The sequence below is a fragment of the Misgurnus anguillicaudatus genome, chromosome 14 (assembly GCF_027580225.2).
Source record: "Misgurnus anguillicaudatus chromosome 14, ASM2758022v2, whole genome shotgun sequence".
Lineage (NCBI taxonomy): Eukaryota > Metazoa > Chordata > Actinopteri > Cypriniformes > Cobitidae > Misgurnus > Misgurnus anguillicaudatus.
Genome location: NC_073350.2, coordinates 10427808 through 10485805, shown reverse-complemented (window position 1 = coordinate 10485805; position 57998 = coordinate 10427808). Strand labels below are relative to the sequence as shown.

At 38.2% G+C, this 57998-nt stretch overlaps 4 protein-coding genes across 20 annotated transcripts; 2 read left to right on the top strand and 2 right to left on the bottom strand.

Annotated features, from left to right (window-relative positions):
- The first annotated feature begins 10638 nt into the window (after window positions 1-10638).
- Window positions 10639-15694, top strand: dda1 (DET1 and DDB1 associated 1). Its single transcript, XM_055183393.2, has 5 exons — window positions 10639-10894; window positions 11795-11875; window positions 12039-12090; window positions 12227-12288; window positions 14331-15694. Exons 1-5 carry the CDS (start codon window positions 10886-10888, stop codon window positions 14439-14441), a joined length of 315 nt encoding a protein of 104 aa, XP_055039368.1. The 5' UTR covers window positions 10639-10885; the 3' UTR covers window positions 14442-15694.
- Window positions 15695-15838: 144 nt separating this feature from the next.
- On the top strand, window positions 15839-23426 carry abhd8b (abhydrolase domain containing 8b). The gene is made up of 5 exons (XM_055183382.2): window positions 15839-16398; window positions 20115-20869; window positions 22105-22275; window positions 22363-22579; window positions 22672-23426. The coding sequence occupies exons 2-5, from the start codon at window positions 20124-20126 to the stop codon at window positions 22984-22986; spliced, it is 1449 nt and encodes a 482-aa protein (XP_055039357.2). The 5' UTR covers window positions 15839-16398; window positions 20115-20123; the 3' UTR covers window positions 22987-23426.
- A 3157-nt stretch (window positions 23427-26583) lies between these two features.
- On the bottom strand, window positions 26584-31320 carry rps15 (ribosomal protein S15). Of its 2 annotated transcripts, none has more exons than XM_073875848.1 (4): window positions 31251-31320; window positions 30793-30878; window positions 26821-27053; window positions 26584-26735 (listed from the first exon to the last, which is right to left on the bottom strand). In XM_073875848.1, exons 1-4 carry the CDS (start codon window positions 31251-31253, stop codon window positions 26620-26622), a joined length of 438 nt encoding a protein of 145 aa, XP_073731949.1. In that variant the 5' UTR covers window positions 31254-31320; the 3' UTR covers window positions 26584-26619. The 2 variants fall into 2 exon arrangements, with proteins under 2 accessions (XP_073731949.1, XP_073731950.1); XM_073875849.1 differs by lacking the exon at window positions 31251-31320 and adding an exon at window positions 31185-31209.
- Window positions 31321-32195: 875 nt separating this feature from the next.
- On the bottom strand, window positions 32196-57008 carry dazap1 (DAZ associated protein 1). Of its 16 annotated transcripts, none has more exons than XM_055183365.2 (14): window positions 56827-57007; window positions 56004-56044; window positions 55271-55437; window positions 55087-55152; window positions 52893-53000; window positions 52478-52526; window positions 48634-48767; window positions 44317-44470; window positions 43855-43884; window positions 42293-42445; window positions 41138-41305; window positions 36843-36932; window positions 33492-33557; window positions 32196-32968 (listed from the first exon to the last, which is right to left on the bottom strand). In XM_055183365.2, exons 1-14 carry the CDS (start codon window positions 56892-56894, stop codon window positions 32796-32798), a joined length of 1467 nt encoding a protein of 488 aa, XP_055039340.1. In that variant the 5' UTR covers window positions 56895-57007; the 3' UTR covers window positions 32196-32795. The 16 variants fall into 16 exon arrangements, with proteins under 16 accessions (XP_055039340.1, XP_055039341.1, XP_055039342.1 ...); XM_055183366.2 differs by having other exon boundaries at window positions 32196-32972; window positions 33496-33557; XM_055183367.2 differs by having other exon boundaries at window positions 48634-48716; window positions 56827-57003.
- Between the last annotated feature and the right edge of the window lie 990 nt (window positions 57009-57998).

Sequence of the window (57998 nt, the reverse complement as noted above, 5' to 3'; positions counted from 1 at the left end):
GACATCATTTTCCTTTTTGGGTGAACTATCCCTTTAAGGGGGAATTCACTAAGAACAAACTGTGGCCAATGATAATACAGTTTATTTGCACACATTGACAGCATAGATTTAGCATCTAAGGCTTTGTTCACACTGCAACAAAGTTTGCTCTATTTTTCAAAATCAAACTTTAGGACTGATTTTCCAGCTGGCACGTGATGAAATAAGAAACAATTACAGTATCCAGTATATTGACATTGATACTTGGGCGACACAAAACATGAGAGAATAGCTACACTGTGGAAAGACGAAGACAGAAAGGTTTCAATTTTGCCTATGTTTATGCCCATCATGAAATCTCGCTGCAAACTAAATTAGGTTCATCAAACAACATACCCATCTAATGCATTATTGTATTTAGACATTTATACATCTTACAAATGTGCTGAACTTGTTTACTCATTAACAACTCAACACACAGTGAATAACACATGCAACACATTTCCAAAACTGGATTTAGTTTTTCGTTTTTATGCTGTTCAACCTTAAAGGAATATTTTTTTAAAAGAAAAATCCAGATAATTTACTCGCCACCATGTCATCCGGGGTGTTGGTGTCTTTCTTTGTTCAGTCGAGAAGAAATTGTGTTTTTTGAGGAAGGCATTGCAGGATTTTTCTCGTTTTGATGGACTTTAATAGACACCAACAATTAACACTTAACACGTAACAGTTTTTTTCAACCGAGTTTCGGGGGACTGTGAACGATCCCAGGCGGGGCATGGGGGTCTTGTCTGGCGAAGCGATTGTCATTTTTGGCGGGAAGAATTGCAAATGTGCACTTTTGGAGCGCAGCTCCTCCTCTAGATCCGATCCAGCGCGACCTAACGTAAATGCGTAGTGACGTAGGGAGGTCACGTGTTACATAAAACGCAAATTTGCGGACCATTGTAAACAACAAACTGACACAAAGACATTGATTAGTATCATTCGACATACAACAATGTAGGAACGGTCCTCTTTCTCAACACACTTGTAAACACTGGGGCGGAGTTTCGCGTTCGTCCTCTGTGACCCCTTGACGTCATGACGTATTGCGTGGGGTCGGATCTAGACGAGAAGTTGTGCTTTGGAGGTGTATATTTGTTGTTTTTCTTGTCAAAAATGACGGTCGTTTTGCTGGATGGGGCCCTTGTGCCTCGTTTGGGATCGTTTGGAGTCCTTTGAGGCTCGGTTGAAAAAAACTGTTAAGTGTTGAGTTAAGTGTTGAATGTTGGGCTCTGTTAAGGTCCATTAAAATGAGAAAAATCCTGCAATGTTTTCCTCGGGGAACATAGTTTCTTCTCGACTGAACAGGGAAAGACATCGGCGTTTTGGATGGCATGGTGGTGAGAAAATTATTTGGATTTTCCTTTTAAGAAAATTGAATATTCCTTTAAACAACCAAACATATATTCAAGTCAGATATATCAGAAAATCTGCTTTAGGCTGCCTGTCTGAACAAAGCCTGAAGAAATTATAGAACACGCCCACAAAATTGCTGTTGATCATAATTTACATGGGAGTTGCGGTGTATGTGACTGGCAACATTTTCAAAAAATAACATCTTTTACTTTAAAACAAACCTCCGTCCTCCACGAACAGCACTAACATCTGTGAATATATAATGAGCCTCATTTGCATATAAAGAAGGCATGTCTCTGAATAGAGTGATGACGTTAAATACGTCAAATTATGACTGGCATGTGAATAAGGCGCATGATCACGGTGAAATATCAGTTAAGCTGTTAGTGAATTTGCCGTTTAACAGTTAATGCTTTACTATTTTCAGAAGAACAAATTGAGAAGACCCCTCTTCCACTCGATTTCCATACACATTGCCTTTTCTGTAACTCAAACAGGAATGCATGAGCTGTGTTTCTGACGGTTTTAAAGTGCAGTGTTAAAATACTAGTTTCATAATAGGCTGACAGTAGTAAAAAACTTGGTTCCCGCAAATTTTATACCAGTCTTCAAAATGCAACAAAGTAACAAACCGGTCGTGTAATTTCACATTTGGGTGATTTTAGGCCTGACAACATTTGTACGTGTACAAAACAACTGGTTTAGTAGAGCAATAGCAAGTTTACAAGCAAAAAAAAGGAAAGGTGGTCAAGTCCATACAATATAACGGTTCTTAAATGGCAATATTCTCATGTGTAATAATAAGAGAAAAAAACAATAATGAAAACTGCAACAAGATAAACATGAGAGGGGTGTGTATGTCTGTGTGCGGGAGATGTTGGGTATTTATTTGTCTCATTCTCTATTTCACACTATAATTCACACATATTATAGTTATCGCTTGGTTTTGAATTTAAGTCAATTTTCTACCTACATTACATAGTTTACCCCCACTAAACTATTTCATATCACAGAGACAACTACAAATAAATCAACTGCAGGCTGATTTTCCTAAAAATTTTACTTTTTTTATTAGAATCCTGACCAGCCAAACCCAGCAACCAACCAAAACCAAAGGTCAAGGGTACACTGTAAAACATTTGTTGTAATTATGCAGCTGGTTGCCAGTAACTTACTGTAGAAGATAAAAACTGAAAATGTTTAATGTTCATTTAACTTTAAACAAACTGTTGACAGTAAATAACATAAATGTAAAATCTACAGTAAGTTACTGGCAACCTGCCGCCAGTTATACTGTCATTTCTACAGATTTTTTTTACATGCTTCAGCTGTAAAAGAGTTGTGAAGCTGTACTGTGACAGTAAAACAAAAGGATAGACATTACACTAAAAGGTGACCTACAGTGAGGAAAATAAGTATTCGAACACCCTGATATTTTGCAATTTCTCCCACTTAGAAATCATGGAGGGGTCTGAAACCGTCACCGTAGGTGCATGTCCACTGCGAGAGACACAATCCAAAAAAAATCCAGAAATCACAATGTATGTTTTTTTAGCCATTTATTTGTGTGATAAATCTGCAAATAAGTATTTGAACACCTGAGAAAATCAATGTTAATATTTGGTACATTATCCTCTGTTACAGAGGTCAAACGTTTCCTTTAGTTTTTTACCAGGTTTGCACACACTGCAGGAGGGATTTTGGCCCACTCCTCCACACAGATCCTCTCTAGATTAGTTAAGTTTCTGGCCTGTCGCTGATAAACCAAGAGTTTGAGCTCCAAAAAGTTCTATTTTGGTCTCATCTGACCACATGACTTTCTTCCATGACTCCTCTGGATCATCCAAATGATCACTGGCAAACTTAAGACGGGCCTGGACATGTGCTGGTTTAAGCAGGGGAACCTTCCGTGCCATGAATGATTTCAAACCATGACGTCTTAGTGTATCACCAACAGTAACCTTGGAAACGGTGATCCCAGCTCTTTTCAGGTCATTGACCAGCTCCTCACGTGTAGTTCTGGGCTGATTTCTCACCTTTCTTAGGATCATTGAGACCCCACGAGGTGAGATCTTGCATGGAGCCCCAGTCCGAGGGAGATTGACCGTCATGTTTAGCTTCTTCCATTTTCTAATGATTGCTCCAACATTGAACCTTTAATCACCAAGCTGCTTGTTGTTCAAATACTTATTTGCAGCTGTACCATACAAATAAATGGTTGGAGGAGTCATACATTGTGATTTCTGGATTTTTCGGACCCCTCCGTGGTTTTTGGGTGGGAGAGCTTGCAAAGTGGCGGGGTGTTCGAATACTTATTATCCTCAATGTATCTCAATAGTGAGATACTATTGTCTCAGACTGTATTTATAGGAATCAGATCTATTTTAACTGAAAGCACTCATTTTGTCTTTTAGTCATGTCATTTTTGCTTCCATCCAGATAGGGGTGTTTGGACATGCTGAAACCTCACAGACACATTCTGGATAAACCGGGAGACTCATATTACATCTTGTATAAATTGGCACAATATGTTCCCTTTAAATATTTCACATTTAAAGTAGTTGCTTTCCTGCAAATAAATAAATCTGAGTACAACCCTGACTTATTACATATGAGAAAAACAGATTTACTCTTTGTCTGTTAGTTGGATTTTAATAATTGGCAACTTTAATACATTTTTTTTCTTAAACCGCACTAATATTTACAGCCTTTCTAAAGTGATAAGTGAAAACCCTCTAGGCTGCCAAACATGTGCTTCAGTTGGGAAAAAATATAAATGTTCATTAAACAAACATCCCTCTGTCTTTAGATGCAGTTTTAATCGTTTTTTGACTTAAAGTCTCACATGATTTTACTAAAACCCCTCCATGCTGCTAAGCATGTGATTCAGATTGGAAGTATGGAGATAATATAAATGTTTCTCAAACTAGTTTCTGTCTTTGGAGGCAGTATAAAGATGTTTTTAAAGATGTCAAATGAAATATTTGATATATATCTAGATAAATATTACAGAAATACATATTTGAGAGCCTTAAGTGCTCAGTTGTTGCTGTCAGACCCCATTACACAGTGTCACACCCTTTATAGGGTTTTTTTGATGCAGTTGAACTTGTGTAAAGTTATGGATATGTTTGTTTTTGGTGCAAGTTTATAAAGAAACGAGAGGTGCCTCAACAAGAAATTGAAAATTAGCATTTTTAGTTTTTAGTTTCATAGAAAACAACTATGCATATGTTCTTTCTTTGGTTGCCAGGATTTGTCTAGAAGTCATTGCAATAATATTTTGGCAGGAATGGCGATTTTGAATTGGTAGTTTTATGTCTTAAGTTGGCTTAGTACATGTTTATTACGCCATTGAATATAGTAATACATCATATCATTCAGACAAATTCATTCATTACTACAAAAACCTGGTGTCAAGCAAATGTGTTTACAACATTTACGACTTACAGAATTTAGGTTTGGTCTTAAATTGAGAATGTGATTTTCTAACAGTTGTACTTTCCACCAAATATGTGACCTTGGACCACAAAACCAGTCATAAGCAGTGGCGACTCGTGACTGCTCTTCCGACGGGCGCAAATTCAAAATATGTGTTCGTAGTGTCATGTGTGTTGCTCGTTTTTCAAAAGGTGTGTTTGTTATGTTATGTGAACCATGTGCATCACGTGTTTTGTCAAAATAAGAGCCTGCTGCACACGCGTCAAAACCGTTTATGACAAATGAGACGCTCACTAAACTCTGGCTACGTTCACACTGCAGGGCTTAATGCTTAATTCCGATTTTTTTTTTTTGCAAGGCCATTCACATTTCCAATTAAATGCGACGTTTTGTGATCTCCTGTGTGAATGTGAAATGACCCAGAAGTGACCCGCATGTGCAGATGAGTACTCAACGGTCAACGACGTCACTCGTTGTTTGCTGAAGTAGCTAACGTTAAACATGGATGTCAACAACAGTGTAGTCAACACCGGAGCTCTTTTTTGTAACATTAAAGTTATTTTCCCAACGGAGCCAGCACAATTACAATCTTCTCGTTTTAAGAAGAAAATTAAAAAGGAGGAGAGCAAGGTTTTTGGCCATGGCGTTTTGTGGAGCAGTGTTAGCAACGTCCGCCATGGTTTTGTTTATCTTCTCGTTCCCGCCTACTTCAACGCAGAATTATGACGTTTGTAGCACATCAATGACGTACGGGTCAGATACATGCGGCCTGGCCGTTCAGACGGAGGTCGCATTTCAAAAGATCGGATACGTATCGGATTCAGGACCACATACCCAAGTGGCCTGGGTCATATTTGAAAAGATTGGATCTGTGTCGTTCAGACTGTCATGAAAAGATCAGATACAGGTCGCATAGGGGCAAAAAAATAAGAATTGGGTCGTTTCAGCCTGCAGTGTGAACGTAGCCTCTGATTACGCATGTGATTACGCGAGTATCTGGCAAACGCGAGCGTCTCTTTTGTCATGGACCCTTTGGGCGCGTCTGCAGCAGGCACAAGACACGTGATGCACATAGGTTCACTACTAGACACGCAAAACACATATTTTGAAATTACACACATGACGGACTACATACATGTAGTGACGAACTTCGCATTGTGCGCCCTCAAAAAAAAAGTCATAAGTAAAATATAGGTATATTTGTAGCAATAACCAACAATACATTGTACACTGAAAAAAACACTGGTTCCACATGATTGAATTAAAATGAAATAAAAAACCTCGTTGGATCTACGTAATTCAATTATGGACACAGGTTCCACATGATTAAATCGAGTTTTCTTAACATGAAATAATTTTTAATTAATGTTAATTTCATTTTAAGAAAACTTAAATCAGTCATGTGGAACCTGTGCCCACAATTTAAGGCAGTTCTTTTTTGCACCCTTTAGATTCCAGATTTTCAAATAGTTTGAAATTTGAAGTTTTTAAATATTGCCCAACCCTAACACCATTACATGAATGTAAAGCATATTTATTCAACCTCCAAATGATGTATTGTACTGTATAAATCGTTGACCCTTATGACTGGTTATGTGGTCTTATAACAAATACAACCATTTTAGTCAAAATTCCATGAAAATTGAGTATAAAGCAAATAACCTATATACACTAGTCAACATTTGAAGTGGATCAAAACCAGCATAAAAGTTGTCTTAAAACCAATAACCAGTACCCGTTCTTGCCTTAGGACAACTTTGATGAATGTTTTTGATCCACTTCAAATGTTGACTAGTATATTTTTGTGTAATGTATATGTTACATTATAATTTGCTCTGTGTCATTTTCTGAACAAAATCATTTGGCACCAAACAGCCCTCCAGTATCGTCAGCATTCATATCCCTTGCTAGAAATGAAGTGTCTGCTATCTAAATTAGATTTTCATTTTTAATGTACTGTGACATTCCCTTTATATCCAAAATCCCTGAGCTCATATTGTACTGGAGTCTTTAGTTCGATGTAATAAGTCATTCACTGTAAGAGTAACTCAGGTCTCCTGACTGATACTGTGAGAAATCACACAAAGAAAAGTCCATTACTGCTGAAGTGTTTTCTGGTGAAAGGCCTTCTTGTTTGTTTTGTTCTTGTGTTTTGTATTGAGCTGAATTCTGCAATATGATAGATCAAGTCTCATCATCCCTGTATGATTCATCTACATTATGTATTTCATGTAGACAGCTCTGGCCTAATAACATTCATATTTTTGTTGGCTGTTTATTTCAAGATGTGACTGATAGAGTGTTGGAAGTGTTACAGGATTGCATAGGTTTGTTGTGTAAGAACTGTTGTACATTGGGTCTAACTGTGAAATATGAACTGATTGTGATGAGAGGAACCGCAGATTTTCCTCTCCGAAGGCAACCTCACAAACCTATCATGAGCTCTTCCAATGTTTCACTGTAAAACTTTCTTTATTAAAGAAAACAATATTAGGGATTGGGATTATTTATTTCTTTTATTTTGTCATATTTTTGTAAGAATTGAAATGGGATAATAAAACCGATTTGAATTAATTGTTTTGTGAGTTGTCTAAATGATTGTTGACATTTCAGTCTGACAGATGTATGGTATTGCAGATTTTAATATTAAGAGTAAACATAAAGATGTAGATCAGCAGGCCTACTATATTATAGGATGTTGTAAAATGCTTAAATAAGTTACCATATATTTATATAAATGAAATCATTATTCATAAGTATAGTAGACAACATTTTGCTGCAATAAATTGTACTTAATAGCACTACTGTAAAAAGTGAAAGTTGGATTAATTAAAAAATTACGTTAATTGGTAACACCTGATTTGTTTTCTCAACCTAAATTTTAGGTTGAAAAATTTAAAGGAACAGTATGTAAGAAATTTATATCAATTAATCATAAAATGGCCCTGATATGTCACTAGACAATAAGAAATCATTTTCATTTCAAATACTTATATTACTGACAACAGTGATCTGATCAGGATATTGTCATTTAAAAAGTGTTGTTGCAGCCCTCAACTGATGTTTATGTTGTCATGTTGTGTTATGGCCACCAGTTGTGTGATTGCAGTACCAGTTTTAGCCACAAGTTTTGTGATTGCAGTACCAGTTTTGGCCACAATCATACATACTGTTCCTTTAAAGAGCACGCATTTCCTGATTCACGATTTTACACATCCATTGGTGTGTATTATTACATGTTAACAATATGCAAAAGGTACAAATCCCAAACTAAACAATGATGCCAGTTATCGTAGTTCTGCACACATGTGCAGTTTTCAAATGCAGCGCTTTCATTCTGTTTACAAATTTAAAGACATAAAATAAAATTGTAATATATTTAGAATGATGAATATAGACTGTACTACATGTTTTTTGCTAATTTTGAACAAAAGCACGATCAAAGTAAGTCTACATATGATAATAACAAGGAACAATGCTTCTAGCGACAGGTGAAGAGCTGTCGTTCCAACAACACAAGTTAGCCATGCAGTTTGCGAATGTTCGTTTGAACAATGGTTTTGGGCAGGGCTGGACTGGGACAAAAAATTGGCCCTGGCATTTTGGCCCAGACCGGCCCACTACATAGGATCACAAATCTTTGTGCAACCTTGACTATAACTCCATGATTAAGTAGAAAAGTATAAGAGCTGACATGTGACATTACAAAAATGTAAGCGCTGTAAAAGGCTTTGCAGGTTTTAAAAATAATAGTATAAGCCAGTGAGTGCACAATGTTGTGCACCTTATGATAACACTGAGACAAGATAAATGTTACAATGACAAGCCACAAGCCCCATTACAGTGTCAGTGTGTGCAGAAAATTTTGATCACTTTTTTTCTGAACACCTTTTACCAATTCCAAACCAAAGTAATTTTAATAACCAACATCCATTTTGTATATATATTTTCCTTTCATCCTATTTTATGCCCTTTCTGCCCGAATCAGGATTTCTTGTATAATGGTCATACCTTAATTTTGCAATTTCCATGCATGGCATCTATCTTATGGACATAAATAATGAATGTCCAGTGTGTGTTAAACATTTTTGGCCCATTTTAAATGGAAAAGAAAATGTGCCTATTAATTTTGCACACTTGAATATAAGGTGCTTTTTTCTCCAGTCAGCCATCATTAACAATAATGTATTACTTATAAATGCTTTATTTACTAAATTAATGGTAGTTATTAAAATTTATTTGGTTTGGAATTAGTAAAATATGTTTGATAAAAACTGTGATCAAAAGTTTGATGTAATAATTCTGCCCACACTGTATTTTATTGCAGTGTAATCACTGTCATGTTGCAAACAGCCATTGATCTATCACTTGTGTTTTTGACTGTGTTTTATTAAGAAGATATCTAACAACAGTGTTTTAAAAGCAGTTCTGCTTACCGCATGTCAACTCGCTTCTCAGTCGTCTCTTATTTGGACAGACGCACACTGACGCTGCATGCTTCATAAAATGTCCTAAAAGTTGTTATTGGGCTAGCCAAATGTCAAATCAAAAAGAACCAATGGCTGCTGATTAGGTGTCTCCTGGGCCGGTCTGTTCAAAAAAAAAAAACATCTTACGCTAACTTTTTTGGAAAATGCAGTACATTGCCACCGCACCTTTTAGCGCCATTAATGAATTACATTAAAACAAAGAAAGAAAGCAACGGGCTGCGTTGCGCGATGAACGAGTGTTGTGGGCTGGTCAGACAAAAATAGTGCGAGATGTATGATACGTCTGTACGATACTCGCTCTCTGTTTCTTGTGTGTGTCAGATCATCGCTCTTTGTTTCCATCTGACACAAGAAACAGAAGGGGAGGGGTGGAGCTTGTTAAAAGATGATTGGGCCAGCCCAGTGTCAGTATGGAAAATGAACCAATGGGCCGCAGTCCATGCTTTATGAGGCCGGTCGTTGGCCAATTAAAAATGTATATATATCATATTATTTTCACCGGCCCCCAAGGACGTCGGCCCACCGGGCATTTGCCCGGTATGCCAGATTACCAGTCCAGCCCTGGTTTTGGGAAACACCAAATCGTTGAACAATGTTAGTAACAATGGAACTTACGATGTTCGTTGGCTAACGATGCTGTTGGGAAACGCACCCCAGGCTGACATCAGAGATATTCAGGCCAATCACAACGTACTGTTAATTGGCCAATCGGAGGACACAGCGCTATTTAGAACGATGAGCTTTGTACAAAATTAATGTGTTTCAGAGAGGCAGGACATAGAGGAGCAACAATGATGTATACGGTATGTGGAAAATAATGTGTTACACTAATGTGATACACTAAATATACAAAATAACATTGTTTTTAGCAAAGTAATAGGGGCTTTTTAAGTGAAAAAAAAAACAATACATTGTAGGTGTTACACACTTAAGTAATTTTAAAATGTTTGTTAGGTGATTTACAAAAAAATTAATTGAAGATGATAAAAACTGTTGTTAAGTTGTTAAAATTTGTACCAACTTTCAGATTTTAATCTCTTCCAGAAACGCATGGATTTGAAAAGCGCTGTGTCTCTGATTGGCAAGCTAATCTGTGCATTCGTGATACTTTTTTGGAATACATGTAAACATAATTTATTCACTCAAACAAGTAGGATACATACTTGATTTTAAATACAATATTAAATGCAGCTTTTTAGCCAATGGGGTAAAAAAATGTAATATTATTATTTTTACCCCATTTTTCTTACCTCACTGGTTTGACAAAAACTTGGATTTCATTAAATGACAAAAATGCTTTTATTTTCGAGAGAGAGAGAGAGAGAGAGAGAGAGAGAGAGAGAGAGAGAGAGTCAGTTAACTGTAGGCAGAGCCAGTGTTTGTGCTCGTGTTTTCTTTGTGCTGTATATATTTTTCAGCGTGGTTCTGCTGTTGTATGTTTGGTTCTGTATTGGTATCATTGGTTCCTCTTCGAAGTGAGTGAGCGGTACCGGACTCACACCTCTCGGTTTCTGTCAGTATTGTTCAGGCCTGTCTGTGTCTGAGAATATCTACACGACTGAACTCTTATCACCATGGACAAAGTAAGTTTACAACCTCATCATTTCCTCGAATTGTCACATCACATATATATTACAGTTGTTTTAAAAGTCTGAGCATTTGAATATTGTGCTAAATCGTACTAAAATATGACGTTTCGTTGATTTTATCAGCTGTCAGACTGTGAGTTAGCATGCTAGGCTAACAGTCACGGCGAGCCTACATTCACTTTATTCTTACGAAAGCTCTGAAATAAAGATGTTTGTAATCATAAGAATTGGAAATAACAGTTAGTTATTGTATGTATTTCATCTGACCTGTTATGCTCGTTACGTTATTCGTTAAATCGTCACGCATGATGTTTCATTGCTAACTTGTTAGCTTGTGTTAGCATGCTGAGGGGCGCGAGCTCGACACGCTTCGGCTTTTAATCATCAAATACAACCTGTACATGTTTATATAACTATTAATATGATTAAATATGACTATATTGTCCTGAATTAGATAAAGCTTATCACAAACCGTACACGTATATTACACTGGCAACGCCCAAAGGTTGACATGTATCACGCCTTTAGTCTCTATTATGTTGTAAATATACAAAATGTTTTTGCTTTGCTTGTAAGATAAATTCATAGGTTTATATTACAGCATGTGTCTTAAATGCCAGCTGTCATTTGTTGGAGAAATGCGTCATGCTCACCCTATCTTGCCTTTTAAATGTTATTATAAGATTTTTATTATGATCAATGTATATTTATGAGTTGTGTATTTTTACGAGATCATGTAATCAATGTACCTTTTTCTTCAGGATATGATACACAGCCATAGTGTCATAAAAATCATCAGCGTCTAGCTGTCTAGAAACTAAAAGGTATATTTATGGTATATTTCTAGCAAGCATTTTATTCTAATCTCTTTTTTTGCCTTTGAACCTTATGTAGGCAGATTTCCTGAAAGGACTACCTGTGTATAACAAGACTAACTTCAGCCGATTTCATGCAGACTCTGTATGTAAGGCATCGGTAAGATGACAGATTAAGTTTTGCTGTGTTCCTAATGCTAGAGATGTTAACCGAAATTTTCTTATTTTTGGTATTGAATATTCAGTGAGGGTTTTGACACTGCATTATAATCGTAGGTTTTATTGATTTCACATTCACCGTCTGTAATTTGTGTTTTTCACAGAACAGAAGGCCGTCGGTTTATCTGCCTACACGAGAGTATCCATCAGAACAGAGTAAGTGCTTGTATTGCCATTACACGGGTGTCTGTTTGATGGCCTTTTAAAATTTTGACTTAGATTGCATAAAGAAAACTAAACGTGATGTGTTTTGGTTTGAAGCTTAACAATTTTTTTGTCCCTCCCTTTGCAGTTATAGTCACAGAGAAGACAAACATTCTCCTGCGTTACCTTCATCAACAATGGGACAAAAAGGCAAGTGTTCCTACTAGGGCTGCAAGTTATTGCAAAATCACAGCAATAACGCCAATGTTCATATCGCAATAGGTGTGTAAAGGGTAAATTATAGTCGCACGCAAGTTCTATGCCATAGCTACGGTGTAGGTATAGCTCTGTGTAGCCTGACACGTACATCGGCAGAAATTTCACCACGCTTCCGTTCTACGTTGACTGCAAGCGCTGTGATTGGTCCGCTAGAACCCCTCTCATCAGGTCAAAAAAAATGTGCGTCACTTTCTCCATAGGCATTTCTGCTTGTGACGGTAAGAACAAAGATGGGCAAAAACGCAACAAAAGTCGCTGTTTAGTTACATCCATCATTGCTGGTCTTCTCAAATCATACACAACAAGCTGCTTCCACTTCATTTGTGGGTTTACTGGCCAAGCTTATGCTTCGTCAGCCGTTTTATTGGTACTGTGGGTTAAACGTGTAGATACTGCCTACCAGTGTAATTACACGTCAGACGACGACGCAGAAGTAAAAACCAACATGTAGAACCTACGCAGAACTATAATGAGCACTTAACGATACTCAAAATCCACGGTTCGATGCGTACCTCTGTTTTTAAGCCGCGGTTCGGTTTGATTTTGGTAACGTTACGGAGAATAAAAACTGTCTACTGTTAACTTTTGTTAAAGACTGCAATCGTTCAGTACACATTGTGTCTTGTACCAAAGCGAATATGTGTGACCCGTTTACACCCCTACATTGGCACTTGAAAAATTAGGGATGTTCCGATCCGATATGCTGTATCGGTATCGGGGCCCGATCTGGGCTTTTTGGCTGGATTGGACATCGGATTGAGGACAGACAACATGACCGATCCAATTCCGATATGTGCTTTAGCCGTGGTTGTTACTGACAAGCTATTAAAAGGACAACGTATTATAAAAGCACCATAAATGTTGCACTATATTCAAAGTCTTTAAATGAACTCAATAGCTTCATTAATTCTGCACCTGGAATGTGCATAAAACTCCGGTCAACCGCATAATTCCCAAAATAACCATCTGCACACTAAAGCTTTTTTACTATGACAGTTTTATGCAATAAGAAAAAAATATTAAGCATAGTTAATTGATCAAACGTACCTATTATATGTTCTCCTAAACACTGCCATGATTAATAATTACTAATGTTTTCTGTAACGTTAACTTGTAAATCATTTTAAAGGTGCAGTGTGTAAATTTTAGCGGCATCTAGTGGTGAGGTTGCGAATTGCAACCAATGGCTCAGTCCAGTGCTCTTCCCTTGCTTTTGAAACGCGTAGAAAAGCTACGGTAGCAACCACCAAAAAAAATGTCATCAACGGAGACAACTTGGTAAAAAGAGTTTGTCCTTTAAGGGGTTTTTGTAGAAACATGGCAACACAAAATAGAGACTTCCAGGTAAGGGGACCCTCGGGGTATGTAGATAAAAACGTCTCGTACTAAGGTCATAAAAACATTATGGTTCATTATAAAAAGGTCTGTATACACCCCTGATGATATAGTGTTGGATATTAGTTTGCATTTCTGTCAAGAGATCCTTTTAAAAATTACACACTGCACCTTTAAATTATTGATTTTAACATTTAAAATGATACTAGATGTAGCAGAAAGCACTATACACATTTAATTACAATAGTATCGGACAGATATCAGTATCAGCTGATATTCGGAAATGAAAAAGTGGGATCAGGACATCCCTAAATTTTGTTTATATACTTTTAAGTTTTGAAAAATATTTTCATCTAATTTAAAGATTTTACAAACTTAAAGCATTTTCGCATATTGTATATTGCAATATACAGCAATGTACAGTTTACTTGACTTGCCTTCTAGAAATGACAAATGTTGGATGTCAACAACACATGAAAAACAGCATTAGCAATCACAAATCAACATCTTATTAAGAAAGTAAAAGACCGTCCAAATTATGAATGACAAATTTTGTATTGGTCACTGATGAGAATTTATTTCAGTTACCAGTAACCAAATAAGCTGAATTGAAATCTATTTTCTGTGTTATCTTGCAGAATGCAGCTAAAAAGCGAGAGCAGGAGCAAGCGGAAGGCGAGAGCGGCAGCCCGGCACCTCCTCGCAAAATCGCCCGAACAGACAGCCAGGAGATGAACGAGGACTCTTAGAGGAACCCTCGATCCAACAGCACAAGGACCGACTCGATAAGCCCAGAACATACAAACACCTGCACACCACACAGGAATTTCATCTCAGACTGAACGAAATGAAAACGGCTTTACTCATGGTGTGCTTTATTTTACTGAGTGCTTCCTGATGCAGTCAGTGCCCCTCACCCAGACCGACTGCCCGGATTCGAACACGCCGCGGGCGTGACTGGTTTTCACTGCCAGCTTTGATGGTTCTGGTGAATTCTGAACGGTGGCGGGGGGTCGGGTACAGTGATATTCAACAAGCACATAATAAGGAAGGTTCAGACTGTGTGCTATACCATTGTGAGATGTGTAACATTGTGATTTGTTAAGACACTGTTTAGGCAATTTAAAAGCACTCTGTAAACCCAGCTTTCCCCGTATACTTTGGAACAGAAACCCAACACGCAGTCTCATCTCTCAGTCTCCAAAGGGAAAGCATTGAAACCAAGTTTATATATGTAGTATTTTGTATGGGTGGTGATGATGATGGTGTTCCTAACAAGTGCACACTTGTGCATGAATGCACTGTTAGGACTGTCACCAATGTCAGGGTAAAGAAATGATGACATACAAATGCATAATCACCACTGTTATATGAGCTTTCAATGATGTGCCCGTTGATTCTTATCTTAGGGGAAATCTTGTGTGCTGATTCCATCATGATCCTGATGAATTTTGCTTGTCTGGATTGAGAGCTAAGATGCATTCATCTCTTAACCTGCGGAGGGAGTCAGTGAGCTGTGTTTAATAAAAGAAGCACCTTTAGGCCCCAGGCTTAATACTGTACTCGCAGCCCACAACATATCCACAGTACTATGTGTTTTCACTATGTGTTGTCTGTATTGAAGGCACACTGTTTGGAGATGTGTAGTCTGTTTGCCAGCAGTTTATTGTCTTAAGTGTTCAAGTTCTTGACTGGAAACATTTTGGTTTGTTCTTGAAAAGATGCATTAAGTTTGTACCATAAAGCATGCATGGATTTGGATTTGGCAGATATCTTAAGGTTGCTTTTAAACAAGCTCAGATTTTAGTGTCCAGTATAGGGTGAATGAAGTGTGCAGAGAGCAGTCCGGCCTAAATTTAGCACTATGGGTTACAGCATTACTACTACCACAATGACTGCATATACACCCACATTTGTGTTTTGTTATGAAGACTTGCCATGTTCTTTAGAGAGGTTGTTTTTTTTTCTTTTGAGAATCAAAATTAAAAATATTAAAAATGTGGGTTTTGTGGTGTTCTGTTTTCAAGCTTTAAAGCCAAACTAGATATTCTAGATCAGTGGTTTTCAAACTGGGGGCCGCGAGATGGTGCCGGGGGGGCCCCAGTTTTATGACATTTTATGAAATACATTAATTTATCATGAATTCTGTGTAATTAAACTTAAAAAAAATAAGGCTAGTATCCAAAATCACTACTTTTTTGTATAATTTAATGTTTTTTTAAAATGTTGAGTTTTAGAACAGTTTTTTGTCACAAATTTTCTTTGGGGGGCTGCGAAGGAATGCACCGTACACAAGGGGGGCCACACGGTGAAAAAGTTTGGGAACCACTGTTCTAGATTATTTATAATGAAATCATCATTGATACCCTGTGTTTTCGTCGAGGCTGCTCTGTTAAAGCATATGCTCAATGGGTGTAATCCGCTTTAATCTGGTGTTTTTACTGTGGCCATGTTGGCACGTAGGTTTGGAAGATACGCAAGAGTACTTAAATGCAGACAAAATTGTCAGTTGTCGCTCTTAGATTTCTTTCTATTATTACGATCTTTTGGACATTTTTAATTGTTATTTTGAACAGGTTGTGTTTAGATTAGATTATTGGATTGAGAGTAGCAGATTACCAACCTGCATTTTCATTACACACAGAAGAGAGACGACTAGAGTCAGCGATCCAGCTTTTTTATGTATCGGGAACATCAGTAAATCAGGTAAAATTTGTTAGTGTATTTATATTTATGTAACATTATTTTGACTAAAATTGTTGTAATTCAAAAAGCTGTCATTCAATAAGGCAAGATGACTTAGCGCTGTTTCTCATTCGGTTGTTCTCTAATACCATTTATTTGTTCATCTTAATGATATTTGCATGGCATTTTCACCTGCAACTACTATAAGTACTTTTTTGTTTTTGTTAAACCCCTCAAATAAGATCTTTGGTAAGCCCAAGATATTTTTACATTTTATTCTATGACATAACACACCAGTAATACCCTTGTGATTTTTAAAGGTGCCGTAGAATGTAAAACTGTATTTACCTAAGCATAGATGAATACCGGACTACAAGGCGCGTACCGGAGTATAAGCCACATCATTCAAAAATGCGTCATTATGACGAAATAACATTCGCAGTGGACTATACAGTCGTGGCCAAAAATATTAGCACCCTTGGTAAATATGATCAAATAAGGCTGTAAAAAATTCATCTGCATTGTTAATCCTTTTGATTTTTTATTTAAAAAATTCACAAAAATGTATCCTTTCATTGGATAATAGGGATTTAAAAAGGAGGGGAAATATCATTATGAAATTAATGTTTTTCTCAAATACTCGTTGGACACAATTATTAGCACCCCTAGAAATTTTTATTGGTAAAATATCTCTGAAGTATATTCCCATTCATTTTCACAATTTTCAGAACTCCAGCATGATTGTAAACACAAAATCATTCAGCTCTGGCTTCTGTTTCACAAAAATATAAAGAGGAGGGGAAACAAAGCCTAAATTCCCTTAATCATCCATCACAATGAGAAAAACCAAAGAATATATTTCTGATGTTCAGCAAAAGATAATGGATCTTCACAAATTGGTGAAGTGGCTTTAAGAAAAGAGCTAGAGCAGTGAAAATGACCATTTCCATCATCAGGGCAATAATTAAGAATTTCCAACCATCAGAAAATGGTACAAAACTGCCTGAAAGAGGACCTATGCCTATATGGTCCTAATGTGCGGTGAGAAGGAGAGTTTGAGTAGCTAAGGACTCTCTTAGGGTCACAGCTGAAGAATTGCAGAAAATTGTTGAGTCTCCGGTTCAGAAAACCTTTTAAAAAATTGTCAAACAGAACCTACATCAACACATGTTGTTTGGGAGGGTTACAAGAAAAATTCTCCTAGCTCATTCAAAAACAAACTAAAGCATATTCAGTTATCAGCCATGACTGGAACTTTAAATGGGAATGGCTTCTATGGTCAGATGAAACTAAAAAATGAGCTTTTTAGTAGCAAACACTCAAGATGGGTTTGGTAAACACAGAGAAAAAAAGTACCCCATGTGTACAATGAAATATACTGCTGTGTTTTTGATGTTGTGGGCCTATATTTCTGCTGGATGTTCTGGACATCTTGGTAAAATACATGGCATCATGGATTCTATCAAATACCAACAGATAAAAAATCCGTAAGTGACTGACTCTGTTAGAATTCTTATAATGGGCCATGTTTGGATCCTCTAACTGTACAATAACCAAAACACAAACCTCAAAAACAACAAAAAAATGGGTCACTGAGCTCAAAACCAAGCTTCTGCTAAAGCCACTCTTCTGACCTGAACCCCACAGAAAATGAGAGAAGTGAACTGAAGAGGAGAAGCACCAACATGTAGCTGGGAATCTAAAAGGTCTGGAGTGATTCTGGATGAAGGAATGGTCTCTGATCTCTTGTTAGGTGATTTCTTACCTCATCAGGCATTATAGGAGAAAATTTAGACTTGTTAAACTGGCAAATGGAGGTTTTAAAAAGTATTGAATAAAAGGGTGCTAATAATTTTGGACAATGTGTATTAGAGAAAAACATTTATTTCATAATCATATTTCCCCCCCTTTTAAATTCTTATTGTCCAATAAAAGAATACATTTTTGTGAATTTTTTTAATGAAAAATCAAAAGGAGTAACAATGCAGATGAATTTTCACAGCCTTATTTGATCATATTTACCAAGGGTGCTAATATTTTTGGCCACGACTGTACGTCACGTTTATTTAGAAAATTATTTCACAAAATTCAAGCCGAAGAACAGACATTTAATTTGAAATGGCAAGTTATTCAACTAAACAATAGCAGACAGAACAGCAGGCTGAATAGATGTCCGTTAAAGTAATATTATCAGTTATTTAAAGTTTTTAAACGATAAACCATAGCATACAGAACTTGGAAGGTTGAATAGTAAATTAACCGAACAAGCCAACTAGCGTGAAGTTCGCATACTGGTCATTTCACATCACTGAATCCATTGAAATGCATAAATACAGAAGCAGCATATGGCAGACTCTCGCGGCTGTAGACGGTAATGATGTCTATTGCCTTATAAATGTCAAAATTAATTTATACTGACTTACAAGGCGCACCTGACTATTAGACGCAGCACCAGCCAAGTTATGAAAAAAAAACGCGGCTTATAGACCGCAAAATACGGTAATATTATACGAATCCCTGCTGAAAAAACCAGCATACCAGCAAGACCAGCATATGTTGTGTTTTGGTGCTGGTTTGCTAGTGAACACCAGCTAAACCAGCACCAGCATTAGCACCAGCTAAACCAGCACCAAACCAGCATTAGCACCAGCTAAACCAGCATTAGCACCAGCATCCCAAGCTGGTCATACCAACATATGTTGCATTAACTATGCATTGGAGGGTTATCTTAATAATTTTATTGTTGAGAAGGTCTTCAGCTCCAGTCAAAAATGTACATGCCACGGTGCACTGTGATTGGCTCATTGCGTTTGGGGCGTGGCTTAGCCATGGGTCAATTGATTATTCCTCAAAATCTGTATCTTCTTCTGATACAGACTCAAACATAAGGTCTGAGCTACTGAACTGAACTGCTCTGAGAAACAGCCAATCAGAGCAGAGCTTAACATTATTATTCATGAGCCTTCCAAATAAGGTAATAATAGACCGTTTGTAAATGGACGTGGACAAACATCTCTAAATAATTTTTTATTTGCACCATGAAAATTAGTGAGGTCTCTCAGTTGAAACAGAAAAGTATTTTTTCTGCTCCAAACACAGAGTACTGACCACATTACTACTTCCTATAAGAAATGTATTGTACATTGTAACAAAATGAAAAAACAAAATGACTAAACCAATGAAAACTGCTCCAAGTACAGATTTGAGACGAATTAGACGGTATGTGCACATTTTTTCAAAATTTACATACAGTACAATTTACAATACAATTATTAAGATAAAAAACAGCACCCAAACTAAGGTACTTTGAAAACCAATATGTTCCTCTAAAGTGCTTTTTAGGTGCAAAGGTGTACTTTTTAAAATTGTACTGCCCCACTGACATCTTTTGGAGACTATTTAATAATAACCATTTGTTCTTATGGTAAATCATGTTTATTCAGCATTTATTCAATTGTAATGAAGCTGTCAGTTAACCAGAACTAAATAATAGACCAATCTGAGCAACCAAATAAAGAGTTGAAGCTAAAAGTCCACATTATTATCAACTTAGGCTCAACAGAGATTCTGCATCTTTTGGGAGACTACCACTGAAAAGGCCTTTTATCTTGAATGGAGATGCTGTTTGTGAAATAAATGTGAATGAATTCCTTTGGTGGCTGGCTTCATAAGAGTCGGCCTATATACCAAAATCATTTATTTTTTTGGTAGCCCAAATATGCTACTTTTCTTCTTAGGTATTCATCATGCTGACCAGCTTTGTGGATGGAATATTCTGTTGCTTCACAGGAAAGTCGACTAATGTGGTGGTCCCTATTGAATCCTCTGAGCCCACAGATGGTTTTGAATTTGTGGAGGTGAAACCAGGAAGAGTTTTAAGAGTTCGACATATAATCCCAGACAGACCAGTTGTTGAGGAGCAAGGAACCGAGGAAGGAGGTTCTGTGACCTGCAAACGTAAAATATCCGTGTATCGGAACGGACAACTTCTGATTGAGAACGTGAACGAAGCTGCTCATCCAGAACTGGTCCGGTACCAGAACGGAGACAGCACTGTAGATACGGACGTTACTGAAAGTGATGCTCCAGCTGGAGCCCGGAGCACAGAGCCCACACCAGGTCAGGCCGTGGCAGATGTCAAATCCGCACCGCAGGTGGAGCGGCCTCAACCGAAGCGCAGACGACGCAAACCCAAACGCTCCATAGTGATCGACTGCGAGCGGAAGATCACGTGCTGCAAGGGTACTCATCCTGATGTGGCCTTGTTTTTCATACATGGGGTTGGGGGGTCACTTGATATTTGGGGAAGCCAACTGGATTACTTTTCCCAACTTGGCTATGAGGTCATCGCCCCAGACCTGGTCGGTCACGGTGCAAGTTCAACTCCTCGTATCCCTGCGGCCTATACGTTTTACGCTCTGGCTGAAGATGTTAGGATTATATTTAAGAGATATGCAAAGCGAAGAAATATTTTAGTAGGACACTCCTATGGGTAAGCATTTATTGTTCACATTTCATCATACACTGATATTTATTTTCTACTAATGAAGTTATTTTTAGGTTATTTTAAAACATAACCACCCTGCAACGCTATGGGAACGTTATTTTATGGTTAAAAAACATGAGAGAATGTTCTGTATCAGTTTTTTTAGGCTATTTAAAAATAACCATCCTGCAACATTATGGGAATGTTCATTTATGGTTCCAAAATAACAAAAAATAACCATTAGAGAGCGTTCTGTATGGGCGATTCTCATGAAATCCAGACTTAGAAGGTGTCCAGCATCAGATTTTTTTAAAAAGCCCTTGAAGCCACTTTTTTTGCACATATGAGATTAAGGTCTGAACTTACTATAACCATTATTTTTAGAGGATTTAAAAAATATTTCCTATAGAATTTCCTATAGAATTATTTACATTGTTTATTATTATAAACATGATATTATCTTAAATATATGCATTTACAAACTCATGTTTCGGTAATGAGAACTGAAAAGTTGTCTAGCTACCATGACAAACTAAATTTAAACTTTTATCTGGAGAGAAAAAATAAGAACTGCTTACCTGGTAGCCATCTTGAGTGTCACGGTCAATTATGTCCCAACATTTTTTTTTAAATGTTAGTTCCTTGAGGGCTTAAACAATGATTGAAAATTGTTGCGGAGGATGAGAAAATTTTTCTTGTACACATTTATATTCCTGATTATTGTCTCTACATTTACCAATGATCACCAAATACCACATGTTTCTTTACTGTAAATGTTTATAGTATAATATGCACTGAAGCTTTTTATTTTTTCGATTTTTTTATTATAAATATTTCCATGTCAAAGAACCCAAATACAGTCATGGGCTTGTTGCGGTAATGAAAATTTCCCCCTTAAATGTGGAAAAACAACAAAATTGGTTTGTATGTCGTCATTTGAAATCATGTGCAAAATAAGAGATGTTTGTAACTGTATGCATCTTATTTTGCATTTACTTTTTTTAATCAAAATGTTTCATGACACTTCATAGGTCTAATTTTGCGGGAATCACGCGTATATGTTATTTTTAGGTTATTTTAAAAAAAACCACCCTGCAACATTATGGGAATGTTAATTTTTTGCTTCTAAAATAAAACCTAAAAAGAATGGTTATAGAAGTAATTATTTGGTTCTCAAAAAACCAAAAATTAACATTAGAGGAATGTTTTGTGTTTGCTGGGCGATGTCTTTGTTCGAGCAGAGTCTCTTTTTGCACCTTCTTGGCTCACGAGTACCCGGAGCAGGTTCACAAGGTTGTGATGATAAACGGTGGTGGTCCTACAGCCCTCGAACCGAGTCTCTGCTCGGTCTTCAACTTACCCACATGTGTCCTTAACTTTCTGTCCCCGTGCCTCACCTGGAGCTTCCTCATGTAAGAATCAAACCAAGACCGTATGGTGCACAAACATACCAGTCGATTTTTAATTTTTTAATTAAGGTCTTTTATTCTGTTTTGAAGGGCTGGGTTTGCCCATCAGGGAGCAAGAGAAAAGAAATTACTGAAAGAGAACAATGCCTTCAATGTATCTTCCTTCGTCCTGCGGTCTATGATGAGCGGACAGTACTGGCCAGAAGGCGATGAGGTGTATCATGCTGAACTCACAGTGCCTGTTCTGTTGGTCCACGGGATGTACGACAAGTTTGTACCGATACAAGAGGACCAGCGTATGGCAGAAGTAAAATTATTGAATTTCTTTCGTGCCTTATAATTAAATGACAATCCTAACTTCTTAACTTGGTTTTAACTCATCCTTTATTCATCTTTTAGATCCTCATGCTGGGGTTTTTGAAGGTCATTGATGATGGCAGTCACATGGTCATGATGGAGTGCCCCGACACAGTAAATACTCTCTTACATGAATTCTTCCTGTGGCAGCCAGCAACCGCCTCAAAACCCAAACAAGATGTGGCTGCCACCAAGACCACCATCACCAAACCTCAGGAGGATGCAGGGAGACCAATGACCGCTCCTAAGACACCCTCTAAATCTCAAGCAGACTTTATAAGACCAACAACTGCCCCAAAAACCAGCAGTACTGTGACAGAGGGCTCAGCAGACAGCAAATCTAAGAGCAAAAAATAACCGATCTATCCAATAAAGATTATATTGAAGGTTAGATAAACTTCTTTTGACTGCAGGCAGGCAAAATGTATGTGTTTGAAACACATATATCCTCAAAGACTCACCAGCCTGTCTAAGAATGTAAGGTACAGCGCTGAGAGAGACGATTCATGACCAGAGATGGGGTTTACATGATCAAGTCAAGTCCAATGCATTATACCATGATATGCAATAATGATATAAAACAAAATAAACATCTTCAGATATTATCAGTCTGCATGGTTTTCAACATAAAAGTTTTTGCATTATTTCAAAGGTGCAGTGTGTAATTTGTAGAAGGATCTTTTGACAGAAATGCAATATAATATACATAACATCAGTAGTGGTTTATAAAGACCTTTCATAATGAACAGTTATGTGTTTATTACCTTAGAATGAGACATTTTATCTACATACACAGAGGGTCCCCTTACATGGAAGTCGCCATTTTGTGCCGCCATGTTTCTACAGAAGCCTTAACAGACAAACTTTTTTTACGAAGTTGTCTCCGATGACACGTTTGTCCGGTGGCAGCTACTGTAGATTCTCTATCTCTACCGTAGCCATTGGTTGCAATTCACCAGCACCTAACAACTAGATGCCGCTAAAATTTACACACTGAACCTTTAAGTGTTTCAATATGACATTTTGCACAAAATGTCTTTTTTTTGTCAACACAGGTTAATGTATTTTATTGCTAAACTTTATTTGATTTGACATATCAGCTGACGTCCACTTCTGAATTATTAAAATGTGCACTGTAAAAATAATGCAGCATTTTAGTCAAATCAAAATCAAAATATATTTGTTACTTTAAAGGTGCTATAGACCCCTTCAAGGTTTGTAAACATTGAATGACTATCGAGTGCGCGCGCAGCATGGGGTCAAACTGTTCATACCATTCAGGCTTTATAATTGAATCTAACAGGACTGAAAAATGATGACTTACCTCAAATGAAGTGAGCACTACAAACACAAGCCTCTTTGATATTTGCATTGTTCCAGTCTGCACGTTAATTGCTTGCAGACGCAGATGTTGGTTTTTTTTGTTTTTGAGATTACGCATGAATCGTGAAAACTTAACGGAAGACTGGTGCGACTTTCACAGCCCACGACGTAAGTAGGCATTTTTGACGACACCGAATAATACGCAACTCAATTTGCTGTAATGACTTTTCTGACCCCGACATGCGCAGTGGGAACCGCCTGGGACCTGAACCGTGAAGGGGTCTATAAAAGAATGCAAAACTGTATTTACCTAGGCATAGATGAATAATAAGAGCTCTGTACATGGTAATGACATAATGTGAGCCTCAAACACTTATGTAGACCTTGTGCATGCAAAAGACCGCTGGAAAACAGGCCAATCTCAACACAACCCCAGCCTTGACGTTACAGTCGAAATGTACGCCCCAACATTAAATTAATTACAATGCTAAAAACAAAGTTGACTGCTGAGTTAGCGCTATATGCGAGCGTTTAGGCTTAAGGAGTAAAGAGTAACTAAACCCCTGGTCAGAGTCTGACTCCACCCACTGACAATATTTGAAAAAATGCAAAAGTGAGTAGACGTCAACAACGATAGAGGGGACAAACTGTGCTCGTACCAAGAGAACCTGGTTACGTCACATTGTACCGCTTATGTCAGTAGTACCGCAACATCCAACAGGAAAATTCAACTGCAGTAGCCACCGTTTAACCTGAAGAGGGCAGCACTCAGACGTTTTTACACCATATATTGTAGCATTGAAACACTTTATACCCAAATGTCAAAAAACTTACTCAAATCAATGACCAGCACTAATAAAGCATCATTCTTACAAATAATTAACTAAAAAAATTTGGTTTAGGGTTTAGTTACTTTAAGTTCTACTATTGACTTTGTTACGTTTTGAAGGTTCATACTGAAAAACACAAACCGTTCAAAAACATCCATTAACAATCAACAAATAAATGTTTATTCCTCAAATTTTGTATCTTCATCTGATACAGACTCAAACATAAGGTCTGTTTGCACACACACAGAGCTATTCGAAAGAGCTGCTCTGTGAAACAGCCAATCAGAGCAGAGCTCATCATTATTATTCATAACACTTTCAAATAAGGTAATAATAATTTCATTAAGGCAAATCCTAGTGTTGTAAATGGACATGGAAAGCAGCCTCTAGTTATTTTTTGCACTTAATAAAGCCACAAACTTTCTATGTAGGTATGAGAAAACAATTTAAAATACTATTTCAATCTTTCTTTGGCACCCTTAACTTAAAGTTAAAACAATATGAACTTGTTTTTTAAGTTTTATCTGGTCAAAAACGTCTCTGGCTACGTAGGTAACCCTGGTTCCCTGAGAAGGGAAAGAGACGCTGCATCGCCATAGCAACGCTTTGGGGAACGAGATGCCCACGCTTCCATACTACCAAATGCCTGTAGCGTGTATAACTGAACACAGTGAAGGCAAAAGAACCTGGGACCCTAAAGAGGGGTCTAGGACCATAAAATCTGACGAAGGTGAGCGGCGAAGACCAACCGGCCGCATCACACACGTCCTGAAGAGAGGCGCCTGACCCTAAGGCCTTAGAGGCAGCCATACCCAAAGCGTTGCTATGGCGACGCAGCTTGAGTTCCTCGAAAGGGAACTAAAATAGTAAGTTTAATTGACTTTCAAAACCGAGTTGTTTTAACTTCATACTTGTTGACAGTGTGGTGAAGAATAACCAGTTACTTTAATGAAGAGCAAAATAGATTTTTCTTACATTTAACACTGCTGCAGAAACCAATTATTGTGATCTGTATTTGAGTTACATTTTACACAACCCACAATTATCCAAAACAAATGAAGATTAAAAATTTAACTTAAACCTAGTCAATTCTCTAAATTATATTTTACAACAGTAAATTTACCTCTCCTAATATATTTTACCTCAATACTGCTCCATTGGGGAAAACATTGGTTGTAGTTGTGGTCCATCAGGGGTATCATTTTGATTCGTGACTGATATTTCATTGTCAACATAAGCGACGGGATGGTGCTGGTGACTTTCAAACTACTCTGACAAACAATGTTAGCGTTGTGTTTTAGTGTTTTGTGTTGGTGAGGTTGTGAATTGCAACCAACGGCTCAGTCCAATGCTCACCCCTCGCTGTTGAAACACAGAGAAGCTACTGTAGCCACCACCGGACAAATATGTCATCGTCGGAGACAACTTAGTCAAAAAAGTTTGTTTGTTAAGGGCTTCTGTAGAAACATGGTGGCCTAAAATGGCGACTTCCATGTAAAGGGACCCTCTGTGTATGTAGATAAAAACGTCTCATTCTAAGGTAATAAACACATAACGGTTCATCATAAAAAGGTCTATACACCCCTGATAATATAGTTTTGTATATTATTTTGCATTTCTGTAAAAAGATCCTTCTAAAAATTACACACCGCACCTTTAAATAAATGTAAACATACAGGAAAAACTCCTGGTTAGTCTTGCAGCATGCAACAATCATTCCTCACATAAGTTTAAGAATCAAACAAATTACTCTTTTTCAGAGACTAACAGCCACGATGGAAAAAGACAAATAAGACAGAGATCATTTTGGAGGCTTTTATTTACATACTCAATGCTTTTACTTCAGAGGAATGAAGCGGGAAGAGTGAGTGGCTCCAATACCAGGACGACCGTGTTTAACAGGCTTGTATGTGATGGAGAACTCTCCAAGGTAATGACCAATCATCTCAGGCTGAAAACAGACAAGAAAAAAGAAACAATTTAGAAAGATGAAACATCAGCTGCACTCTTACTTCAAAGATTAAGATGAATCTCAGCTTGATTTCAACCTGGTTGAAGGTCTTGCCGTTGTACACGCCGACCATAGAGCCAACCATCTCCGGCAGGATGACCATGTCTCTCAGGTGAGTTTTCACCACCTCGGGTTTCTCCATGGGTGGTGCCTCCTTCTTGGCCTTGCGAAGGCGTTTAAGGAGAGACTGCTGCTTCCTCCTGAGGCCACGGTTCAGCCTCCTCCTCTGCCTGGCACAGTACAACTGCATCAGCTGCTCACTGAAAAACACATAACGGCTTCATCAGCATCATCAATGCAAAAGCATAATGCACTTTCAAGATTGTGTTGATCTTTTCTTGAGAGAAATCGAAAATAGGCAAGCACATTCTGGTAAGATGATTGTACACTTCATCACCAATATGTGACCCACTCTCTGAAATCCAAGCTTAAGTGTGATCATCTGATTTTAAGATAAGGAGCATTAAAGTTTGATGTCACATTTATTTCAATCTTTGACATTGTTCGAATTAATAATACAAATATTAAGGATTTTTTTTCACAGTGTCACTGTTCTTTACATTATGTTGCATGATTTTACATCAAATAAAGTAAATCACAAACAAACTATTTTAGCCAGGTTTTTACAGGCAGGGTCACATATGGGACAACTCCGAAATGCTTAAGACTGTAGCACATCTAGTGTGGTGCAATGATGCTCAGATCATATACATTTACGCATTGGAAAAAACAAACGTGTATGTTGTGCTTTCGCATGGACAGATTTCTTCCACAGATGATGAAGTCATTTTTGTCTAGGTTTCATGAAAGCAGACAACGAGCTGCAAAAGCTGACTCAAAGTATGGATCAGATGTACCTGAATTTATAACTGCGCAGCTCAGACTGTTGCGACGAGGCAGTGGGCAAGTGACGCCCAGTGATGGGAATAATGGCATTATAAGTAATCGGCGTTAGTAACTGCGTTATTTTTTTCACGTTAAGTTTCCCACGTTATAACGACGTTATCGTTACTGACCCTAAAATGCTGCGCATTACTAAAATTGATCTCAATTAAGTGATTTTTACCCGTGTATGCTCGCTCTCTCAGCCAAACACTGTTTTTCTCTTGTGTGTGTGTGTGTGTGTTGAACTGAAATGTGAGAACCTCGATGACGCATGCGGTCGAGCAACGCGACTTCCGGAGAACGTACCCGAAAACATGTTCGGGACATGTCTGGCGGAACTGGCACGAATGGCCACCCTAGCAGTGACGCTTTACGCGTCTGGTCCGAACTTACTTCTGGCTTAAGTTTTTTAATGGTCCGACTAGTTGCTAAACTGAACTCTTGAACAAATACCTCGAAATAACAAGTGTCTTGGTTTCCTAGATAATCTACGTGTTGTTTATTTTGCTTGTTATATAAATAAACTGTGTTTAAAGTACTTTGTTGTTATTTATTCTTAGCAGAGTTTACCGGAAGTTACGTGTGGACCACGGATGCCGCTTATGTTGTTACTGCTGAAACCATCTATATTGAGATGTTTTGCAACTTTAGTGTAGTGGATTATTATTTATTGCAACGTCTAATGCTTGAATACGAAGCAGCTCCATTTAGCAAGTGTTTTCGGGGTGAGTACACCAAGGTTATAATCGTTAACGAAAACTAACGAAAAAACGAAAACTAGATGGGAAAAAACATTGTCGTTAACTGAAATAAAAATAAAAACGAGTCATCACAAAAAAACGATAACTAACTAAATCTGTAATGTGTGTCTGGCAAAACTAACTAAAATAAAATAAAAATATAGATTAAATGTCCTTAGTTTTCGTCTTTGTCTTTTATAGAGCAAATAACGCTTCAAATTCCTTTCCATGCGTCTCTCATTCACGCAGTGTCACATACACACATTCGCGAATTAATGACTCGTTTAAGTTGATTCCTTACAAGGTGTTGCAAATAAATGAGTCTTTTGAGTCGATTTTTTACAAAGCAAACGGGCCAAACGTTTTGAATTGGTTCGCGAATCAGTTTAAATGAATTGTTTACATCGCTGCAACAACTGAATCGTTTGATGCGGTTTTGCTTGTGTCTAAACACGCAGAACATAAAGAGTGTTGTATTACGTGAATATGAATTTACTCATCTTTTAACTAAAAGCTAAACTTCACACGTGTACCTGCCATTATATACGCGCGACCTGTTCGTCATCAGAAACATTTAAGGATACTCCAGAAGCACTGTGAAAACGTGACTGAATGAAGAAAGTCCATCGATGATTGACGTCTGATTCGCTGTCAACTGTACTGTAAGTGCTTCTCACAACACACACACGTGACTTCACAACATAAGAAAACATGAGTTATTTTCTAAAATCAGTTTGTATTTCATGTAAGTGTAAACTGTCGATGACCATCTTAGGATATTCTCTGAGTGAACTTACATATGCATAACTAAATGCAAAACACTGTCGGTGTACTTGTCTGATATTTCAGCTATAAGCTGTATACATCAACATTAAGTTTTCAGACAAACAGACAAAAATCCTCAGTTTGCTGTGGAGTCAAGAAGTGTCTAAACATTAAAAGATAAACAGACAAAAGTACAGAAATGTCACCTGTTTTAACATGCACACTATTCCAACTCAATAACACAACACGTTTGTATTTTAATACTATCTAATGTGGCCACGTTGAGACCATTAACTCAGAAGTGTTCAAGTGAACTGTGTCCTAATGCATTAATTGTTCACACGTGTAGTATCAGTTTGATCCATTTCTTTTGAGTTTTGCATTTGGGTACAACATACAAGTCAGCATTTAAGGCTGTTTTTCTTTGTTGTTAAAGCATGTATGTGTTGAAACATAATCAAAGGTTGATCAAATGTGACTTCTGTACTTCTGACACACTGATATTCATCTTACCAATTTTTGGTCTCCACAGCAAACTTTTGTCTTTACTGTCCTGATACTTATGGTGTACACTGTATACTGTGTGTGCATGTATGTGTGTATTTTTTTTCTCAAGAGTAACTACTAACTCGCTACTTGAGTATTTATTTCTTTAGATTACTTCTTTTCACCTCTGGTTATTTGTCATGGTCTGGTCTCAGACTGCGCTCTCTGACAATCTGACAGAAATGTCTTGTTGTGGCTCAAAAATGGGTTGAATACATGCGGTTCATGTATGTCTTCTTTAGTCTGTTGGCTCTTTAACTTTTTTACTGGCACACATCACATTTTACACTTACTGTGGAGTGTTGAACTTGAGACTGTTTACATATTTGTGCCCATATGTACATTTTATGTACTGGTTTTATTTTTGAATTAATATTTTCTAAAATTGTATGATGTTTTTGTTGAGTTAATATTACACAATTCTTTTTCTGACCTTTTTGAATCTTGCCCCTGACAAATAACCCAAATTATGAAAAAGACTAAAACTAACACTAAAACTAATAAAAACTAAACTAAAACTAAGCATTTTCAAAAAATAAAAACTAAACTAAACTAGCAAACCCACTTCAAAAACTAATTAAAACTAAACTGAATTTGAAAACAAAAAGTCAAAACGAAATAAAAACTAATGAAAAATGCAAAACTATAATAACCTTGGAGTACACAAAACTTTAATTTGCACTTTTGCTTTTGTTATCTGCTATTTGCTTTATTTAACTGATCTCTACAGTTACAGCTAAGCTGAAGTTCTTTGTATACATTGGGAATTTTTGAATCCCAAGGACTTCCTACTGGGATCACATGTAGTCTATGTCAAAAAACACAACACACAGATTTATAATCTGTCCAACTAACGTTTGACTCCCACAACATTTTAAGTATTTATAACCCAAGCATTCACTACGTACATGTCTACCTATTTACAGAGTAACTTGGTTTGTTTCTCAACAAGAGATCCAAGCCTCACTAGTGGGCCCAACTAATTTTCCAACTCAAATAGTCGGTGTGTTAACCCCAACAGAGCTATAACGAAAATGTAAAATGACAAATATATGAGACTTACTAGGACATGTCCAGCAGCTGGTCCAGATCCACACCTCTGTAGGTGAATTTCCTGAAGGTGCGCTTCTTCTTCTGTTCAGCGTCAGCCTGTCACAATCACAACTAGTAGTTACACACAGGCATTTACTTCGCCGTTAGCACTAGTTAACCGACAAATAAACTCGTGTAAGTTATACGCGAACGCAAATAGCGGTGATAAGACAACATTATTGTAAAGTTAATCCCATTTAAACACTGGCGTTTATCAACTACGCGCATCTACAGAGCAGCACTGCCGCTATGAATCATTTAACCCTCTTTCAAAAACAGTGATGTTAGGTGAAAAAGAATGGCCGAAAATCATGCACCAACATATAACCATGTCAAATTCGTAATTATTACTCTATGATGTACCATAAATGTGGTAGATTAATTCGGATTGTTGTAATTTAGTCAATCACAAATAAGATGTGAACCTACCATCTTGAGAGACTCCCGGAAAAGGAAGGAGTCAGCGCATGCGCGCTAATATCGCGAGAGTTCACGCAATTCATGACGTACAGTTTAAAAAGTCGCCTTCTAGCGGAGAGGAGGATAAAGTACTACAAACGCTGTACATCAAAATATATAATATAATGGATTAATATTCAAAAAGTAAAATTGAACAAAAGAACCAATATGATTAAACGCATTTTAACATTGTTAATAAAATGGTAGTCCTAAGGACTAGTTTGTGGTACATAAACTAGTCAAATCATAAAGAAAATATAACACACACAAATATATAAAATTATAATATATTTTTGAGACCTTTTATTTTTCACATACTTTTGAATAGCATGAATTATCTCGGAGATCCATGTCATCTATACATGAATTCAAATTAAAGTAAAGCTTTACTTTTTGATCAAGCACTTTAATCATTTTAATTATGTTTTATCTTACTATGTGTTGTTTCCTTTTCTTTTTCGTATATGCATCAAAGACTTTTATTCTGTAAAGCGCAGTCGTCAACTCTCGTTGTTTATTTGTGCCAGCTATATAAATAAAATAAATGAGTGCTGATGAATGATATTATTTGAGACTACACAAAATGTCTGTACTGATCAACAACTAAATTACAGACATTCCCTTATTTGTTTATATATTGTAAATCTTAATTGTAAAGAAAATATGATAAATTATGAATTAGGATGTTACATGTCAAATCCCAAAAATTTATTTACTTTAAATAATGACAGACACTGTATCACATTGTGGATGTTGTGTTCCATTTCATACCCATGATGAAATACTTCATTTCTGACAAGGGTTTGCAATCTAAATTATAAGAAATAATAAAATAGTGTCATTTTATGTGAATTTTGAAGGCCTAGAATGACAGCAGCTGTTCATATTCAAGACTTGCAAACAGAAACCACACGGTTTTATTTCTTTAAATCATTTATTTCAAATAAACTCTCATTTTCATAAGTTTTCTTTTTTTTTGCATAAGTGCAAAGTGCACTGACAGCCACCTGAGGGAAGTCTACATCCTTAAATAAAAAACAAGAAAAGCGCACATATATTAGTACAAAATTCTTTAAAAAAATTGCACAGTTTAGGTGTATAATACACATTTGTACTCTATTTCCAAAACAAACATAAATAAAATGGTAAAAGGCTCATAGAGTAAACCAAAGTCACAAAATTGAAAATAATTGTTTTTCTTTCCCGCTAATAGAATTAAAGCTGAATAAATGGGAGACCCTGTCACTGATGTCTGGTGCCTCTGTTGTGTGCTGATGACAATACAAATCTATTGCTAAATACTTCAGCAGTTCAGTCCTACTACAAAATATAGAGAAGTTATGTGGTCTTCTGTTATTGGAGTAGAGCCCCAGTTCACAATTTACACACAATAAAACCCTTTTTAATTGCTTGCGATGTTCAAAAAGACACAATCCCAAAATCCAGTCCAATTTGAATAAAACGTCTGAATCCCTGACGATGTGTATTGCATTGGGGGGGTGAAAGGAGAGCAGCTCAGCGCCGGTATGGGTGGAAGCCCTGTACATTATGGTTCTGTCCTCGTCCAAAGCTGCCAGCTGCAGGTTGGGCTCCCGTCGAGGGCGCAGAGGGGGCTGCAGCGTATGAGGCAGTTTGCTGGCTGGGATCTGCAAAGCTATGACCAAAAGCACTCAGGTCCTGCCCATAACCTGTCTCAACAGACATGAAAACATTGGAGAGCATATTAAACATCAGTCAAGTCTAATAAAATAAAATGATGAATGTCTTTACTATATGACTAGGCTTTCTGGGCACCTAAGCATTTTGGTTTAATACAGATTTTCAGACAAAGGCCACACACATACTGCAGTTAAATAAGTCTGAGTCTTCTGTACACACATAGTTCATTTGTTTATGATAGTAAAAAGTCATTTAACAGCCAAATTCACTTTATGTATTGACAATATAATGGCCCTAGTTCATACATTGCACACCAGAAAGAACACAAGAAAGTGTAAACCAGACATGCCACTTGCACTACAAATAAACTTAATATACTATATTTATGCATTTAGCAGACGCTTTTATCCAAATTTGACTTACAGTGCATTTCAAGGTATCTATTTTTTCTATGCTAATTTTACAGACTGCAGGCATTAATGTTTCTTGTTAACAATCAGTAGGGAATACTGTACTTCATACACACATAGAAGTGTAATTTAAGGGACTCACTCACAAATTGAATGTGGCTCCCACTTCCAAAACTTTGCAGTGTGTATGTGGCCAAAGTATCTGAATCTATAAAAAAAGAGACTCTTAAACATAAATAACTAAATTATAAAAAAAAAAGAAAATGGCTTAAAGGTCACCTAATATGGGAAATTCACTTTTAGATGTGAATAAAACATATTTGTGGGTTGTCTGTGTGTGTACACAACCACCCTGTAATCCCTGTAAAACCTTAACAGTCTCATATATGCTTTATTCAGCCGCCATGTTGATTCCACACCGATGCTTGTATCAGGATGCTGGTCATTCAGCAATCAGAACATGGAAAATACATTGTTTTACAAATTTCCCCAGGACAAAGAAGCTCAGAAAACATGAATAATTAAAATTAGAAGGGATATATGATCTAATTTGGGATGAGAACTGTGCATTGTGTCCAAAAATCAGTTTTGGATATTATCCTGTTGGCTAATCGATAATCTCTCATGTTGTAAGCATTATCACCTTGCTTTAAAACACCAATATAGACACTTTCAGCAGTAACAATGTAAACAAACGTCTTTCATGGAAAAAAAAACTTAATAACTTGATAACAGAAATTATTTATTTCTGAATAGAAAAGTTTTTAATGTATTCAAGCCTTGCATGTTTTTGTAATCTGTTCAAATTGGAGATATGCATTTAGTTATAGACGGTTTCAGCAGTAACAACATAAACAAGCGGCTGTCGTGGTACGCACGTAACTTCCGGTAAACTCAGCTAAGAATAAATAACAACAAAGTTCTTTAAACGTAGTTTATTTATATTACAAGCAAAAAAACAACACATAGACTACCTAGGAAACCAAAATATTTGTAATTTTCGACGAGGCATTTTTTCAAGAGATCCATTTAGCAACTAGTCAGACCATAAAAAGCAAAACCGGAAGTAAAGTTCGGATCCAGACGTGTATCGTGTCAGCGTGCGTGCATCCGATGAAACCGTCTATAGACTATATTGGTGTTTCATGAAAAGTATACATGCTTACATCAGTAGAAACTAATGATTAGCCAACAGGCTAATAACAAAATAGAGGGTATGCACGTGATGTCACCTTCAGCAAAAAAGACTGCGGTTAGCCCACTGAGTGGCAAAAGACAGAGCGGCAGCATTTGAGTACAATGTGAAATCAGTGAAAACATGGTGAAAACGCGCCCAAAATGGAAAAAGCTGTTGTGCGATAGACTGTACTAACAGATTAACAAGAATTTGGAGCTATCGTTTTACAGACTGACAAAAAACACAGAAAGAAGAAGTAAATTGATCGTTCATGCCAACGTCTACAGACTACAGGTGGGTTGATAAGTTGTAGGATCAATATCAAGCAGAGGTTTTACTTTCTACTTAAAAGTATTTTTTCAAGTATTTGCATGTTGTCCGTGTTTTTCTTTGGAAAACATACATTCCAGAGCAAATATTATCATAATTTTACTTTATTACATTTCATAAATACAAGTGTTTGTTTTACATTTAATATCTAAGTACATTAACGTACTTTTGCTCAAGAAAAACTACACAATTTAAATGTAATTAGGTATTAAATACATTTTAATATGCAATATTAAAGAATACACAGTATGATTCTATGCTTTAAAATATAGTGAAGTCAAATTTTTCCCAATACAAACACTCTAATAAAGCACAGATGCTTGGAAAATGTAATTAATGTAACTAAGTATTTTCCACCTCTGCTATCAAGTCCAACTAAATTCAATTTAAGCTGATAAAAGTCAGTTTTACTGGCATTTTCGCAGCAGCCCCTATGAAAACCTGCCATTTTGTTGAACGTTTGCCACTCAAAAGGGCGTGCTCCGGGGTGGTCGCGTGGAAAAGTGATGTCAATTCCTCTATTGATTTTATGTACACATTGCACTGCCCTCATCTCAAAATTAGGTCATATTTCTGAAGTCCTGTGGAAATTTGTGAAATTTTCTGTGTTTTGATGGCTGAATACAGCATCTGATGTAACCAGCATACTGATACAAAACAATAGGTATAAAGCGGCGTCCATCCCTCACAGCCTCGGTTTGAAATCAACATGGCGGTGGACTACATATGGCGTATTGGTCAAGCTGTTGGCATTTTCTGAGCAAACTGATGTCACTTTGCGCAAGCCCCGCCTACAACTTTCCAAAGACCACAGTAAGGTCATCATTTCTATTTTAAATCTTTTTTACATAATTCACTACCGCATGTTTATTATGAACAAATAAGTAAGGTGATTGTCTTATTTAAAACAGTGTATTATTTCGGTATACATAACTGTAGACGGGGAGGGAAGCAGCAGCTCATTTGCATTTAAAGAGACATACAAATACAGCACTTTTCCTGCACACCCAAATGGGGCATTTTTGAAAATGGTATAATATAAAGATATTTCACAAGGGGGCGTGTAGACCAAAACGTTTCAACGGGACTGAAACGCCGGGCGTTCTAATATCAGTCGTTGAACGATGCACCGGTTGGTTGTTGTGATATTTGTCCCGCCCCTCCTCTGCTGTGATTGGATGGAGTGGGAGAAGTGACATTGATGAGCATTTAACCCAGCTGCTGGCGTTTTTGAAAAGCACAGTGCTTCCATTGAACATTTTTTACAACGTACTCTGGTGTAAATGCCTTGGTGTGCACGCCCCCTAATATTACATCTTGAAAAATTGGCATATTAGGTGACCTTTAAAACAAAACATTTGGATTACAGACAGATAATTAAAACATGAATAAGCAGAAAAACTAAAGAAAAATACACAATCTTAAAGACAGTTTATTTAAAAGACTCTAGGGATGAGAGCTAAAGGTTAGACAACATGAGCACAAATGAAGAGGAATGGATCAAGAAACAAATCAGTGAGAACTTAAGTGAGAAATAGACCATATCTAATTCAAACTTCCACCAAATCTGCTGAGATTTATTCAGGTGTAATATTCACCCACTCCATGAGGAGAGCCAAATCCACAGAAAAACCAGTAAAGCAGAGACAAAATTAGATCATCCTTCTGGCAGCAAAGCAATGCAGTGACCAAAACTTAAGAAGCCATCAGTTTTGTTGATATAGTAAACTACAGCTACTAGCCGGTTCACATTGCTTACATTACAAGACCATACTGTGTATTGAAGTAAACATGTGTCTCCCCAGTGACATGTAGCTGTATTTTAGTATATCATATGGAAAACCGCAGCGATGTAAAATATGCATACGACGCATGCATATTGTACATGGACTTGAGTTTGTGATGCATGACAGAAACAGAACTGAGATGTCTGAGGCTGTTGATTTGACTGGGTTGAGTGGTTGTATGATGTAGTTGCTCACCTACCTGCACTATATCCCTGCTCTTCCTGTACATAAGTGTGAGAAGGACGCGTTGGTCCGTAGGCAGAGGGGTCCTGAGGATAGTTACCCAAGCCTAGCGGGGAGATGAGGAGACCAGGTTGACTCGACCCAGAGAGAGTCTGACTTAACTACTATCTTACAGCTCCTACCAAAGTGAACGGCGCCCTCTCCTGCCCTCAGAGCTCATGAGCAGATCGGGTGCATGGATTGGCCCTGTGCTGCTGTTAAATGATTGTGCCTAACAGGCTTTTGGGCCGTCTTAGTGCTGATGGATGAAAGCGAAGCGGTGGCGTGACAAGCGGCAGCTGATGAGACTGTCCACCCATAGAATACAACCCACACGGATTGTCTGACCCCACTTTAAAAGCTCACCGCCAACACACATACATACAGACTGCCTGTTCTGCTTAACTAAAGAGCAGCTAAATTTCATTTTTACGTCATTTGTTGTTTAACTGAATTCTTGTATTTGTTACTACACAATAATTTGGGTTTTGCTCTTTGAACGTGGCTTGACCTGTGAACTGTGATCTTTGGCTTACTGAAGCAAGCACATTAGTTCATCCAAATTTAAAAAGAGTTCGTAAAAACAACGTTAAAAACTTTGTATGAGGACCAGAAGTCACGTATCCATGGCAACACAGAGATCTTTCTGGTTCTTTTGTATCGCATGACATGGGATTTAAAGTTATCGATGTGCCATCATATTTAAATTTACTGTGCTGTTTTTTATGCCAGGTATCCATGGCAACAGAGTTAGGCATGGTAAAGCGCAGAGTATAGTCTGTTTTTTACGTGTTTGTGAATATACGCGCACACATTCGCTCGATGCATACGCATTGCGTAACTGTGGATTTACACCAAACGTTTCTCGCTCTAGATTACTCGCGGGATTTAACTTCGTGTCATGCGAATTTTTCGCTCGAGTTGAATATTTTCAACTTGGGCGAAGACGCGTTTGAGGCGAATAGCGCGTGTTTTCATGGCAAACGCGCCACCCATATCACGTCATTCCCATCGCCCCACGCGAGGACACATCTGATCGCGTCTTTGCATTGACTTTGTATGTAATCTACTCGCGGAAAATGGTTGAACTTGCATCTGGTGTAAACCCACAGTAATACAAAGCATCTCCTGGGATACATACTGCATTCTCCTGTACGCGCATGCATGATGACGCATACATATCCGCACCATGTGTACAGTACACGTGCGCTCTTCTTCTGATGACAAACATTTTGTCACGTGCACTGTACGCGTACACATAAAAAATTTACAATACTTTGGCCTTTAGTTCAAAAATATGATCTAAGTTCATACTGTTTCTTGCTCATCTCGTGATGAAACACAAACAGTATGGCAGTAGTGCTGCATCCAAAACCTCTTATTTCCATACAATATAGTTGGCGAAAAGCAGTAGGCGAGGTAAGTAGTAAAAGTACACCTAGGCTGTGTCCGAAACGGCCTACTTCCATACTATATAGTAGGGCTGCACGATAAATTTCATGCGATAGTCATGGGCATCTTGTCAGTAAAGCCGGTTTCCCGATTATAAGTAGAAATCGCCATCACCTGCTTTTAGATGGAGTGGCATTTACACAAAGCCATAGTTCACTTACAAGCTGAGCCATATCGCATACATTATCGCAGTGGATACATCTACGGACTAAGGCTAATCAAGAAACCGACTTCACTGACAAGATGCGCAATGACAATCACATGCGATTTAACATGCAGACCTACTATAAAGAGGGTGAAAAGCAGTAGGCAAAGCGAGTACTATGTCCGAATTCATAGTGTTCGAAAAACAGTAGGCCCAATGAACCCGGATGACCTACTACTTCCGGCAAGATCCCGAAGTGTTAATTCGATGGAGTTATCCAACGAAGAAGAAGACGGAGGGGCGTTGTTTTATTAAAAAATGCCCGAAAGCGGTAGCACGGCTCTATTCAAATGCAAATACATATATTAAACAGCTGTCTCTTGTGGTTAAATTGCACTAGTTTAACGTCATTCCAGTTAACGCTAACTTGTTATGCAACGTATGTCATGTAATGTATCAACATGGCGGATGTAGTACTCCAAATTCATTCAAACTATCAATATTTATACTATATAGCACCTATTGATCGTCATCTAATTCAGTACCTACTGTCATAGTATGCGATTTCAGACACAGCCCTAGTCACGAGACACGCAAGAATGTGATTAATGATATCGATGTGTCGTCATACACTAAACTTTTGTGACATGAATATCTGACCTAATTTGAGCTTTTTAGTAATTAATGCATTATGTATCCATGGCAACACAGATCAGAGCAGTGAGTTCAAATATGACGACACATGGATGATGTAAAATCTTACGGTACATTCACACAGGGCAAAAGCGTTAACACTTGACCGAAGGCTTGTCTGAAGCGTGGCCAACGGCCAATCACAGTGGCCGCAACACATGCTCCGGTCTTCCATAAACGTAATTGGCTGGCTCTGCCTAGGTTATTTGCATAAGGCGATCTGATTGGCTGACTCACTTGAAAAGTTGAGCAATGTTTAACTTCTGCCGCAAGCAACGGCAGTGACGCGACGCAGACAGTCCACAATTCAGTTTGGCAACACATGACGTCACCCATTAAAAAAGTGAAGGGAAGCGGCAACGCTTACGCCCCGTGTGAATGCACCGTTATTGGTTCTTGCGCATCTAGTGACAAAAGACGAATACCTACTTGCAAGACACACAAGAAGTTATCAATGTGCCGCCATATTTAATTTAACTGTGCTAAACTAATCTATTAATAATTTCCTCTCATAAATGTATCTGGGATGGCATGAAGTTAAAATTCATATCTGGGTGAACTATTTCTTTAAAGGAATAGTCTACTCATTTTCAATATTAAAATATGTTATTACCTTAACTAAGAATTGTTGATACATCCCTCTATCATCTGTGTGCGTGCACGTAAGCGCTGGAGCGCGCTGCGACGCTTCGATAGCATTTAGCTTAGCCCCATTCATTCAATGCTACCATTTAGAGATAAAGTTAGAAGTGACCAAACACATCAACGTTTTTCCTATTTAAGACGAGTAGTTATACGAGCAAGTTTGGTGGTACAAAATAAAACGTATCGCTTTTCTAAGTGGATTTAAAAGAGTAACTATATTTTATGGCGCAACAGCACTTTTGGGAGTACTTCGACTCGCCTGAAAAGTCCGCTCCCCTTCTCACTCTCATAATGGGAGAGGGAGGGTGTTACTGCGCCGAGTCAAAGTACTCCCAAAAGTGCCACCACGCCACAAAACACAGTTCCTCCCCCAAATCCGCCCAGAAAAGCGCCACGCCCCATTCTGTACCACCAAACTTGCTCGCACAACCACTCGTCTCAAACAGGAAAAACGTTGATGTGCCCGGCCACCTCCAACTCCATCTCCAAATGGCACCATTGAACGAATGGGGCCAAGCCAAATGCCATCGAAGCGTCGCAGCGCGCTCCAGCGCTTACGTGCACGCACACAGATGATAGAGGGATGTATCAACAATTCTTAGTTAAGGTAATAACATATTTTAATATTGAAAATGAGTAGACTATTTCTTTAACAGAGCATCTTAAATCTGCTTGCTGGAGAGTCAACTGTTCCAGCACACATCTTAGGTTAAGTTATTTTGAAACTTAACTTGGTTATATCACGAAGCCACATTCAAAGAACAAGATACCAAACCCTAACTTGAGTGATTTCATTGTAAGTCTGATATAATTATTATACCTATTATGTCCTACATCTCGCCAGCTTCTTGCTTCTGGCTATTCCTGCAGACTCCTAAATGACTCTATTCTGCAGCAGAGACATTTCTATTTCCTATAGACTAATGGATGCTCTAAATTTTGTCAGCACCTGCATGAAATGGCGTTCCCCATATATCTTACGCTTGGTTCGGTTAAATTTACCTAGGAAAATTCTCACATGCACTGTAATTCTACCCCCAGCCCCACCCCGTACTAAAACCTCATTTCAACACCCCACATCAGTGCACAGATTGTGACGGCAACACTCTGAAGTGCGTTTACGTCACACATACGCTGTCTGGTAAAGCAGCATTGCAGGTATAGGATGATCTAATTCACACATAGCGCTGAATAAACCTCCACAGACCTCACAAGGAAATCGAGAAGATAAAGTGTAAGGGTCTGTTTGGAGGTATGTGATGTCACAAAAGCAAAAACAAGAGATGGACTACAGCACATCTGCAGAGGCTCGGTGCTGCATTTCAGTGACGTCTTACCATATTGGCTGTAGGAGAAGTCCGGCTGTGCCGAGGCGGCTTTGCTCAGGTCCTGAGAGGGAGTCGTTGCCGGAGCAAAAGCCAGGGGTCCTGCCCCTGGTGTGGCGGGAGGGGGTGGTATTCCTTGTGCTACAAACTGGTCACCTTGTGGTGTGCCAAAACTATATCCTGTGTACACAAATATGAAACAAAAACACAATGAAGTCATTCAAATCTTATTTTGGTTTGAAAATAGGACACTGATACATTAATTAGTGTCACAGTTCTTTGGAACACATTGTATTATACCAAATACACAAAATTGTTGGTTTTAGTAATGAAATAGGTGCCCTAAAGGGGTCTAAAGATAACATCTATTTGTGATCCAGTCTTTGAAAACTCAGCTAAAGTTGAGTGAAATAAAACGTTGATGTTCCTAATTTTATAATAAGATTATGAGAAAGTGGATTTCACAGACAGGGTCAAATATATTCTCATATATTTATGCAAAACACATTTTATTTTGGGGATAAAATGACAGATTTAAATGTAAAGGTGCAATGTGGGACTTTTAGCAGCATCTAGCGGTGAGATTGCGAATTGCAAACAACAGCTCTGTCCGCACTCCACAGTTGACCCCTCCCATTTAAAATGTAAAGAGAAGCTACGGTAACCACCAGAAGACGTTATTTTCTGAGAAAACGTAGTGACAAAACTTAGTCTGTATAGCAGTTTGTCCGTTTAGGGCTACTATACAAACATGACGGCGACTTCCAAGTAAGGTGACCCGCGATGTATGTAGATAAAAACACCACTAAGGTGTTTCCCGCAGCACTTTGCAGTGAGGGCGGCCCGCCTAAGCTGGGGAACCCTACCACCTTAACTAGGTCGTCCAAAAAAAATTTTTCGCTGCACAAAAGGCCGTCAAGTGCACCTCGGAGAATATCGCGGACGCGCTTCACACCGGTATGGTGGCAAACCATACCACCTTAACTAACATATTTTCTGCGGGAAACCTTGACCACTGATATTATAGTTATATTATATTGCATTTCTGTCAAGACATCCTTCTAAAAGTTACATAATGCACCTTTAAATTAAAAGTGTGACATCAGATCTAATCTGCAAAGACAATTAACAATCTCACTTCTGAAACAAATGAAATGTTTCATGTACCAAACTGTGGTTGTGTGCTAAAGCCCTGTTGGGGGTATCCCTGAGGTGCCCCGAATCCTCCTGTGGGTGCTGCTGCCACTAGAAATGCATTAAATGGAGAGGGAGGTTGTGCTGGTGCACCTCGGCCGGCAGGTAAAGATGGTCCATAGCCAGCTGAGACAGATGGAGTGTCACATGTTTAATTCAGCAATGAGTTAAGGCCTAGTCACAACAAGTCAGTGTATTTATTTTTGAGGAATTTTCTTTTGTATCTGTAAAAACGTTTGGACAAATGAACGAATTGTTCACTAAAACGTAATAAAGTATTACATATGACAGTATGATCCACCTCAGAGTTAAAGTGATACTCCAGCCAAATATCAAAGTTACCCCATGATGTTCTCACCCTCAAGCCATTCAAGATGCACATGTCAATCATCTTTCAGACGAACACAATTGTAGGCAATTTCGTAAATGTTCTTGCTTTTCCAAACTTACAATTGTAGAAAACAAGAGATCAGAGAAGAACTTCCGACTCCAAACCCCAAAAAAGTGCATTGATCCCTCACACAAGCAATCCACACGGCTCCCAATGGGTTAACAAAGGTCTTGTGTGGGTAATTGTAAGTAAAATATCTATATTTTAAACGTAATTAATCTATAATAACTAGCTTCCAGTAACAACGCCATCTTGGACATAACTGCGTCTCGTAAATCCAAGATGGCGTTGCAGAAAGCCTTTATTAACCCCTTGGAGCCATGTTGATTACCTCTGTGAAGGATGAATGCACTTTTTTGGGGTTTAACCCTTTAACTGGCGCAGCCCTTTTTGAGTGGGGGGTTGGTGAAAAGGTGATATACACCTTTAAATTAATATAACTCTGGCATTTTTTTTTTTTGGTCTAGAAGCCTAATTTTGGTTTTAATTTTGGTAATTTTTGGTTTTAAAGAAGACACTTCAACGTTTTTTAGGGAAGTGTCTAGAGGTGAAAATATTATTTTTTTTTAAAGCAGTTTACATTTATTTGTAATAAATAAAAATGCAATATAGTACAATTTTTAATACATAAAATTGTCAAAAAACTGAGGTTTGTGCTGGTTTGCTGCATACTTGTGTCACAAATGAATAAATTACAGTTACTGCATTATTATTACTGCTAAAAGGTTTTGAAATATGAAAACTACATTCTTAGACCTTTCCAACAATATATAGTTTGTCATGATAGATTAACATTTACATAGAAAATATTGAAATAAACGTAGGTGTCCCGCTCACGGGACATCGCCAATTAACGGGTTAAAGTCAAAAGTTGTTCACAGATCCCTGTCTTCTCCCATTAAAAAACTTGGAAGAGCGAGGACATTAACTCCAAATGTGTAAATCATGAGATAATTTTAATATTTGGCTGGAGTATCGCTTTAAGCACTTAATGATAAGATATTGGTTTCATTAGGTTTTTATTTTTGCGCAAAAATTCAGACTTGGTGTGAACGGGTCTTTACTCACAACATATACAATAAAGTATAACTAGACATTAAATGAATATAACACACAAACTAAAATGTAATAATAAAAAACATACCAAGCGGTTGACCTGTAGACACCCAAACACCTGAAACCAAAACACATTTTAACTCTTTTATACATAAAATCCGATTATGTGACAATATAATCTTGATATTTTAACTGAGTAAGGTCTCAAACTTTGAAGTTCCTAATCTCATCATTAGATTATAAAACTTCACCTTGAATTTCACAGACAAAGTTGCATATTACTGTTTACGCCAAATATAAGCTGAGCCAGAACGCATTCAATTAAAGTCTGCAGCATTTCTGTATTCGCTCCAGTCTTATTTTGGTCGAGCTCTGCATGAATACATCCCCCCACGTAGTGAACAAACCCACTGTGGTTTAAGCCAGATGGCACAAACGGTGCAGCCAGACCTAAAGTGAAGCGTGACCGACACCAGTTGGCTCTGGGTGTCATTTTTCAGGTCGGGGCACGCTGCGTTCCCGCTACGTTCTGGCCCGTCGTGTCACTCACCCTGAGGCCCGTAGCTCTGTTGCCAGCTCGCAGCCGGCTGTGCCGCCCAGCCATTGGCTGTGCTTAGGATGGCTCGGGGGGCCCACTGATTGGCTCCCAGCTGACCAGGGGCGGGAGCTTTGCTGTCCCGAGGCTCCGCCTTCTTGACTTCAACCTGCACAAAGGACGAGAGGTCGTAACTAGCGAGATGAGAATTAACATACCGCCTGCTTCCCCCACTCACCTATCAGAAACTTTAGCCTTCACCTCCAAACAGATACTCTTACTCTTTTGGCCAAATACAAGACCGAAGTCCAGACGGACTGAAATATACTTGGTCTCTTCTATTTGAAACCAATGTTTCTGAGGTACTGCATATAAAATCTTAGTAAATGTACTTTATGGGTCAGATTAGGAAGAATCATTTCTGGTACAATTTAAGTATATGTTTTACTAATTATTAATAATAATGATTACGTTTTTATATTTTTCATAATCACAGATGTACCTGAGAAACACTGTCCCTGTGTGTGTATATATATATGTAAACATATATCTTACATCTCTCCTCTTTTAAGTAGTTTTAAACTGCTAATATAAAATGAAGACTTACCTTTCCCCGGCTAATGCTTAAGAACTTCAGTTTAGACACGACAATAGAAATATAATGGTCATGATGTTTAAATGTATGATAATCTAACTGAATCAAACAAATAACATGCAATTATTAAAATGGAGACAGTTTAATAAGAGATGAATCTTCATACTGTGTCAAATATGAACTTGTCAATAAAATTATAATCGCTGACATAGATTTAGTAAATTCTTAAAAATAAAGCTATTTTGACGTCTCGATTTCGATTTTATAGGTGCTCCTAAAGGGATAGTTCAAACAAAAAATGTAAATTACCCTATAATTAACTCCCTCAAGCAATCCGAGATACATATGCCCATCATCTTTCAGATGAACACAATTTGAGTTATTTTAGTAAATGTCCTTGCTCTTCCAAGCTTTATAACGATAGAAATGACTTTCAAGCCCAAAAAAGTGCATCCATCCTATACAGACGTTATCCACACGGCTCCAGTGGGTTAATAAAGACCTTTTGAGGGTAATCGATGCGATTTTGTAAGAAAAATATCTATATTTAAAACTTTATCTAGCTTTGTGTGTGGCGTACAGTATAAATATGATATAGATAAAGAAAGATATAGATAAAGATAGATACAGATAAAGACAGATATAGCTAAAGATAGATAAATATAGATAAAGATAGATAGATAGATAGATAGATAGATAGATAGATAGATAGATAGATAGATAGATAGATAGATAGATAGATAGATAGATAGATAGATAGATAGATAGATGGTGGTTATATTAAAGGAAAACACCACAGTTTTTCAATATTTTACCGTGTTCCCACCCAAAACTTAGGCAGATTAAAGGAATAGTCTACTCATTTCATATTAAAATATGTTATTACCTTAACTAAGAATTGTTGATACATCTCTCTATCATCTGTGTGCGTGCACGTAAGCGCTGGAGCGCGCTGCGACGCTTCGATAGCATTTAGCTTAGCCCCATTCATTCAATGGTACCATTTAGAGATAAAGTTAGAAGTGACCAAACACATCGACGTTTTTCCTATTTGGGACGAGTGGTTGTACGAGCAAGTTTGGTGGTACAAAAAGTGAGACGTAGCGCTTTTCTGGGCGGATTTGGGGGGGGAGCTATATTTTGTGGCGTGGTGGCGCTTTTGGGAGTACTTCGACTCGCCTGAAAAGTCCGCTCCCCTTCTCACTCACACTGTTACTTCGCCGAGTCGAAGTACTCCCAAAAGTGCTATTACGCCATAAAATATAGTTCCTCTTTTAAATCCGCTTAGAAAAGCGCTACGTTTTATTTTGTACTTGCTCGTATAACCACTCGTCCCAAACAGGAAAAACGTTGATGTGTTTGGTCACTTCTGGCTTTGTCTCTGAATGGTACCATTGAGTGAATGGGGCCAAGCTAAATGCTATCGAAGCGTCGCAGCGCGCCCCAGCGCCCACGTGCACGCACACAGACGACAGAGGGATGCATCAACAACTCCCAGTCAAGGCAACAACATACTTCAATATTGAAAATGAGTAGACCATTCCTTTAATACATCCCTATCCTTTTTCAATGTGTGCACTTAATCTTTGTACAGCGGGTTGTGAATGTATTAGCATTTAGCCTAGCCCCATTTATTCCTTAGGATCCAAACAGGGATGAATCCAGAAGCCACCAAACACCTCCATGTTACATGAGTAGCTACACAAGTAAGCATGGTGGCACAAAATAAAACGTGGCGATTTTTATGCACATAAAAAATGAGAACTATGTCGTATAGCGGAGGAGCACTTAATTTGCAGCACTTTGACCTTGGGCGAAGTAATATTGACGGAAGTTTGAGCGAGAGGGGGAATAGTCAGGAGTGATGATGTTACTGTGCGCCGAGGTCGAACTAAGTGCTTTTCCGCCATACAATACAGCTCTCATTCTTATCATCTTAAAAAAATCACCACGTTTTATTTTGTGCCACCATACTTACTCGTGTAACTACTCATGTAACAGTCTTTAAATAGGAAAAACATGGAAGTGCTTGTTGGCTTCCAAATCCATCCGCCTGGATCCCAAGGAATGAATGGGGCCAGGCCAAACGCCAACACACCCACAACCCACTGTACAAAGACCAAGTGAACACAGTGAAAAAAAAATAGGTATGCATTAATTAATCTAAGTTGAGGCGAGAACACAGTAAAATACTGAAAAACTGTGGTGTTTTCGTTCAAATTGCATGAAATAAATTCTAAAGATTTTACTAATTCATATAATGACCATCTAATTTTCGAATTATCCAATTAGGGCAATTACATCCTAAAATAACCTGGAACTCATGTATAAAGCCACACAGTTTAACACACATAGGTTAGATTTACTCCACTTATAGTGTAGATCCAGAAATAGACTGAGACTCTAAAGGGGGTGAGTTATTGGGGTCACCTTGCATCAAGAGCGAGAGATATTTTTCCATCGTAAAGGAGCATAAATGTAACGGCTCCCTTTCCGCGTCTCTCCTCCTCTTGCTGTCGACCTAATTAGGTATCAGTTTGAGCGAGTGGTCTGCAACCACCGATTCGGCAACGCGGCTCCCGCGGGCATCGCCGCTCGGAGTGATGGGACGCCTCGTGCAAGTCTACGCGTCTGACGGCAGAGCTGGGATTTGGTTCGCGGTCTGAAATGCTCCAGTTACTAATTTTAAAACGTATGGCCACACCCTCCTCAAATCCCACTGCAATAATGTCATGTGAAGAACAATAGCCCAGGTACCGGTAGCACCTGATTCCTTCAAGAATGCGAACCCGAGTCCAGGCAGGCGAGAACAAACTCAATGTAGGGCAGAAACTGCAGCGGCGTCTCGAACAAACTTGCTGGAAGTGGTTTTTCACTTTAAATCAGCACACAGCATTCGTGACAGCACCTCGGGAGACCAAACGCAGTTAGAGTCGCTTTGCATTCTGGGATTGAACGCATAAGCGCTTAAATTATTGTCATGCTGCATTACTTACAGTAAAAGGGCTATTGGTCTGTGTTGTGAGTTACAGAACACAGAATGCAGGTCAACCTCCTCAAACCAGTCATGTTGAGACTGATATTTTTACTTAGTTTAGCTGGTGAGGTGAGATAACACGTCACACGCCTTGTTCAGTCTTGCACTATCCCACGAAGCAGACTTTTAAACACGCAGCTACTAGACAATAATCTCATGCCACCCACCTAAAAACTAGTTGGAGTCTAATAGACACAGTATGGAGATTCGTATGTGGTCACTTAATTGAGATTTCTTTTCCTTTGGGATAATACAGAACTCAAATAGTGACCTGACAGAAACCAAATCAATAACCTGAATGAAAGAAAAAGAAATAAAAGAAATGTGACCGGTTCTTTAGGTGCTGATATAACCTTAATCTTTTATAGTAATCCTTCCTTTATAATCCAATTGCATTTAATGATACAATTTAATTCATTGAGGCTCTTTTTTAAACAGCTAAGCTGCACCCAGAGAAACGGTACAAATGAACTAAGCCTTGGGCGACTAATGCAGCTATATTAATAGAAAATTACTAAAATTATAAATTTACATAATGAACATTTCACACAATATGCCCCAAATTAAAAGAGAAACTCCTTCATGCACCTTGGAAAAGAAAAAAGTATTTTCCAAACTCCCTCGTGCATGTTTACTCTAATCGTCAGTCGCCCAAGCTTTAGTTTCTGTTTTAGGGGGAAATAAAACTACAACTACACACTTTTTTGCCCATGATGTCGTGAAAATGCATGTTGACAGCCTGGTCCACTGATTGTTCGGCCTCGAAAGTAATAAATCCAAAACCTAGCCAACGACCAAAAGTCAATAGAGCAGCAGGGTGTTGGGACAGAACAGCTAGAAGAACAAAAGAGGGGTGGGGTGGGGGGTACCTGAGGTTCGGATGGCATCACGGCCCGAGTGACCGGGAAATGTGATAAGCGCGGGCCGAAAGGACAAAAGTCTTGGGTATTATTCTGTTCTGGCACGCTTTAACCTTGAACATATTTAATCATTAACAGCATAGTAGGCATTTGATAACTAAAGTCTAAGGCTTATGTAACCTCATTGACCACTCTCGAATTGAATTTTAGTCGCATTAAAATCATATCAATTTCATCCGAACCTCATTTTGTTCACCTCCCCCGTCTTACACAACAAATGCGAGCAGCAACCACAATTATCAATGCATAACAAGAATGATCATTAACACTACAGGTTTTATCAGTATTTCTCAAAGTCTCCCAAAAAATGACACATTTTGGGTAAACCAAGAGAACGGAGATTGTAACATTATAACAACAGCACCACAAGGATATAAGGATATCTGTGAAACATACAGCCCGGTTTCTCGTGTGGTGAAACCCCAGTTAATGCTCGATTCAGACGTTTGCTCCTAGGCTCGGTGACAGCCAATCAGTGCACCCACGCGTGCAGGGGTCGTGGAGATGGGACGGTTAAAACGCCACTCGAGTGGGTTACTGAAGCGGAGCTGGATTCCAAGGTCACTCGCGCGATAAAACGCAGCTGCACCAGATCCACCAGTATGAACTAGTTTCAGTTTGATCTGATAACTCTGGCAGAACTGGGCTGCGAGAACCTCCACTTTGGGATCTAACCTGATTCTGATCGCACGTCCTTTGAGAACGAAGGGATCTGAGAATTCGTACAATATGTGGACCATCTGTCTGTAAGAGGACTAAATATACCCAACCTGCCCTTCATCATCAGGCCTGGTTTCATTTAAGAAAGTTGCCAGTTATAGAGGCTTTTAAAAGTCAATTTGATGTCCTAGATTCGTGAAGCAATTCGGAACGGGTTAGAACGCATATGTGGGTTGGGTTATATAACTTTTTCGACATTTTGAAAAGTGAACTTTCACAGGAACTACTATTTCAACTATCGTCCATTTAAACTTAGTACGTTTACATTTTTTCAAGCATGACGTAAAATACTGTAAAAATCTAAATTAAATGATATTTACTATATTACGCAACACAAAACAGTAAACATTTTATGGGCCTGAAAATGCTAACTTTGTAAATGTGTTTCAAAGTGCAAGATTTTAAAAATGACACCATTATCATCTTTGTGTGAAATACATGCACGCAAGTTTGTGAAAACGGTGATGTCATGTGCCTGAGTATTACGTGTCTAGACATGATGTAATATCACCAACTACTTGGCTGGCATGCATAATTTTTGGTCGTTTTCACAGATTTGTGTGAACGAGGATCGTTTTGATAACGTTGTCATCTGTACACGAAAATAAAAATAAAAACCAATGGGGGCCGGTGACTTCTTTTTTCAAGGGCATACGATGCGAAGTTCGTCACAACATGTATGTAGCCCATCATGTGTGTGGTTCGTAATTTCAAAATATGTGTTCTGCGCGTCTGGTGAACCTATGTGCATCACGTGTCCCGCCAAAACAAGTCCCTGCTGCAGACGCGCCCAAAGGATTTCATGACAAAAGAGACGCTCGCGTTTGCCAGATACTCGCATAATCTTATGTGTAATCAGAGTTTACTGTTAAGGGAGTGTCTTGTGTGTATTTTGTGAACATGAGCGTCTCTTTTATCATAAACGGTTTTGACGCATGTGCAGCAGGCATTTATTTTGACAAAACACGTGATGCACATGGTTCACATGATGCACCAAACACATATTTTGAAAACACGATGACACCCCCCTCATCGCGATGATTTCAAATCACCGCAATGATTGCACATCTCTCTAAAAAACACAAGGGGGAGCTGTAGCGCCTGTATAAACGAGACAGTATTAGATTGCATTCCTTACCTGACAGTGTACTGTAATGCGATACATTGCAAAACTATTCAATACAGTGGAAAAAACAGCATTTAAAAAAATGCTGCGAAACTTTGATAAGCAGTATGAACTATTATCATTAAATAATTACTTTTAAATATGAGTTATATGTATTAATATTCACTGCTAGGTAAACCTTGCAAAAGATTTAATTTAATATTCACAACAATTATTTAATGAACAAACAAAACGTATGAGAATTAAATGTCAAAGCCCTAAAACAGGCAAATAATCGGCATAATCGTCACAATTTATTAGGCAATTAACCATCAGCCAAATTTGATAATTGTGACAGCCCTACTCCGAACCCTTATTTTGAATTTGCACCCCTTGGAAGAGCAGTCACGAGCCGGTACTGATAAAAACGTTTTTTGATTTAAATACATCATTGTCATGTAAAAGGTATGTTTTTTGTTAAAAGCCAGAACTGTATAAAAATAAAGCTAAAAGTATAGTTCCCTTTATACGCATGCGCGAGGGTCCGTGTACAGTGAGCGTGCCACATATTTCGTCATCAGAATAGTACGCAAGCGTTTACGCACATCGCCCGACTTTTGTAATTGCGCGTACTTTGCATGCGCATGTGTCGAATGCCAGTGTACATGTACAAGTCAAATAAACGATGCTTTGCTTTGCGTTCAACCGTGTTCGTGTACACGTAAAAACAGACTATACTCCGGGCTTAAGCCATCACCTTTAACAGGTCACAAACTGAAGCATTAACTGTGTTTACACTAGAGAAACAGGCACGAGTGTGTTTCACACCAGGCCTTAATCTGTGTGGTGCCACTATCTTTACTGTATCCTATAGGAAAAAACAGACATATCTTAGGAAAAACGTTAATGCATTCAAACACTTGACAAGGAAAACAGGGACATTAGAAGAAAGATAGAGAGCTCTTACTTAATGATCTAAATAGCATTAAACATTCATTTTGTATATCAATCAAATTATAAATAAAACTTACGTCTAAAGGTTAATAATAAATGAATTTCAGTGATTTCAAAGGCAACTGTGAATGTTCACATGGCAAACTATTCCACAGATTCCCAAAAAGAGTGAAATGAAAAGCATTGGTTTGAATAGTAAAAGCAGCGGAAACAGCTGTGTACACAAACATCACGCTTCTCTGAAAGACATGAACCTTAGTCAGGGTAGACGTTCACCATTTTGTTCACACGTCAAACTGGATTATGGTCTTAGGACACGTCTGATGTTTTTTTTTACATACTTCATTGGCAAAACATGAACATGTTTTCAATCATATCAAAGATGAAACATGCCGTATAACCTGACAAAGGTCAATGAAGGACATGCTTTGAGCACATGTAAATACTGCACTGATTTTTTCCATCGCTGTACAGCAAATGATCTGACAGAAATAGACGTTTCTTTATTTTTCAATGATCATGATTACACAGTCAGATTTCAGTGGGTGCTGACTGGATGACAAAGTGGCAGGCATGTTGCGTGACGCCGCATCGCGAACAGATGCGCAAGAAGCTAAATTGAGCTGCGCGTTTGATGCAAATGTCTGCGAGTCACGTGGATGCTGCTGATTTGCCTTGCCGCCATGCGAGAGTCAAGACACGCCAACCCCAGCATCACACGCACACATACATGAAAAGGACGCATGACCTGCGAGATATCCTCTTCTCTTTGGGTTGGAATAGTTTGTCATGGGCGTGAGGTGAGAGAGAGACTGAATGGGAGCAAATCTGAATGTGTGGTTTACCTCGAGGCCTTTGCTTTTCCGCGTCATAGATCATGACCACCTCTGTGACCTTCAAAAGGGAGAACGGGATGGATGTAGGGTGAAACCGATCACAAAACAAAAACGCATGCTGTATAAGGTGTAATACTGTATATACGGTGGGATACAAAAGTCTGAAATCATAATGAAAATCTGTAATTGCAGATTTCTTTTGTCAATTTCTTAGGTTCCATAAAAGTGCATAAGATGTTTTTTTTTGGAACATCGAAAAAAATTGGAACATACATTGGAACAGCGCATAAATAAACAGATTTTGCAACTTTCGGAGGTTGGATGCACACTGTACTACATTTGACTTCAGTTTTGAACCCCAATGTATATGCATCCTTTGACATCATTGCAGAATATAAACGGTATAAAAGTTACATCATCTTACCACTCCAAATCTGTTAAAATAATCCCTGAGTTCAGCTTCACCGCAATTATGAGGAATTCCACCGACAAATATCTTCTTAGATTTACTGTTGTCAGTCTTGCTTCCTTTCTGAAACACACAAAATGTTATGTTTAGCAAGGTCCACACATAACCTGTGCCACAGATTTCCACAGCATTCAGACCCTAAGAGCTTGTTTACACCTGGTATTAAGATGCGTTTTGGTCGATCGGATCACAAGTGGACGAGAGAGACACATTTTAACCACTTCTATCCTGATTGCTTAAAGGGCGTCCTCTGAACTTGGTCGAATCTGGACGAGCTCAAAACATTTTATACCCCATTTAATCCTGTATTTTACTCTATTTGGTCAATTACGGGACTGGCAACCGCATTCTACAAACGAATTAACTCACGCAAAAAACAGGTAGTGACCAGTGATGCATGGGTCAATGTATAAACAACCCGTACCCGACCAATGCTTTCGACTAACCCGCCCACAACTCGGACCGCAAAAAGAAGAAAAAAAATTGTGTGCCCGACCCGCATTTTTTAAAAGTAGTAATTGTTTAAAATAGTTAACTGGCATCTTTATTTCAAAACGACCCGACCGACCGCGACCCGAATATCATTAAATATTTTTGGATGACTTGTAACCGCGGGTAACCGTGGGTGACCGCAGGCACTCGCTTATTTCGGATCAACCCGCGCATTACTGGTAGTGACAACAGCCTTTACAGAAACTCTGCATAGTGTGTACATAACCGAACTGAACAACTAGTAGGTAAGAAAGTGTTTAAATGTGCATCATGGACATGAGTCATGACAGGTCTCTCTTCTGAAAAAATAAATGCCTAGGAGGGGAAAAAGTCTTCATGCGCGATGCAGAAAATGACAGCACGAGCGTTTGCTGACTAGTGTTGCCAGATCTTGCACGAACAAAGAACAGCGAACAAGAAAAATCCAATAATAAACTGAAATAAATCCAAATGCTTTACCTCAAAGATCAATATATTTGGGACCTTCACACTTTATTAACACCAAAATCTTAATTGCTTCATGAGCCAAAAGCCTTAACGGTATGTAAGTACAAAAAAGACGAGGACCTGGCAACACTGCAAGACAGCGCGCTTTAGAGCAGCCTCACAAATGCATACAATACACAACGCCACGATGGAGGTTTATTGCAAAACTCTGTTAAATTATTTTGGTCAAATCTGTGAGTAATAAGCACGCGAGACGGCAACACGTTGCTATGGTTACCTCTGTGTCAATAATCACATTTTCGGGAGTGATTTTTTGTTTCGTACAGACATGAAACGTACATTTAGGGGATTCGCTCCCGCATATAAACGCGATTGTCACTCCCGAAAGTTTGCAGTGTGTACGGGGCCATTGATTCTTTACAGTTTTCTTTACGTTTTTCGGAAGTTACGTTTGTTTCACGAAAGCAGTTTGTTTATGTTGTTACTGCTGAAACCGTCTATAGGAATATTCCACTTTTATAAAAATAATTCTGATAATTTACTAACCCCATGTCATCCAAGATGTTTGTCCTTTTTTGTTTAATAGAGAAGAAATGAGGAAAACATTTCAGGATTTTTCCCCATATAGTAGACTTTAGTGGTATGCAATCACGTCGAAAGGTCACGGATGATGTATGCGAAAATACCGCTCCAGTGTTTACAAGTGTGGAGTTGTAAAAGTTGTTGTATGTGGACTGATCCTAATTTATGGCTTTGTGTCAGTATATTGTTTAAAATGGCCCGCAAGTGTGCGTTTCACATATGTAGCACGTGACCTTTCGATGTGATTGCATAATACGTAAGGTCCCGCTGGTGCATCACACGGATAGTGCCAGGCGAGAAGTTGTGGTTTAAAAGTACATATTTTGTATTTATTACAATTGTTTCACTCTTAAGCCTCAATAAGGATCATTTAGAGCCCTTTGAAGCTGCATTAAAACTGCAATGAAACTGTAAACGGTTGAGGTCCATTAAAGTCCATTATATGGAGAAAAATCCTGGAATGTTTCCTAAAAAAGCTTAATTTCTTCTCGACTAAAGTAAGAAAGACATCAACATCTTGGATGAGATAGGGGTGAGTAACTTATCTGGATTTTTGTTATGAAATTGTAGTAATCCTTTAATAACAGGTGTAAACAAACTAATGCAGACTACATTCTTGAATTCTTACCCAGCCATCTTTTGCCCGAGTCTTTTCGGGCTGCATGCCTCTAGGCGTACACGGCTTTGGGTCGATCTGCGGGTGTGAGGAAAAAAGCAGTCAATTCATGCAAAGTCAAACCTGCGAGGACACAATGACTGGAACTATGCAAAATATTCTCTTTCCTATTTCTTTTAAGACAACAGCTCCTTACATTTCTACCGTCCAGATTATGGGGTTTAGTGTCCAGGACGGTCCGTACGCAGTTGGGGTCTTTAAACTTCACGAAGCCGAAGCCCCTCGACTGATTTGTGCTTTTATCTTTCATTATGACACAATCCACAACCTCTCCGTACTGAGAGAAGTAGTTTCGCAAAGTCTCTGACAAAACAAACAAGACACGATTAGGGAAAGTCATTCGATACCCCTCGGATGAACAATGCTATAGAGCCATTCAACATCCCAACGCTGCTCTTGGTAAACAAAACTTGAAATGCTTTTCAATGATGATTGCCCAAATGAAAAACACCCTATTAAAGCCCATAAACAAAACGCAGTGTTGTGGTGCAATAAATAACAAAAGAGCTGCCATTATCCACTGCAGTGCACATCTCAGTTTAGCAAAATTTAGGACACACCCTTCCCAAATTTACTTCAGCACCAGTGAACGGAGATGATATTAAATTTAATATCATAATTATATTATTAATTATATTATAACAAAACATAAGTCATCATATGACACTACTAAAATATAGTGAAGCTTTAATACAAAAAATAAAAAAATAATATGGCACTGCTGCAAAGAGCTCCTTTCAGCACCTTTATTTTTAAAGACTGTACATTACAGAGATACAGGTTTGCATTGCACACTTGCATAATTCAAGAGTAAAAACCACAGTCATGTATAAAACCATGAGAAGGTAAACATGCCAGTTATCACTTACCCTGGGTGGTGCTCCAATCTAATCCACCCACAAACAACTTCCTGCAACAAGAACATAAGGGAATATCACATTATATTTGACTTCATGACAACATAACTCAAGGTAAAGGATGTAAACACATTTTACATTTTATGCATTGTCAGACGCTTTCATCTAAAGCTATACATTTAGTTTGATCAGTAAGCGCGTTCTCGGGGTTCAAACCCATGACGTTTGCGTTGCTAACACTCTGTCGGTTGAGCTCGAGCAGCATACATTTGCCCTTGGCACATCGAGTCTGATATGTGCGGTCTAACCACCCAAATAATCCAACAAAACGAATCTATCCCGCTGGTTAACACGAGTTGGTTAACTGGTTATCTGCCTGTCTAACCCAATCCGCTGCTGCATGCTGGGATGTGGGAAAAATACTCTATTTTTTATATATTTCTCCTCTACTATACGTTTTTTGAGCAAAAAGGTGTGAAATTTTGATAGTAAAATTTAAACAATAATAAAGAAAGCGATACAACACTTCAGGTTGATTTTTAAAACTTATAACATGAATGAGACCAGTTTGACAGCTTCAGCTTTGACAGCTCATGCGTTTTATCGAAACATCTTTCAGTATCGCTATTAAAATTAGTCACTTATCGCTTTGTCCAGCCGAGGTGATCATGCTGTCACCCGAAGTTTATCGGCGCACGGTTGTGAGCGCGGAGCCCGGCGGGCTGGTTCTCCGGTATCGGCTGTACAGCGGTCGGCCCGCTGCGCATCTCTCTTCGCTGGAGCGGGACGGCTGCGTTACCTCCACACACTGTCCGTATAAACCGCCGTCTCTTACCCGATTTCATCTCCAGCCAAGTTGCTGTTCATCTCCGTGGCGAGGGTAGTGGACGGGAGTGCTGACATGGGTCCGCTCGCTCAGTCTCCTGCCGGTCTCCGCCGCCCGGGAAGGTCACACTCCGCTTTCGGTTCAAACCGAATCTGCGCAACACTGACGCGAGCCACGGGGCGACCCGGCAAGGGCGGTGCAATGAGCGCGGGGCACGCTGGGAAATGAAGTCAAACGTGCCATAGCATTTTTATCAGTAGCGTACTAAGTAGTCAAAGAAATTGATAAAAATAGATTGTACTAACGATTTGAACACTTGTCAATTTATTAAAAATATAATGCTTGAATCGGTGTTTTGTTTTTTATATGTAATTAATTATACATCAAATGAAAGTACTCTTTCTCTGCATCTTGAATACTGTAGGCTACACTGTAAAAAGTAAAAGTTGGATCAACTTAAAAAAGTTGTAAGGTATAAAACATTTTAAAATTACTTCAACTGCAATCACCTAAAATATTTAAACATTTTCAACTTAAAGTGAGTTGAAAAAAGTTGATAAAAAATTTAATTTTTAAGTGTTACCAATTAAAGTAAATTTTTTTTTAGTTGATCCAACTTTTACTTTTTACAGTACACATTTAAAGTCCCTGTAAAATCAAAATTGAACCTTTTTGGCTATTAGTATGAATATGTTAAGGTTATCTATAAACTAGTATGCTTCACAACATAACATAAAAAATGTACATTCTCTCAGTTAAACTAATTCGGATCAGCAATTTTTATGACATCATAGCTACAGATTCCAGGCTGTGAGGTAAACTAAACCCATTTGGCTATTTTAAATGAGGGAGTGGCTACTTTATACATGCTTATGTATGCTTCGCCCCAACTTCCTGTTTCAAGGTATATTACAATTCAAAAATTCAAGCTATGTTTTTCACGTACTTGTACTATCCCTTAATAGTATGTACTGTTTTCTTGTTGGGAAAGTCGATACTTTTGAGTGCAGAGCAAAAGAACATGCTGGCTCTTGAGCTGCATCTGAAATCGCCCACTTCTATATTCCCACCGTTACTCGGAGGATGCCATGCAAATCAGGTAAACAAGCTTCAGCTAGTTCAAAACTCTTCTGCAAGAGTGCTTACTCGATCTAAGAAGTATGACCACATAAGCCCAATTC

Excerpts from the sequence above, each read along its gene's own strand:
- dazap1 (XM_055183365.2), bottom strand. The coding sequence starts at position 56,894 with ATGTCAGCACTCCCGTCCACTACCCTCGCCACGGAGATGAACAGCAAC. Across the intron at positions 48,768-52,477 it reads GGAAAAGCAAAGGCCTCGAG|CTGTTCTGTCCCAACACCCT; the intron begins GTAAACCACACA and ends TTGTTCTTCTAG. Across the intron at positions 36,933-41,137 it reads CTTCTCCTACAGCCAATATG|GCTTGGGTAACTATCCTCAG; the intron begins GTAAGACGTCAC and ends TCTCCCCGCTAG.
- rps15 (XM_073875848.1), bottom strand. Across the intron at positions 27,054-30,792 it reads CAGCTGCTGGACATGTCCTA|TGAGCAGCTGATGCAGTTGT; the intron begins GTAAGTCTCATA and ends TGTGTTTTTCAG. Across the intron at positions 26,736-26,820 it reads CTTCAACCAGGTTGAAATCA|AGCCTGAGATGATTGGTCAT; the intron begins AGCTGAGATTCA and ends TTGTCTGTTTTC.
- dda1 (XM_055183393.2), top strand. Across the intron at positions 12,091-12,226 it reads AGAGTATCCATCAGAACAGA|TTATAGTCACAGAGAAGACA; the intron begins GTAAGTGCTTGT and ends CTCCCTTTGCAG. Across the intron at positions 12,289-14,330 it reads ATCAACAATGGGACAAAAAG|AATGCAGCTAAAAAGCGAGA; the intron begins GCAAGTGTTCCT and ends GTTATCTTGCAG.
- abhd8b (XM_055183382.2), top strand. The coding sequence starts at position 20,124 with ATGCTGACCAGCTTTGTGGATGGAATATTCTGTTGCTTCACAGGAAAG. Across the intron at positions 20,870-22,104 it reads TTAGTAGGACACTCCTATGG|AGTCTCTTTTTGCACCTTCT; the intron begins GTAAGCATTTAT and ends TTGTTCGAGCAG. Across the intron at positions 22,276-22,362 it reads CTCACCTGGAGCTTCCTCAT|GGCTGGGTTTGCCCATCAGG; the intron begins GTAAGAATCAAA and ends TCTGTTTTGAAG.